We start from the raw sequence: 71,179 nt of genomic DNA, 5'->3' as shown, positions 1-71,179 counted from the left end.
GCTTTCCATTTCCGTTTTCAAAATGGGATTTTTTTTTGAAAATTCTTCTCCTATCAAAATTACTAGATTCTAATTTCAAAATCCTTCCTAATTTAGAAATGGATTTGATCAAAGCTATCATTAGAAGAAAAATATCCATTTTTTCTTTTGATGATTCATGGCCCCTCCTTCCTCAATCTCTCTCGCCCATTTTTCTATAATTGATTCACGACATGCTGCCCGTCGATAGCCGATCTCCGCTCATTAAAGTGTATTCCATCCATTCCTCCCTTGACGATTCACTCCATTTTATAGGTTTTTATATATATATATATATATATATATATATATATATATATATATATATATATATATAAATTCCAACAATATAGATTTCTAATACCGTTTAGATTTTAATAGAATAGATGACAAGAGCTTGTTGTGCAGGCCGGTGGTCGATGGCGTAAGAGTGTAGGGTGTGTCTCAGGCTGCGAAGTTGTGGGGAGGGTTGGGTCATGGGCTTTAGGGAGGGTTGGGTCATGGGCTTTTAGGGATGGTTTTGGCTATGGTTTTGGTTTTGTAGTTCTTCCAAGTATGCTGAGAAAATAACTTGTAGAGTTTATCTATGATATGCTTTTGAAAGTTGAGTTTTGGGAGGATTATATGTTACTACTACTCATCTGCAAACATGCAGTTCACTGATGAGCACGTTTTTCGACATGTGGGGCCCATGCTTTGGTGATGGGACTTACCATGGATGAGTGATGCTGCTGGAATCTCAAGGTAGTTAAGAGACTTACAGTTATGGTCTACATTCAGTGAAGAAAATGTGGACTTTTGAAAGAGTTGGAATATTTAAATGTGGGAGATTGCTGATGCATCTCTATCCACACGGGGCCATCAAATCAACAATTTAGATCACCGAATCATGGGCCCCACGTAAAAATCCTGCATGTCAGCAAACCTCATTTTCAACTGCTATTGGGGATCTTAATGATTCCCCCAGCTTTGTTTTGGTTTTGATTTTGGATAGAGTCGTATGTTATATTTTAGGGAGGGACTTCTTGTATGATTTGTCACCTTTTTTATTTAGTTAAATTCTTATAGATCTGATCAGCTATGAGGATTGAGATGGGGCATAGGAACATCTTCCCATATCTTTTCAGGTTTGTAAGGATATGTTTGGATATGTTTTATGCAACATTCTTCTCATGGATAGTACTAGAGTTCCTGGAAAAAAAATAATAATAAAAATAACATATATTTATAATACTGTTTAGATTATTTCAATAGCACGGATTCTTGATTAGATTATTGTTGTAAAGTAGGTCATTTATTTTTAAACACTATTTTTACCTTTCAGGTTAATGGAAAGTACAAATTTCTTCAAATCATTTACACCATGTGATGTGGAGAACACGTCTCAATCGCGACCTTATATAGACATTGAATTATAAAAGGATATTAATGAATTAAGAAACTCTAATGCATTTAGAAGTGACTTAGGCAATGATGAAAATGTATAAAATTTGAAAATTAGTATGGAATTTGAAAGAGAAAAAGTTGCATACAAGTTTTACAATAGTTATGGACGAGAAGTTGGTTTTAGTGTTCGGATTAATACTAGAAGTATAAACCAAAAGACGAGTAGTGAAAATGAGAAATTGTCTGCTCTAGAGAATGTAAACGATCATTTTATAAATGTAATGTAAATATGAAGTAACACTGTAATGAAACAAGAACAGGTTGTAAGGCATACATGATCATTAGGTTGAGAGTTAGCGGTAAATATCAAATTACTAAATTTAATAGTGATCATGTATAATCATATAGTTGCATCTCCAGAAGAATCACATTTACTAAGATCACAATGAAAATTTTTTGTAGCTCAAGTAATGGTAGCTGATGATTGCGACAAATCCAGTATAAAGCTAAAAACAACATTTCATTTAATGAACAGACAAGCTAGTGGTCGAAAATATGTTGGACATAATATGGTAGACAACAAGAATTACTTACGAAAAAAAAGATGAATGCAATGAAACAATTTGATGCTGAGGGTCTACTGCAATTTTCAAAACAATGTAAGTTTACGATTCAAAGTTCTTTTGCTCTATTCAAATTGATTATGAAGATCATATTACCAACATTTTTTGGACAGATGGAATAATGATTTTAGATTACGATCATTTTGAAAATGTGATTTGTTTTGACACGACGTATAGAACAAATGAGTATGGATGACTATTTGCACCATTTATTGGTGTTAATCATCATAGATAGACAAATTTTTTTGGGGCTGCACTTCTATACAATGAAATCATTAATTCTTTCAGATGGTTGTTTAAAACTTTTTGTATTGCAATATCTGGAAGAATGCCTCAAACCATTCTTACAGATCAGGATAAGGTGATGTTAAGTGCGATTAAAATGGAATTAACAAGAACAGTTCACCGTATTTGTGTATGGCATATGTTTCAAAATGCGTGCAAACTCCTAACTCATTTATTTAATTATTCTCGATCTTTTAGCAACGATTTTAGCATATGTGTCTATGATTTTGATTGATGAAGGTGAATTCCATCATGCATAGGAAAAAATGATTTAGAAATATAATCTTATAAATAATACATGGTTGCAACAATTATTCAATGAAAAAGAGAAGCGGGCATTAGTGTATGGAAAAAACGTATTTTGTGCTGATATAAAAAGTACACAACATTGTGAAAGTTTGAACAATGAGTTAAAGAGAAACTTGCATTCAGGGCAAAATATTCTCAGATTTTTTAACACTTCGAACGATTGGTGGATGATAGAATGAACGTCGAATTAGAAGCAAATTTCAAAATGATACAAAGTTCACCCACTGTGTTGTTTCCTATTAATATCTTGGAGCATGTAGCTGATGTATACACAACGAACATTTTTTTTATTATTTTAGTCTGAGTATATCAACAGTCTTGGTCAAATTGTTGAAAATTTAGAAGAGTCTGGGATGGTGATTAAATACCAAGTATGTGAAAGTAAAAAGCATAGACTTTACGCCATGAACTCAACAGATGAGTTTATTAAATGCAGTTGCAGAAAGTTTGACTTTATGAGTATTTTATATTCCCGTATATTAAAAATAATAAATTATACCCTCACAAGACTGCCAACGAAATACATCTTAAAGAGGTGGACTGGAGAAGTTGCTTCCATTTCCTTTCCATCGGTTATTATATGATGTGGCTTGGATGAAGATTATAAGAAACTGCATTCTCATCGTTATAACAGCTTGATTTTTTATTTTGTTAAGTTGTCATCAATGGGTTGTAAAAGTGAAGAGTCATTTCAATGTGCTACTAAGTATTCATAGTTGATGTATCAAGAAATGCCAAAAATATTTAAAGAAAAAGTAAAAATAAAAGAACCATCATCTACTGACGATAGTTGAAAAAATAACGAGAGTTATAGACAAGATGATCGTGTAATTATAAATGTTGACAATGCATGGCTGAAAGATAATATCGTTAAAAAAAAAAAAAAAAGCTCATGAAACAGGAATGGATAATCTCAATAACTTTAACAAAGAAGATCGTGGAATCAAAAGAAAAAGAATTGAAATTGTTAAAGGTAAAGAAGAAGCTTATAAAATCAAGAGAAATGAGAAATAGCGTGGTAGACGTATAATTAAGAATCGTTTGGTAAAAGGAAAACGAAGAAATGCCAAAAGAAAGTGTAGAAAAATGAACCAACACTAGACCCTATTATCGAAGATCTCATAAATGCATTAAATCCAATCCATCGTCATACATGTCTCACAAAGTTATATTATAACGATCTTGATTTAATGTGTAGAAATTTAAATATCTTAAAAGCAGTGAAGAAAATTGAAATGATAATTTTATATTTATCTGTGAACTTGATCTTCAGTTGTGACTTATATTAGGGATACAATGGTGTTTGTTTGGATCCCGTGACTACGTACTTTCAATTAAGGTTATCTCATTCCATCATTCAATCACATCAATCTATACAGGACCATCTCCAATCCTTGATTTATTTTCCTAATAATTTAAGTTTCACTCTATTACTTAAGGTGATGAATTGCATTTATGGAAAATTTATATAATATATATTTATTCTCTTATATTTTAATGATACTAACTTGGATTTATGAAATAATTAATTTGCAAAATACTACAAATTACGCAGCATTCCAGCATCCTGTGGCAGGTTGTAGTACTAATTAAATAATTGGAAAAGAAGGACAATAAACCTCGTGACATATAAATGTTCTAAGACAAATTTATAATCTAAATGACATTGATTTTCTACTCCTACTATCTAATTAAAATAATTGAGTTCCTTTAAATTGTTGTACAATTAGTGGCTTTTTTAGTCACGGTGACATGTTAATTTTGCAATTTGTATTCAAAGCTATTTTGATTTTTACACCCTCACCACAAGAAAATGGAGCATTCTCTCAATCTATCCATCTCTCTCTTTGTTTCTGTCTATTTTTTATTGATGGAATTAACTTATCTTTGTATTTATGAAGTATAGGGGTGTATGTGTCATTTGCAGTAGTGCACTTCCAAAAAGGAGCAATATGATGGAATTTTGTACACTTCAGTAGTGTATGTCTTTATTTATGAAGTATAGGGGTGTATGTGTCATTTGCAGTAGTGTACTTCAAAATGGAGCATATGTGACCGATCGCCGAATCCGGTGCCGATAGCCTCTGTAGTACCCCATTCTCGGCTCCCAGCGCCCATATGCCAGGTTCCGATCCTGGGATCCTATAAGGAGGATTTTCTAACGTACATTTATCTCGTAAGAAGCATAACCACAAGTTTACCCAAATCACAAAGGCAACATTATCATCATATATCCACTAATATAAACATTTGAGTACAGTGCTGAAAGGGAAATACATATATATCGAAATTAAAGCTCCAAAAGACCGCTGCACGTCCCAAGCTCAATGTCGCTGCAACCTAACATCACCTGCACGCATCTATCATGCATAAGCTTATTGAAAGCTTAGAGGGTAGTGTAAGTGTGTGCACAAGGTAAGTGCCAAGTATACAATACAATGCCATAATCATACAATATCGAAAATACTGGCAAGATCATGAATCATACGATATCAGAGCAAGCGGAAATACTGACAAGTCATCATAATGAGCTAAATATCATATATTGAGGAAGTAATGTAGATCAGCTATGCAATGTGGATCGACTATGCAAATGCGATGCGAATAGAATGCTCGAGTTGGAGTGTGAAGCCGGGATGATAGTACGTAGTATAGCAGGCTATGGGGTCCACCACAAGGGACTTCTATCCAAACCAGTCCCATACCTAAATTTGGATAGTCAGACTCAATGTGGTAAACTCTTGATCTCAGGCTAGTCCCGCGCCCCAACCGAAATCCTGACCATTGTGAAGGTACACATAACAAATAGTTGCGCATCACCTGCCCGAGTGGATAGTGAATGAATGAATGAATGAGTAAAATGCTGAGTATACAACTCCTCTTCAATAAGTCCATATATCAGTACTGTACATCTCTGGAATCATCACCGGGGTCTAATACACTCTAACCAACTTGCCGGCCCATCAAGCGCACAACTGGGTAAGTGGAAGAGACCTCACTATCCACCTACCAATATCAGCCCGACTCGTCGATAGTAAACTCATTTATGAGCTGGTCAGACTTAGCCCAGCATTGCCTACTCCCTCAGGCGGGTAAGGCCACACCCCCTTCCAACCGACCATGACACAGTGAGAGACGCGGCCTACTGGTATATGACCATCATGCGCTCATATATATCTACTCGGTCTCGATGTTGGGCATCCTTTGGTACCAAGAGGGTTTAGAGATTTTCACCTAAGGTCATTTATGGCAGCCCGATGCTAGTAACAGATTTCTGGTGTCCCATTTGGCCATCCACGACATGTCTATGGAGGCTACGACCCTGATGTTACTAGGGCGTACAATAATCACAACACACAATACAAGATATATGAGTCATACAATCTAGTCATGATCAATCCTACGCATACCATGCGCTCATGTAAGATAATCTCCGCCTATCAAGGAGTCTCATAGCAACCTTCCCAATGACATATGCAATGGTCAATCACATCTCATATCAAACATGCAGATGATGCATATGGGCATGTATCATGATGCTATGCCGTCACATACTCATAATCGGTATCGACATCCAGCACCGATAATCAGCCTCGATGATCGTCTTATACAATCGATCACGATAATCGGAATCGACCTCGATAATCGGAATTAGTCATCAACAATCGGTCTCGACAATCGGAATCGGCCTCTGCAATCGATCTTGACAATCATAATCGGCCTTGATAATCGACCTCAACAATTAGATCGGTCTCGACAATCAGAATCGGCCTCAATAATTAGCCTCAACAATCGAAATCAGCCTCGACGATCGGAATCAGCCTCAACAATTGGAATCGGCCTTGATAATCGGAATCGGCCTCAACAATTGGAATCGGCCTTGATAATCGGAATCGGCCTCAACAATCGGAGTCAGACTTGACAATCGGAATCGACCTCGACAATCAGAATTGGCCTCGATAATTGGAATTGGCCTCGGCAGTTGGAATCGGCCTCGACAATTAGAATTGGCTTAAGGGAAGGTCACAATGTGGACATTTAACCATCATCGCCCATCAATGTGGACATTTAACCATCATTGCTCCCAATGAGTGGTCCACATAGAGCCAAACATCATAGTGGACCCATGACCTTACACAAAGGCCTAATGTGCATCGCAATGAGCCTCACTCAAGGGCCACATATACACCACATCGGGCCTTGCCAAATGGGCCACAAATACATTACAACAGGCCACATACCCGGGCCTATATACATCGCAATGGGTCGCATCTTATGGGCCGAGAATACATCACAATGCGCCTTATCACACGGGCTTTAAATACATAGCAGGTGGGCCCTGTACATGGGCCATGGCATATGGGACGGAATTACATTATAATGGGCCTCGCTAATGGGCCATAAATACACAGTAGTTGGGCCCTGCACATGGGCCTAATATACATCACGATGAGCCACATACACGGGCTTAATATACATCACCATGGGCCCCAAATATATCTCAATGGGCTACGACCCATGGGCCTCATGGGCCTCAATATACATCAAGTGGGCCACATCAACGGCCGCACACAAATGGGCCACAAATACATCACTTAGGCATCATTAAATGGGCTTTATGTAAGATGGATGATGTGAATATAAAACAGATGGATGGCATGGATATGGAAAAAATGGAGAAATAAATGCCTACCATTGAAATCTTTTTACGGTCCGCCTTGATGTTTATATACCATCCAAATGTTAGAGAAGATAAAGTGCTTAACATGGTGGATGCACTTGTAATAGATGAAGTGCTTGACATGGTGGATGCACTTGTAGTAGCTTTAATACTAAGATTAATTGGGATGTAATTCGATACACCTTATGGAGGTGCACGGTCTCTATTTATAATTAATTGAGGGGAACAATCAACTATTAGTTTAGAGGGTTGTTATAAGAGATATAATAGTAATTGAATATTGTTAGGCTAATTACAGCTATGTACAGTTGGAGCAAGCTTATCTATAGGCACCAGGATATGCACGATCACGTGTTGCCTTACGGGGAGAATCCATGAGATTTTATCCACGCATGTTATCTTCTCTAACACCAAACCTTTTATAAGTTAATTCCCACTAAGATGAATTGAAAACATCAAAAACTTAGCCTCATACATTAATTTTGTGGCCACATGAATGTTTCAATTGTAAACATTTCTTTCCCTATTTTTCCCTCTAGTGTGGCTTCCTTGAGTTTTGGATCCGTCCCAATCTTGGATTTAAGCCGTAAAATGGGTTGGAAAAACAGATGGACAGGGTAGATTCACTACTAACATCACGGTAGCCCCAACTAGCTTTCCTGTGCAGAAACTTCATGAGAAAGCCTTTCCCCATCCATCGGTGTCGGAAAAGTGGCTTGCTTGTAACCCGAGGTTACCTGACTCCATTAGATACCGGAGCTTAGTTGGGGCTCATCATGATGCTTGTGTTATATGTCCTCTATCCATCCATTTCATCAACTCATTTTAGGACATGGGCTCAAACACAACCGAGAAATAAAACTCAAGTGGGCCATCTTGAACGAGGATTAAATGCCCGCCGTTTGAACCTTGACAGGGTGAGGAAGTTCTGGATGGGTTGTGTTTGTGTTTTCCATTGTGCAAGTGTGAACAACCTTATGAATAGTTGGATGGTGTCTAAGAAAAACTATGGGCCGAAAAAGGTCTCGAGTCGAAGTTTATTAGGTGTACCTTGGTCCCAACCAAGACAATGTAGCCTCTACCATCTGTCCATTTTTCCATCTCATTTCATGACATAGAAACCAAATAAGAAGCAAGTCCAAATCTCAAGTGGATTGTACCTTAAGGAAACGATTAAGAACTTTCGAAGGTCCACCATAATGTTTTAGTAACGTTTATTTGCCATCCAACCTTTTAATATGACCACATGGATATTGATGACGGTAAAAGACAGATATCAACTTGATTTAAAACTTTTATGGCTCAGAAAAAGTTTTAAATCATTAATTAGCATTGTTTCCTATGGTATGGTCAAATCCAACCAGTTGGACCATATTGTGGACACTGGATCCCATGGTGAAATCAAATCGTGCTTCCACAGGTGCCTTTTTCAAAGGCTTTGCGCTGTGATTAAAAGAGTAATATATTTGACCAGAATTGCTACTGACCAGTTATTTTATCTCTACAGTGGGCTATATCCTATAGAAACGCTGGGAGAAAGGATTCGAAGATCCTCAACCCTAAGATGATTCTTTGGTTTGTGATCAGAGATTCAGAGTAAGGGACCACAATTATAGAGAGAGAAGGTGTTAGGCATGTTATGTCGTACGGTCCATACTTCACAGTATCTGACTATTCTCAGTAAGAATTCATGTGCACGGATAATACAAGTGTGTGTGGAATATTGTGTTGAATGCAGAGTTTATAACAGTCTTAGGTTAGGTGTTTCGGGCTATTTAAGTCTGCCCCAGTTCCTCCGCTTACCAGAGTAAATAACCAGTCAACACAAATTTCTGATGGGTAGGATCCAACTAAGTCGACAAGCCACAGAGCATATGTTTATATTGACTAGATGCAAGATATAATGCATATGTGATAAACTCGATGAACAATGTAGTTAAAAAATGAGTAAGTATTATGCAAATGCTAATGCTGATATTTGATAAAGCCAATTAAAGATCGAAGGACTGGATGGGTGGTGGTGTCGTAAGGATTGGGTTGAGTAGCTTAGATTAAACTCGATTAGCTCAAGAAGCTGTGATTAGGACTGGATTGGATTAGACTAGGGCTAGACTCTTCCCTATAACTATTTCCCCTCATTAGTGGAGGGATGAGATGGCCTGGCTAAGGAGGCTTGAGAAGTGGCTTGAGTGGATAAGGATGTTTGAAACGAGAAGGGATGAATGAAATGTGAAGGGAGGAGAGTTATTTATAGCATCTCAGCCCAATTTTCTTGTAATTTTTATAAAGTTTGGGTTAGAAAGGGTTTGGAGGATTGATATTTGAGATTGCCATATGGTAAATCCATAAGAGTTGGATTGGATGACATACAGTATAAATTTGGGCTCAAGGGAGGGGCATGAAAGTTACCACGTTCGTACGACACCAACTCTTCTGCTTTGTTAGGTGAACTCTCCCACACACGTTGGGAGTTCTGACTAAGTGGAGCTGCTTTGTTGCCCCCCCCCCCCCCCCCCCCCGCGCGCGCGCGCGCTTAGTTTCACTGGGTTTTGGAAGTGGGCTTGGGCCCTCCCGTACTTTCACTAGGCTTTGGAAGTGGGCTTGGACTAGGATGGAGCTTGGTTTTAGCTTTGAGAAGGTGAGTTAACTGGGTAGGTTGACTTGGTGGGTTTGACTAAATGAGTTGACTTTCTGGGTCGACTTGATGAGTTAACTAGTTTTTTCTAAAGTTGGGTTTTAGGGTTTGGTTTCTGTTGGGTTTGTCTTATAAGCAGAGGTGTACAAAATGGGCCTAATCCGGTGGATCCGACTCGATTCGAACAAAACTGGTGGACTTGATCGGTTTGGTTCGGGTACGGCCGGGCAGATCCGAACAACATTCGGATCGGATTCGGGTAAGCAGTAGATCTGACCGATCCGAACCGAAATTCGATCCGTTTGGATCCGATCCGATTCGATCCGGACCGGACCGGGTGTAGTGACTAGTTAATTACAAGTTTACCCCTCCCCTATATATATATATATGGGAAAAGGTACTTTGCGCTCAACCTCACGATAAGCTCTGGTGAGGTCGAGTTGTGTGGGCCCCACCGTGATGTGTGTCGACCATCAACATCATGCATTTGATGGGTCCCCTTTAAATTATTGGATATCCCAAAAATCAACTGTATACGGAACTCAGGTGAGCCATACCATCTAAAATCATGTAAAGACACTGTTAAAATATATATAAAAGCACTTGGTGGGGCCCACCTGAAATTTGCATGCGTCTGAAACTTGGTCTGAACCCTCATCCAAGTGGGACACACATAATGGATGGGTTGGATTTGCAAACCACATCTCGGTGGCTCCAATACATGATTATGAATGTTTTAATGGTGCACGGCCCCCTCCACTCGTATGTGGTGTGGCCCACACAAGTCACGAATTGACTTGATTTTGAGACCAATGTCCACAATATGTTGCATTTGATCGATGGGGTAGATGTTCGAACGCATCACGGTGGGGCCCACAGGCTCGACCTCATGGGATGGACTCGTGAGATCGAGCGCATAGTACCTTTTCCTATATATATATATATATAAAAGGAAAAGTACTATGCGCTCTACCTCGCGATTTCTACCCATTCACATGGGCCACACCGTGATGTGTGTCGACCATCAACACGTGCATTTGATGAGTCCCTCTAAATTATGGGATATCCCAAAAATCACGTATGGAACTCAAGTGGGCCATACCATCTAAAATCATGTGAAGACACCGTTAAAACATATAAAAGCACTTGGTGGGGCTCACCGGAGTTTTGAATCTTCTGAAGCTTGGTTCGAACCCTCATCCAAGTGGGACACACATAATGGATGGTGAGCCCCATAACACTTCTGTGGGCCCAAAAATGATTATGAATGTTTTAATGGTGCGCGGTTCAACTCGTATGTGGTGTGGCCCACACAAGTCACAATCTGCTTGATTTTTGAGAGCTAGGCCACGATGGAATGGCGCCGAACCGAAATTGATCCGTTTGGATCGATTCCATTACGCATCCAGGTGTGGACCTAGTTAATTACAATTTTACCCCTCCCATATATATATATATATATATATATATATATATATATATATATATATATATATATATATATCTTTTACCTCTTTTTTTAAACCCTACCTACCCACCGCTCCCGACCTGCACCCGAACCCTAAAATCCCTCAAACCCCTCTTGTCAGTCATCCCTACCCGAACGCCGGCGACTTGCAATCCTCATCCGGCCATTCACAATCGTTCATCAGGTAGGTGGACCCACTTGGTCACTATTTATTTATTTATTTTTATTTTTGTAAGAGATGGCTCGCTCGTCGGCCAGCCATGGTCGCTACCCTCTAGTGGTTCGGCTAGCCATGATCGTCATTTATAATCTTCAAATTTGAAGAAATCAGATGAAAATAGTGCTTCAGATGTGGCCCTGAGAAGTTTTTAATAGTGAGCGTTCATTCCCCCTTAGCTTACATGAGCATCAAATCAGCCTCCCTTTATGTATCATCCCTGAAATAGTACGGAAAAATGGATGGATGTTGTGGATCTGATACATATACCATGATACGTCCCACAAAAGTTCTATATATCAACACCTTCCAGTTTCTCTTCTCTGACCTGGGAATGTGATCCACTAGGGAGGGGATTAGGGTAGGCCTCGGCCTCACCCAAGATGGTGCGACCCTTGCCATGGTGCCCACCTTGATGTTTATATTTAGTATCCACTCTATTTATCCCTTTTTTAAGATCATGTTAGGATATTAGGGGAAAAAATGAAGCTGGTCCAATTATCAGGTGGGCCATAACATAAGAAACAATGGTGATTGATCATTAATAGCCACAAGTTTTACATCAAGATGATATTTATTTTTTTCCCTTCACTCAGGCTTATGTGAACTTATCAACATATTGGATGGTGAATGAAATCTAAGGAAACATTAAGGTGCCTTCTAAGAAGTTTTTAATGGTAGTGTTCAATCACCACTATTACTTGGGTATAGTCTACCCGATAACTGAATCATCTTAATTTTTGGCATAATGCTTTAAAATTATCTGAAAAAACGGATGGACGGAGTGGATACAAAATATACACGTCAAGATGACCCCTAGGGCTGCAACATCTTTGGAAGCTGATTGTGTACGTATTGAGTAAACTTTGTGGGTCCCATAGTCATTAATACATTTTATCCACTGTCCATACATTTTAGCAGATAAGTTTAGGTCGTTAGACAAAAAATGAAGCATATCCAATACATTTTATCCACTGTCCATACATTTTTTTTGTTTTTTTTAATTATTATTTTTTATTTTTTTAATGCTAATACATGAAACTATTCCTTTATAAATTTAGTAATGAGAAAGTGGTACATTTGTGATTCTTAAATATAATATATTCATTGAAAAATTCTCAGCTGCCACTCGTTTGAGTTGACACAACGATTTGTGTTTATGGGAAAGCATTACAGTAAGGCGAGGGTGAGATTCTACTAAAAAATTACAATGTAGCATATGCATATAATAATCATCCAAAACCAAAGTAAGGCTCATATTCTACAACCATTAACAATATCTGTACTTTTTCTTTGTCATCTCAAAAATTACATCTCAAAAATAAATAAAAAGGGCTGATGACTGATGGTGTTTTGAGAGAGATTCATTGCTATGAAATTGGTTTGCGCGTGGTTAGAGAGTAAGCCCATGAAATCCATAAATAAAAAATAAAAATAAAAATACAAGTGAATTTGAATGTGTAAAGGAGGCTGTGATTCTAGTCATCTCTATGAATGTAAGACCAAAGGAGAAAAGTGGCGCAGCAATGCATTATATATAGACGGGATCGTTGCTCCTTCACTAAGCGAGAGCACCTCTTGCTGATGCCTGATCCATTCCCTATGTTGGGAGATCAACTGACATATGCCATTCCCTATGTTGGGACCCACTATCATAACACTTTCGTCCAATTAGTTGCGTGTGAAACGTCACAAATGCACACATGTACAAGGATGTTCATCTGGAACTATTTGGACAACAAGTTATCCTCCAACTAGCACATAATTTACAAGTAGTTGGTTTTTCCCCCTTCACGGAATTTGTTTTTTGTTTTTCAATATCTATTTGCTTCTTTACTTAATTTATATAGAAATACCATTTGGGATTGTCATTCTTATGTGTTTGTCTATTTTTCCCATAAAAAAACATACTTGGGATTGAAATGTTTTATATATGTTTATTTTCTGATGTGGGATTAAGGGTTATATACTTGACATTGCTTTCTTTTAATCATTTATCCCAATATATTAATCTTTATTTGTTTCTGTTCCTTTCTCAGGTTGAAGCAGAGGAACAAACTGAGATTTCAGAGTCGTATTTGGTTTCAACAGTCCCTTATTTCGCCTTTTGTAAGGTCAGTTATTTTTATTTTTAGCCTCTCTTTATTTCTTGTCTTGATGTAAGCACAAGTGATTTAAGATTTGGAGTCCTGATTTTGTTTGAGATTTCATGATTAATCAGTCTAATTAGGTACAAAGTGTCATGATATTTCATGAAATTCGTGCAACCAAACATGCGCTGAGATAGAAAAGAATCACATTCACTTAATTCCTTTTCTTGTTTATATTTTCATGGCAGTTCTTTTTCATTTTTGTTATATAGTAGTGCATCTAGGGAATTATTGAGATCTTGTTTGATCTTACAATGTTATAACTATAATATAAGTAGAGCATGTTTCATAGATGGATCTCGAAAGCTATGTGCCTTTGAGTCTCTTATTGTGTTCAGCCCAGAAAGCCTCATCTGCCAGCAGTTTGGCTCATCTAGAGATTACCCAGGGGCATAGTAGATTTTGAGATCCTCCATGAGAACAGAGTTGCATCTGAGATAAATTGATTTACAATGCAGATTACAGGTTGATTTAACAACCCATAGATTGATTACTGGCTATATACTTTAGTCTTAATATGTACATTGTTTTCTTTGCTTGGATTATCTCATTATTGCTTTCTTTGCATAGATTATTATTGTGACATGTGACTTGTGATTGTGATTTTTAAGTTAGATAATTAGTTACCCGTTTGAGGATTTCTATGTGGCCATATATAGATATGGTGTGTTTTTGGTGGCATAGAAATCGTTCAAATTGTCTCATTTTGGATAGTTCAAGGTTAAATGGATAGTTTGCTTTCATATAGTCTATTTAAATGTTCATGCCTGATCCACGATCCATCTCCTCATTTATCTCTAGATATGTTTCTTCCGTTTCGTATCCAATGCCAAATATCTTCACACTGCTTTAAATATTCAGCATCGGAATGTAACGTAAGATGAACTTATCTGGAGAGGCATGGGGAGATGCTGCCGGATTTTCGACGTGGATGTTTAAATGAGAATATGAAAGTATTACAATCTATCCAACCTTGGATGGGTAATTAATTTAGGATTTAATTGTTACTTGTAAGTTAGATAATTAGTTATCTGTTGGAAGATTTCTATGTGGCCATACATAGACATGGTGTGGTTTTTGTGACATAGAAATCACTCAAATTGTCTCATTTTGGACAGTTCAAGGTTAGATGGATAGTATGCTTTCATATAGTCTATTTAAATGTTCATGCCTGATCCACGATCCATCTCCTCATTTATCTCTAGATATGTTTCTTCCGTTTCGTATCCAATGCCAAATATCTTCATATTGCTTTAAATATTTGACATCGGAATATAACGTAAGATGAACTTATCTAGAGAGGCATTGGGAGATGCTACCTAATTTTTGGTGTGGATGTTTAAATCGAAATATGAAAGTATTACAATTTATCCAACCTTGGATGGGTAACTAATTTAGGATTTAATTGTTACTTATAAGTTAAATAATTAGTTATTCATTTGAGGATTTCTATGTGGCCATACATATATATGGTGTATTTTTGGTGGCATAGAAATCGTTCAAATTGTCCCATTTTGGACAGTTCAAGGTTAGATGGATAGTATGCTTTTATATAGTCTATTTAAATGTTCATGCCTGATCAGTAGTCCATCTCCTCATTTCTCTCTGGATATGTTTCTTCCGTTTCGTATCCAATGTCAAATATCTTCACATTGCTTTAAATATTTGGCATCGGAATGTAACGTAAGATGAACTTATCTGGAGAGGCATGGGGAGATGCTGCCGGATTTTCAGCGTGGGCGTTTAAATGAGAATATGAAAGTATTACAATGTATCCAACCTTGGATGTGTAACTAATTTAGGATTCAGTATAACTCTGTTAACATTAGATTGCTAATGCTAATATGATATAGTATATTTTAAATATCAGATGGAAAGTGAGGGTCTTTCCAATACCTCGTCTCCGGCCCCGGGTGGTCGGTTAATTACATCACCGATGATCCTTGAAGATGAAGGATTAGGTCTTGAATATGAAGAAGTGTCCGTTGATGTTGATACTAGTACCACACAATCGCATGTTATGGGAAAAATGAAAAAGAGGTCGGCAGTGTGGGATGATTTTGAAGAAGTAACCCTGAAAAATGGCCAAGTGAAGATACAATGTAAGCACTGTAAGAGTCAGTACACTAAGCAATCAGATGGGTCGACCACAATGTTGAAGAAACATATTTCAAAGTGTCATAAAAAAGTGAGAAGTGCGGTAACGCAACAAACACTTTCATTTTCGCAATCTGCAATGGGTCCGTCGGTGTCCATCTACAAGTACGACAAGGAGCTGGCGAATGAGTTGATGGCTAAGTTAATTATTACAGATGAAAGACCATTTCAGATGGTAGAGAGTCCTACTTTTGTTGGACTAGCCACATGCCTTAACCCAAGATACGAGAAGGTCTCTCGTAAAACAATCAAGAGGGTGTGTATGAAGATATATGAAGGCGATAAGGTCAAGTTAAAAGGAGAGTTGGTAATGCAAACGATTTTTCGAATTAACTTGACATTAAATCTATGGACGGCATCCAATCAACGAAAGCGGTATGTCCCTAACTGCTCACTACATTGATGCCGAATGGAGGCTTTGCAGGAGAATAATAAACTTTTGTTATCTGACACCTCCTCATAGTGGTTTGATGATTTCAGATTTCATACACAGATGTCTTATAGAGCGAAGAATTGAGAAGAAGATCTCCACAATTACTCTAGACAATGCCTCTGCAAATGATAGCATGATAATGAATTTGCGCAACCAGTTTAGGGCCACCGGTGACCTGTATTTTGTTGGAAAGATATTTCATATTAGGTGTTGTGCCCACATCCTAAACTTGATTGTACAGGAGGGCTTTAAAATAATCGATCCCACCATCGAGAACATAAGAGAGAGTATGAAGTACATACGGGGATCACCTTCACGATTACATGTATGGAATGAGATCGTGAAGCGGTTGAATTTGTCAACTTAGAGAACGATGAAGTTGGACGTCACGACACGCTGGAATTCAACTTTTAAAATGTTGGATTCAGCGATAGATTTGAGACTTGCATTCTCTCACTATGCACAGCGTGATAGTGCGTATGTTTGGCTGCCTTCTAAAGATGATTGGTTAGCACTTGAATCAGTTCGTAAGTTCCTTTCTGTTTTTTACAACAATATAAAAATTTTCGGGCAGCAAGTATCCAACATAAAATATATTTTTGATTGAACTTTGGAAGGTAAAAGATGCCTTGCACAAAGGCAGTACTGCATAAGACTTTTTACACTTTATGACCATGGGTATGCAGGTAAAATTTGATAAGTATTGGTTTGAGTGTAGTCTGGTAATGGGTGTTGCGGTCGTTCTTGATCCTTGATACAAGTTTATTATGACTGACTTCATATGTAGTAAGTTGTATGATATGATGGGTGTTGCTGAGGCTGAAAAGATTTCTGATGCAGTCAGTGAATTGTACAATTTGTATGTGTGCACCACAAAAGAATGTGGGTTCTAGTTCTGCAATTGATGAATCACAAGAAGACACAATAGATGATTTCATGTCTTATTATACACAACGGAAAGGGACTCAAATATGGATGCCTAGATAAGAACTTGAAGAGTATCTCAAGAGGGATCTTCTAGTTGTAAAATCCAAAGGCGATGATTTTGATATTTTAGAGTGGTGGAGGACGAGATCTGGTAATTTATAGTACCATGTGCTCACATTAATGGCACGGGACATATTATTAATTCCAATTTCAACTGTGGCTTTGGAATCTGCTTTTAGTATAGGGAGTAGGGTCGTAAGCAAGTATGGAAGCTCACTTACACCTGAATCGGTTAAATCGTTCATTTGTACTCAGGATTGGCTGCGTCCAATGTGGGGGAAAGAGAACTCTGTTGATGAGGAGTTCGATGAAGAGGAGAGTGAGAAGATAGATGAGACAGTACCTGCAACTGCGATATGATTTTGATGCCTTTTATTTCTGTTATTTCATGTTATTTGTAATTTTGTTAAAACAGTTACATTGTAATTTTATGGTTATGGCTTATGGGTGGATGAATATTTCATTTTTTTCATTAGTACTATTTAAATAGATAATGTTATTTAAATCTTTAATTATATTGTTGGATAATTGCTTTCATTTATAACTTTAATTTTTTTTTTTTGTCCTAAGCTAACTAGATATACACTAGATATGTCATCGAAAGATGATGCATTGGCAGATATTTAGGATTATAAAGTCAAAACCTACTCTCAGGATGGAAAGATAAAGTTGAAATATAAGTTGTGTGGAAAACAATTTGTCAATAAAATAAATTAATTCAAATTACATTTGGCTTGTCGGGAGGAGACGCCGCACCATGTAGCAAAACTTCTCAGGAAGTCCGAGATTTATTTAGAGTAATTCTCGATTATAATACGAAGACTTCCTACACCCCTCACCCTGCAACTACGACCAATACAACTAACCAAACAATATATAGAAGTAAGCCTATTATAAATGAAGAAGGGTTAAGCAGAGGAACTGCAACTGCCTCTGGCTCTGGTTCCAAGCCTTCCATAATCACGAGTAGTAGAGAATAAGAACAAGAGAGAATTTTAAGGGTGCAAGAAGAACGAGATTATAAAGAGGTCGTCAAAGAAAGCTTGCAAATGACATCCAGATCAAGAAGTACTGGACAACAACATGTACCTCCGAGATAACATGATGCTGAAGCAGGCACAAGTAAACCATCAAAGTTTCTTAAAAGTCTTGCAGCATTTTATAGGCGGTTGGGAATCCCGTACAAATCGGATCATAAAAAGTGTCTGAAAAAACTTCTTGCATCTGTGAATGAGGACGATAGGTAGGGATCCCCACCATCCAATTCAGCAGAGGTGAACGACCGTTTTTTGGACACATCCAGTTCAGAGTCGACCAAGAGTTCTCCTGCAGTTAAATCAGTAAAAAGAGAACCGAAGGATGAATCTGATGACGAGGGTAGGAGTGGAGGAGGGGGTTACTATTATGGACAAGGTTCATCTAGTTACATGTCACAAAGGCATTCATCATATAGAGGGTATTGAATATATAAAAGTTTTACCTGATCTATGACTTAGTAATCAATATGTACATGTTAATTGTTAGGTTAATTTGTACTTTTGATTTTGGACATGGTTTATTTTCTTTTTACATTTAAAGGGCAAGATTGAAATCACTATTTATAAAGGGTATCCTCCACCATAGATATTGGATATACCAAATTAAAATCACACCAATCTAGTCATTGGGCGAGCCACACACAACCAATTGAAGACATTTGAAGTAGGCCACTAGACAGTTTGGATCAACTTGATTTATGGGGTTTTCTATTTTCATGTTAGGTTGACCACACGAAATGTGGATTAGATGATAAGTTTAAATCCATGTTAGACTTCTTAACCTAGTCATGTAAATGCTCATTCCATGTTAGCCTGACCACAACAAATGTGGATTAAATCCATCAATTGGATAGTTAGGATTGCATTTTAAATTAAGATGCCATCATTTGCTCATTTTAACTTTGGCGAGTCTGTAGGTCAGTTCGGTCACATTCGGTGAGTCTATCGCACACGATTATTCATTTACTGGACGGTAATCTCAACTTACACTACCACTGATGAAGATTATATAATTGATTTAAGGAATTTGAAAGAAGCATTAAACCTGATAATGCCCTAAGTAGACCATGGGACTGGTTTGTTGATTATTTTACTAATTTTTGCATGTGTGATGAGAACATGGATTCAGGCAGATAACTACCTCAGTACAGGCTGCTACAATCTCAGTTCAGTGTGCTGGTTTTGTGCAAACAAGTAATGAGATGGCTCTTGGCACCGTTGTAATACTCATTTCCATCTATGGTGGGAAACAATTCTCCCTATCCATTCACATATACAACTATTAAGGTCCAACCTGTGGACAACTTCCAACCTTTCATGTATATATGACATCGAACAAATCCAATAGGTTGGCCCAATCATAAGTCAACTTTTGAAAAATTCAGCAACTGCCACTTATTGAGTGGACCAAACTCGTGTTTTCCTTTTACCAATGGCTGGACATTAGTTTTTTTTTTTTTTTTTGGGTGGACCACTTCATGAGTATATAGGGCTGACCTTTGGTACTTTGCACAAGGAAATCCTCATGGTGGAGCCAACCTTTCGGTTGGACTTGAGATTTCATACATATACTGCTACAAGTGTTGATAACCATGTGATAGCACCGGCCACTTTTCTAATAAAAGTGTTTTTTGGAAAACAAAAAAGGAAAAAGAAAAAAGAAGAAGCTGAACCATGTCTGCTATCCTGGGTACCATTTTTCACATTTATTTGGTGGGTTGTTTACAGGAAGGAGTTCGGCAGCTTGTACTAGGCCTATACATCATAAGGGGTGATAACTTGTATGTCATCTTTGTCACTTAGGTGGTCTATAGAGCAGGGTATTGAAAATACTTATTCTGGTTGAATAGGTGTATCAGATTTTAGTTTGTTGTTTTGTTCTAGGTTTCCTACATAACACGAGATATTGATGAATGTCTAAGAGCTGTTTTTCCATCTCTTACATTCTGCCGAAAACCTCATGCAGAACAACATATCAAATTCATAAAATCTCTATTTGACATATTCCACGAGATAAAATATTCTTGATTCTCTGCCCAAATGCAGCTTTAGGCTTTCTTCTTTCATCAACTCGATCATTTTCTTATTATGAACCCACTCAATTTTTTAATTCATCTTTTCAACTTCTGCAGAAGTGTTGTTGGAGAGTTGATGAAGAGCTCAACTCAAATCCAAACTTGTCGGACCTTCGAGCACACCCCCTCAAGCCCGTAATACACTGATTAGCAGAGTGGCAGAGCTTCTTGTCGCTGCCGTCAGTGTATGACCATGTCTGGCTTAGATTCCTTTAGTTGAGTTGTGTTTAGATGTGCTATTGAATTGAACTGCAATAATTAGTTCAATAAAGTGGAAATGATCAAATCACATATACACTACTAATTGTACTGATGGGTGAGGCTCAAGTTGCTATTATGTCACTTTCAAGTTGAATACAAGGATTTAAGTGCAATCTGAGGCCACTTTCTCATTACCAAAACTACAATTTGTTCATTTCCTCTATAGAAGTAATTATTGCAATTTAATTCACTGGTGCATCCAATGCAGTGCTAATCTGTGTAAGAAACGTTTATTGAAGCTTCTCATGTGTGCAGTCTCTGGTGATATGGATTTGGGCACTAGTGACACAAGTATAACACAAGTATCATGTGGACCACCCCCTGTATCTTTATTCCATATCTGTTTGTTTGTGGTTTTTTTTTTTTGGGGATGAATTTCAATTTTCTTTTTTCCTCCTTGGGTGTATATATGTTGCCGTTAAGGCAGATTGGAATCAGGATATCAGCTTAACACTTGTTTGGGTGTTACACAAAACGTGGACAGGACAGATGAACCAATCCACAGGTGGGATGAAAGCCAACACTTCCATCTTATCTGGGATTTAGGGTCTGCAGTGCTAATAACCATATGGCAATATATATGATACTCTCATCCAACACTAGACTCGTCGTATTTGTGATTCTACCTGGGCATTCTATTTGCATTTGGTGAGTTATTTTGGCAGGTGCATCTCCAGCTGGAGTTGTTAAGAAATTGTTATAACATGTCATGCAAACGAATGTACCCATACTTTTGTATGCTAAGCCTGTGTAGTGATTTCTTTTAATGTTTCTCATGATTGCCATGTAAGCGATGACTGGTGACAAGCTTGTGCATATTGTATGAACTTCAAAGTGTTCGGCGGGTGAAATAACATTTTAGCACCTTTAAACAGGTGAATCTCATGCCCCCCATGTTTCTCAACATGAAAAATTTGCATGTTTAGATTCTAACGACATAGGTCATTATCATCTTTATATCTGTCCAGACTGTCCTAGATATCTAATCTTAGCGCATGTTACATTTTTTTCAGCATTTCTCTGGAGGAGAAATTATGATTAACATTTCACAAAATCATTGTTTTTCATTATTTGAATTGCAATCGACTGCAGAGTTGTGAGTTTCGGTTTGAAAATCATGATCACATTTATTTATTTATTTATGGTGTTACGTTGTAAAAGTCTTATGGAAAATCATTTGATTGCATATATATAAATTACCTATAGAATTGTGTAGAAGGTGAAGATTTTTAGTAGAGATCATAGCAATTTATATAAGGATTAATTGAAAAGGAAGGAGTTGATGGAGGCAAAGAATGGCATTTGATTACCTTCATTTCCTATGTAATGGTCCAGCTAAGAATTGGATCCGGTTCATTTTTTATATCACGCTCTTAAATGATATAGTAAAATGGGTGGACGGCACAAATATAGAATATATATGAATGTATCAAGGTGCGCCCCACGGTAAGGGTCGCACAGTATTGTGTGGGGTCGGGGCAACATCTAATCCACTATGCCTATTTAGAAACCGTCTCTATCAATCATTTCATGCGCTAATGTATAGGAGATTGTATGGAAATGCAGGTCTGACTGTAAATGGGGCCCCTATAAGTTTATGACAAATCCACTCTGTCCATTTTTTACAGCTCATTTTAGAGAACGAGCCCACAAATTAGGCAAACCTAAATCTCAAGTAAGCCACACAATAGAAAAAGTGAAATTCAACCTATGTTGTTGAGACATTTTGGGGCCATCGCCAGGCTAATATTCAACTTATGATCTTTCTCATATTTAGTTTCATGCCCTAAAATGAGCTAGGACGGGTAAATTTCCAAAAGCCATCAATCGTGGGTTGTCACTGCAATCAATGTCATCAATCAATGGGAGACTTTAAACTGAGGTTTGGTGGACATTTAAATCAAAAGATAGAAAGTTGATTAACTTAGGTGGAGCCCACCATGCTATTTGTGACAAATCCACTCCATTCATATGTTTTTCGAAAAATTTAAAAATTAAATCTGGACCGATCCGAACCGGGCCAAATCCGATCCGACTCGGTTTTCCTGGCCGAGTTGGACTCAGATCGGATCATGCAATGTAAAGTTCAGATCGGTCCCGGATCGTATCAAATTCGGGTAAGGGTATTCAAATTTCGGATCGGATCGGGTTGGTCCCAATTCGATTCGACTCGGACCGATGCCGAGCTCTACTGACAAGGTGTAACACCCCGGTCTCAACGGTAAGATATTGTCCGTTTTGGCTGGCACAATGTCTACTTTCACGGCTTTATTTTCGCAGGTGGAAGCGGTTAGCGAACTATCTACAAAACGCGTCTTATCCTTGAAGACCGAAACCCCACATATAGCTCAGATCTTTAGGCATTCCCTTTCCGATGTGGGACAGGCGCACCGCCTCCTTGACAGCTGATAGTCTATTTTCGAAGGTTCGTCACCGACCCGACTGAGGACCATAGCCCCGCTGGGTAGGCACCCACCCCCCCTCGGGAGACAGAGCGCCCCGGCTCTAATACAATTTGTAACACCCTGGTCCTAACGGTAGAATATTGTTCGCTTTGGCTGGCACAGTGTCTACCTTCACGGCTTTGTTCTCGCAGGTAGAAGTGGTTAGCGAACCACCCGCAAAACGTGTCTTACCCTTGAAGGCCGAAGCCCCACATATAGCCCAGATCTGTAGGCATTCCCTTTCCGATGTGGGACAGGCGCACCGCCTCATTGACAGCTAACAGTCTATCTTCGAAGGCTCGTCACCGACCCGATTGAGGACCACAACCCAGCTGGGCAGGCACCTTCGGCTTTCAAGGGTAAGACGCGTTTTGCGGGTGGTTCGCTAACCGCTTCCACCTATGAGAACAAAGCCGTGAAGGTGGACATTGTGCCAGCCAAAGCAGACAATATCTTACCGTTGGGATCGGGGTGTTACAAATGGTATCAGAGCGAGGGCGCTTTGTCTCTCGAGGGGGGTGGGTGCCTGCCCAGCCGGGCTGTGGTCCTCAGTCGGGTCAGTGACGAGCCTACGAAAATAGACTGCCAGCTGTCAAGGAGGTGGTGTGCCTGTCCCACATCGGAAAGGGAATGCCTAAAGATCTGGGCTATATGTGAGGCTTTGGCCTCCAAGGGTAAGACGCGTTTTGCGAGTGATTCGCTAACCGCTTCCACCTGGGAGAACAAAGCTGTGGAGGTGGACATTGTGCTAGCCAAAATAGACAATATCTTACCGTTGGGACTGGGGTGTTACACAAGGTTCCTAGGGTTTAGGCCTATAGGGTTTGGGATTAGGATTTGGTTTTGGATTACGATTTAGGGTTCAGGGTTTGGCTTAAGATTTACGGTCTAGATTAGGTTTAGGGTTTGGATTAAGGTTTGGCTTAAGGTTTATGGTTTGGATTAGGCTTTAGGATTTCGATTAAGTTATGTCCAATCTTGATCAACTTATCAACATGGGGTGAGGTGTCTTCATATATTGAAGGTCCGGCCAACTTAGATGCTTGTGAATAATTGATACGATGGATATGAGATTTATTTCGCCACTGAAAAAGAGGAGTTATGGCTAGGATGGGCCTTACCATGGTGGTTGTGTGAAATCCAGCACAACCACAAGGCATCACTCCATGTTAGGCCTAGGGCCATAAATCATTCCCATCCATGATTCAGCTGGACACACAATTAGAAACAATATAAAGGCTTGTGGCTAGGATAGGCCCCACCAAGTGTCTATATTTAATCCACCACGGACACAATGTGTGTCACCCCATGTTAGGATCAAGGCCCATAAATAATTATCATTTTTTTTTCGAGCTAACCACATGATTGAAAACAATCTATAGAGCAATGCTCACCCTCCAAACTATTTATGCAACCTGCTTGAATCATGGATATGCATGATTTTTAGGCTCCAAGACTATGTCTTGGTATGGAGTTTAATGATTGGAGTTGATTTCATGTTGTGGTGTGGCCCACCATAACTTCTTATTTTTGGCCTCAGGTGAAATTCACCAACATGATACGTCACATGGACATTGAGTTGGGCCACAAAGCTTTTGGTTATTGGGGCAATAAACACAATATTTTATGATAGGGATAAATCTTGCTATGGCCAATTTCTTGACTCATGAATGTTTAGTAAGATTTAAAAAAGATATGCTTGTCTCCCAATGTCATGGGAAAAATTATGTTGGCAATAAAATATATAAAAGATAATTATAAACTAGCTAATGATTTTAATATTTAGGAAGTGTGGGTACATTAATAACAATAATAACAATAATTTATTTTAAATATATTTTGCAACAAAATTGCAAAAAATTAGAACTAGCCAGATGTTGCAAATACCATGATGCTACCACAATAATATTGTTTGAACCATATATACAAATCACGGCCATATTTGCCCTACTGTTTTACACTACCGAACTACAAGCCTAACCCACAAGTCGGGGCGTCAATGGGTTGGATTAGGGTCTAACTAAGCCTTGTCCGCATGGGTCCTTGCTCTTGTCCCCGTGGTAGATTTACAAGAGTTTCAACACCAGGTCAGGGTTCGAATACCCAAGGTGTTAATATCTAGCTCAAATTCAGGTAGAATTGTTTATATAAGGCCCAAGTGGTCCGTTGGAAGCATGAGAATCCAACCGTCCGGAGGGTGGGCCACGCCGATCTCAATATGCCAACCCGGCCCATTAACAGCCCCTACCCGCACGGGCCGCGGATTAGGTCAGTATCCAAGTGGCCACTGAGGTGACGTCACCAAGCTCTGTGAACCCCACCATGATGCATGTGTTGTATCCATACCGTCTATCCATTTGGAGAGATGGTTTTATGACATTAGAAAAATAATGAGATAAATGTAAAGTTCAAATGGACCCCACCATAGAAAACAGTGGGGATAGTGACATCCACTGTTCAAAACTTCTTAGGGGCCATAGAAGTGTCCGATCAAGCTTATATTTTTGTTTTCACTTATTCTATCTCTATGTTAACTTATAAATAGGTTGGATCTAAAAAATACATCATAGTGGCCCTATAAATGTTTCAACGGTGGGTGTGACTGATCCCAAAGTTTTCTGTGGTGGTCCAATTGAACTTTATATATATAATTCTTTTTCTCGTGTCATAAAACGATCTCTAGAAATGGTTGGACGGTATGGATACAACACGCGCATCATAGTGGAGTCAATAGAGCTTGGTGTCGTCACTTCAGTAGCGATTTGGCTACTGACCTTGTCAGTATCTAATCCGCGCCCGACTGCACGATTGAAAACCCGTGTACAGCGTATAAAAACACGGGTAACGGTTCTTATAATTCCGCTTGAATAAAATACCATCTCACAGTCTCTCTCTTCGCAGCTTCACGAGCGGGATATGAAATGGCAATGGCAACGGCAACGGCAACGGCAACTGCGGCAGCTGCAGTTCCCGTATTCAACCTCGCTCCTGGTTTGAAGGTTTCCAGACTCTGCTTAGGTCTTCTCCCTCATTTCCCTCTCTCCCCTTCTCTTCCCTCCATTTACCCGCTTTTGCCCTTCCCTTCTTACATTACTTACTTTGAAATTCTGCTCTTCTCTTCAGGAACGATGACATTCGGAGAGCAGAACTCCTTGCAGCAGTCCTTCGATCTTCTCGATCAGGCCCTCGACGCTGGAATCAACTTCTTCGACACCGCTGAAATGTTTTCTTCCTGACCTTTTTGCCCTTTCCTCCCTGCCTCCCTCCCTCCCTCCCTCCCTCCCTCTCTCTCTGTCTACGAAGAAAATTGAAATTTATCTTTTTCTTTTTTAGGTATCCGGTGCCGCAGCGTGCAGCAACGCACGGGAGGAGTGAAGAGTATGTCGGCCGCTGGATCAAAGACCGGAAGATTCCACGCGATCACATCATCTTGTCGACGAAGGTCGTTCTCTTACCAGGGGTATACCGAGTCAGTGTGCCGCATGCCTCTTACCATACAAAGATGGTTGGCGGGAATTTCAAACCTGAGTGTGGATTTTAAAACCGTTGTTGAAGTAACTGTGGGATTCCCGCCTGCTGTCTTTGGACAGTGGGAGATGTTATGCATAAAATCTGGTAAATTTTCATTTTTTATTAATGTTTTTATTGCTGCCGTTGATGTATACTTTGATTCTTACAATTGAAGCAAGGTTTATGTTGTAGCAGCTGTTATAATGGTTCTACCTGTACGTAAGGAGGCTGATATTGTTGTTGTTGTTGTCATCATCGTCGTCGTCATTGTCGTTGTGATCGACTCATCGTTACAGTTAGGGGGCACTACGCTGTGTCTGGATCCTGGGCATGGGATTGGCTGATATGGTTGTCGTTGTCGTCGTCGTTGTCGTCGTCGTTGTTGTCATTGTTACAGTTAGGGGGGCTCTATGTTGTGTTTGGATCCTGGCCTTTCAATTGTCCAATTTATCAATCTGGACCATCCAATTAGTCCAGTCCACTGTTCATGTGCCACTTTGGGAAAGTCACACCTAACAGATAAATGTCCTGCAATAGAAAGTTCAATCATCAATTTTAGCCATCCATTTGGTAAGTACTACCTTGGATTGCCAGTGATTTTGAAGAATCATTTCGGTCATTGCCATCCTCTGCATTGGAAAATGGAATGTTATTAATGAAGGATGACTTTTAGATGGGTAGGGTCATCTGACTGGTGTGGAACTTTCTTTCCGTTTCTTTTCTCATGGTGTTCCATGAAGAATGGGCTGGGCAGAATGGACGGTCCAGATCACGTGGTTGTACTGTGCATGTGTTCAAATGCAACTAGGTGAATTGTAAGTTATGGTCAATGATAACTGGAGCATCTCTCTTTTTAATGATGTTGTAATATGTATACATAGATTTACCAAAAAAAAGTATAATAACAGCCATCATACTGTTGCAGTGGGTCTTATACTGAGATAACTGCCTACATTTTAGACCAAATAATTTGGGAAAAGGAACCAATGATAACATCTATCATGACTATCATAACATCCTGGTTTGTAACAGCTTCGGCAGGTGGTTCTGGTAAAGTAAAATAAAAAAAGAGAAAAAGAAAAAGAAAAAGAAAAAGAAAACAGTTTCAGCAGGTAACCGTCATGCATGCCATTCTAAAAACCTTGAATTGAAGTTTGATATGCTATACTTCCATGGTTTATTTTCAATATCTGATGTTCATTCAAGCTCTTTCATGTGTATGGCTTTGATGGCCTTATCATGACTATCATAACATCCTGGTTTGTAACAGCTTCGGCAGGTGGTTCTGGTAAAGTAAAATAAAAAAAGAGAAAAAGAAAAAGAAAAAGAAAAAGAAAACAGTTTCAGCAGGTAACCGTCATGCATGCCATTCTAAAAACCTTGAATTGAAGTTTGATATGCTATACTTCCATGGTTTATTTTCAATATCTGATGTTCATTCAAGCTCTTTCATGTGTATGGCTTTGATGGCCTTTTCAATGCCAAGTGGAATTCAATATATTTGATAAGATATTTTTGTATGGTTTAACTGTGACAATGTCATTGGTTATTCTATAATTGGCAGTTTTTGCGTATGTTTCACTGTTGTTGCTTGATTTGATCAGTGTGCTCCACCCATATAGGTTACTGGACCATCTGGGCAGATGACTTGGATTCGTGGTGGCCCCAAGTCCTTGGATGCTGACAACATCTCAGAGGCCATTGATGATAGGTTGGATCTATTTATCCTGTCACTTCTCTCCACACACTACATGAATATGGGATGAGTGAGTTCGATGCAATACAAAGTGGGAATTTAAGCCAAATTGTAGAAAAGCAAGTATAGGCCGTCCTTGTGAGATTTGCGGATCGAAGATCTTCTCCAACGTAGAAAATTACTTACAAGGAATCAAGAATGCATAAAATAGATAGAATAATAGATAACCATTCAAAAGTAAAAAGAATATAAAAAAAGGGCAAGAAGAGATGGGACCAGGGCATCACGCCCATCAACATTAACCCATCAAAGGTTTAAGGAAGAGGTCTTCATTCATTCAAAATAAACATCTCTATGGTCATGCATATGGCCTTGTATGTCCACAAGTCAAATGGACAGCCTTAGGGCCAAAATCATGCGTTGGCCTTGTGGGCCCATTTTGGACCTCCTGGTTCTTATTTATTGGATCTGGATGCATCAATGTCTACAGCTGAATTTAATCTGTGTATTTGGAGACTTTTTTTTGAATGGCAAGTGGATCATGTATCTGAAGACATTGATTAATTTAATTTTGAATTGATGCAGTTTATTACGATTGCGAACAGATTACATTGATCTTCATCAGATACATTGGCCTGATCGGTCTGTATGTTTTTCTAATTTTTATTTGAGGAACTCTTAGTATATATAGGGTGGTAATGCAGATAAACAATAACTATTTGGAAAGCATGGAGCAGACTTCTATTTTTCCGCCAGCCACTCCTTTTTGGCCCCCTTCTCCACTGTTTTCTTATTTGAGATTTTTTGTGCTGTTGCTTGTAGCTACATTCCTATGTTTGGAGAAACTGAGTATGATCCAAGCCGGCAATTCAGTTCGGTACCTATGGATGAACAACTTGAGGCTCTTGGAAAAGCCATTGAAGCTGGTAAGGTATGCTGATGGAATTGTGCATTTGACCTCTATAGTTCATGAAATGGTTCTGACTAACTCAGCTATTCTTCTTTAGATCAGATATGTCGGGCTCAGTAACGAGACTCCATATGGTGTGATGAAGTTCCTTCAGCTTGCTAATGATGTTGTTCACTATCCTAGGATAGTTTCAGTTCAGGTATGCATTCATTGGGGTTCAGTTCTGTGATGCATGTCATCCTTTGCTTCTGTTTATCATTTTCGAGACAGCTGCTTTACACGTGGTTTTTTGCTTGTGTAATTCGAATATTTTAATGATAGAACTCCTACAGCCTGCTATGCCGGAATTTTGATTGTGGATTGGCTGAATGCTGCCACCATGAGAGGTAAGATGATTCATGCGTAAGTTGGATTGTGCTTTAGCTTTATATTTTGAAATAATAATGTAGTCCTCTTCTTTCAAGTCCTTTGCTTATCAGCATGTTAGCTGTTGCATTTTCATGTACTTGTTTGAGCATGATAATGATGATATTGCAAGATCTAATCTGTATATTCTTTTATTTTTTTTATGGATGAATCAATATCGTCTTCCTCTGAAGTAATTAGAAACGTTTTTTCAAGTTTCTAGGTGCTCTTTTACCAGTGTAAAAGAACATATAATATTTGATGATTGTCTAAACATTTACTACAGAACTGATTTCAGTCATGCTCAAGTGCATTTTAGATAAAGTTGTCAATTCTAGGGCCATCCAGTCGGGCCTTGGGGTTTGCCCGTTATGGGACAAGCTGATTCCTAGATCTTCGAGTTGGTCAGGGTTAAATGTTCGGGCCCAACTAGTAACCGGGCTGGCTCAGGTTGGGTTCATTGGTCTGTCGGGTTGGATTAGGCCTAGGCCATGACATTGTGCATGTGTGCGTGTGTGTGTGTGTGTGTGTGTGTGTGTGTGTGTGTGTGCTTTTTTTGTTTTTTAATTGAGGGCAACGAATGTAATATCAGTATCATAGCGGCTGATATGGCTGTATTGTATCCGTATTGGATACGTGATATGGGGTTGTATCGGCCCGATACGAAAAAATTGACTTGTACACAAGGTGTTCTATATCCGTTGCGATATGGATGTATCGGCCGACACGTATAGGTAACGGCCATGACTGTTACATGATGCATGGGCGAAATGGTGCAGTTGATTTTTTGAGACTGTATCGGCTATTATGGTGGCTGTTAAAGCCGTTACGGGGCATAAAACCATTACCCTCGTAACGGTTAAAAAAACGGCTGCTTTTTTTTTTTTTTTCTGTTTTCTCATTCTAAAAACTTTCATAGATAATTTTACAATAGATTTTGACCACTCTTACGATTAACATCGTAGATAGAAGTGGTTTAAGCAAATAGAAGCTTCGAGAGACATTAAAAAAAAGAAAAGAAAAGTAGTATTTATGCATTTTTTCTAATTTCTTGTTCTAATGCTTGATTGTTGTGTAAACATTAGAGACATATAACCATGTTCACAAATTTACTAGACAACTTGATAGAACGCCTTCACCAAAGAGTGGAGTTTTATACTATCATAAACGTGTTTAAAACAAAAAAAAAATGAATAGGTATTTGGAATATTTACATTATTCTGAACTTTCTAGATATTTTTCAAAATTTTTCAGTCAAAAGAAAAATTTAAACTGTTATAGGGGTTGTAATGGTCATTATGCCCCCCCCCCCCTCCCCATATCATCCATTATGACCAATACCAACATCCCCATGTTCAAAGTATTGATATCGCTACAAGTTTTGCTGGCCAAGGATATGGAAACAATATCGATATCATCGATAATATTGCCAATAACTCGAAATGCAGGGAAGCATTGGAGAAACATGAGGAAAATGGTGGAATTTTTTAGTAAAACTTCAGGAGATGCTAAAATACACATTTGCATATTTAGGAATAAAAAAATTGCAAAAATAATACGTGCATAATTTCCCATTTGGGCTTAAAAGCATATGTTGTCGTAAGAAATTAGTCCAACCATCCCATTCATCCCATCTATCTATCCAATCATCCAGTGTATTAAATATCGACGATGTTGACCTTTATATCCCATGATATATCTTGCATCCCACCCGTGCGATACGAAACGCACAAGTAGTGGGATATATCCCCCATGTTCGATCCGGTGAGCATTTTTTAAAAAAATAATATTTTTGATCCTTTTTTCTATAAATCATGTTAAATCAGTGTCAAATTATTGGGAGCTTCAATTTCGAGATTTGGAGGAGAAGGGCCGAGTTGCGGAAAATTGAAAAACCATCAAAATCAAACATGTATGTAACCTAATCTAATGATTTTTCTTTTGCTTTTGAATGTATTGCTTGTGTTTCCACATGTCTTTTTACATTTGTAAATTATATGAATACACTTTTAATTTACTTGCATCAATTCAGTTACACAACACATAGACTAGGACCCCATACAAAGAAAACCTATCACGTGCACTTGTTTTTTGTAGTGTTTTGATTTGTAAGTGTGTATCGATGTCTTTTTTAACAATCACTGAAATTTCATTGAAAAAATCGACCAATTTCCAATGTTTCCCCATGTTTCCAACAACAACGATACATTATGCCATACAACCGATATATCCCATGCGATAACCGATACGTATCCATATCCCAAGGGAGCGATACGTAACGTGATACCGATATTTAGAACACTGCAACCATCCCATCTATCCATCCAAACAATCATCGGAATTTTATAATATCGACAACACATGATATTTCGCCGAGAAATCATCAACAACTAGAAAGGAAAAGAAAGATTGTGGTAAAAATATCTCCCATGTTGTGATAACGATAATATCATTGACAAATTGAACATCACATACAACCATGCATGTATAAAAAAATATGAAACGGAAATTTTTGATAAACAAAATTTTGGTGATATTAATGCATTAACGACATTATCGAAATATCGTCGATACACTGGCGATATAAGCAACACCTTTCAACAATAAAAAAGTATTGGTGATAACGATACATTTGGGAATAAAAGTGACACCCAGAATTTACACAGTTGAAAATATTGGCAATATCGATACATAGGCGATACTTGCGATACATCGGCGATACCTATAATTTTTTATACTACCAGCGTTATTGGTATCACTACCTGTGTTTTCGGTATCAATAAGCTCGAGATAGGGATAATATTGAGGATATTTAGATAATATCGAGGATACTTTGAACAATGCGTATCGGTAATGGTGGTGACCGTTGCAACCGCTATTACTGATACAAAATACATTGCCCGTATGGCTTGTATTTGTCGATACAGGACCGATATGTCTGATACAGGCCAATACGCTCATGAAAGCCCAATTAATTTTTTATTTTTATTTTTCAAAATTTCACTCATGTCTCTTCTTCTTTTTTCATTTAAACCATGAAGGAAGCTTAAAAATTTACTTCAAGCTAGATCTAGGCCTATTTTGGGATCAAAACAAATGGTTTGAATGTGATTTGACAAATCGATGTGAAGTGGACTATTATGGGAAAAATTGGAAAGAAGGGTAAACCTTGACTTTCTCTTTGATATTTTTATCCTCTTATTGTTATATTCAATGTAATGGCTCTTAATACACCAAATCATGCTTGATTTGTATTCAATTAGGGCCCATTCAGTTGATTTTCAAAAGATCAAACTGACTGACAACATTCTCTTTGAAGAATGATCCGATACACCATCATAGCATGGCCAAAATACAAATAAAAATAAAAATAAAAGTATTAGATTTTTGAATGTCCTATTATTCTATTTTTTCGTTTATATTTTCCTTAATTCTTTGGCCTTTAAAAAAAAAAAAAAAACTGATATGGATCGATATGGTCTGGTACAAACCGATATCGATACGTGATGTCTGTATCATATCGTTTTTTGGCCTGGAACTTGAAGTCATGCCTAAGATCTCTAATTTCACTTTGTAAGGTCAACCTGAGTTTTGGAAGGGCTTGAAATTTGGCCAACCCCTTCATCCAAACGGGATGCACACATTGAATGGGTTGGATGTCAGACAAAAAAAAAAATTGATGTCATCCCTAGCTAAGACACATCATATACTACTTCACCTGACCACAAGCTATGCTAAGGTTGACCCCATGCGAATGTTCTGCCATATGTATATAATGTTGTCAAATGGCATAAGTGATCTCGTGCAATCCAAGGGGGCTATGCACTTATGTGATGGCCCAACCCCCCAAATAAATTTTCTTTTTTGAAAAAAAATTGAATTATGAAAAATTATGTAAAAATACTACAAGGAAGGGAATTGTTTTTTATAGTTCTATTGGACCATTAGACTATGTCAAGTCAACTAACAATAACTCAAATGAATGCATATATAAAAAATGTGCAAAAACAACAAATAAATTATGTTAATGTCATTTTAAGAGAGCATGAGAGTAATAGTGTGAGAGAGTAAAAGAGCAAAAGAGTTAAGAGACGAGAGAGAGAGAGCATACTATGCGATCGCATAAGCCCCAATGACACAATAACCGCATATGCTACCATGGCATATGTGATCCACTGGTCCAAAATGGCATATGCGATGGGATAATTGGTTATGCAATCACATATCGCAACACTATATGTATATTTAGATATGTGATTATTCTCCCATATGTATATCTAGAATGCCGATCCCATTTAGTTGTGATAGGGCTTTGATGATTATGTGTGTCTAGAATCTAGACATTCTTGACTGTATTCTAAGACATGATGACATATCTCCTGAATGGCAACTCTAGCAAGTTTGTTTTTTTTTTTTTTTTACTAAGTGGAGATTACCCCTTGTCATGTGTACTACATTATGTTTGAGTGCTGGTGATTAATCTACCTTGCCCTTACAAACTAAGTCATATATTTTTCTGTTTCTTTTTTTATTTACCTATTTTTTATGAATTGGGTATCTGATTTACATATGAAACTTTCAGAATTAGCTTATTGGCGTACAGTCCTTTGGCCATGGGCATACTTTCTGGGAAGTACTTCTCACCAGATGGGGGCCCTCCTGATTCACGAATGAATCTTTTTAGAGGTTCAAGCCATAACATATGATACAAATTATGTTCAATTTGGTTCTGCTTTATTTATTTGATTGCTGCATTTCTATACGTCTTTCTTTCTAGGGAGGTATTCTGAAGGGGAGTCCAGATTCAAACTGTCCAGTGACAGTGTAAAGGCTGCTACCAAGGTATTTAATCTGTTGAACCCTCAAATGTTAATCAGCAATCAACTTGTTAAAGTCTCCAAAGAAAGGAGAAAAGAAACAAAGGTAGGCCTGAAGCATTTTTTTTATTGATATTGTGAAATGCCAAAAAGACAATCTGTCCAATTTGTGGTTGGTCCTCTATGCCAGTGGTTAGATTGAAGTATTAACATTTGAAGTCATCAAGTATGATACTAGCTTGTCCACCAAAAGGGAAAAAACATCATCATCTAAGCCTTATCCTAATTAATTCTGGTTGATCACATGAATCCTGTTCTGCCATTCCTCTCTATCAAGGGCCACACCTTCAGTTAGACCATAGGTCATCAAGACTTTTCTTACTACCTCCATCCACATCCTTTTGGGCCTTCCCCTTGCCCTTTTAGAGTCGTAGGCTTGTATGAATTCACTCCTAACCAACGCAGTTCTTGGTCTTTATTGCACACAACCAAACCCTCTAAAGTCTACTTCCCTTCATCTTATTATGTTTTGGTGCAACCTCTTAAGTTTTATTGAATGCGTTCATTTCTAATTGTATCCTTCCTTGTCTTGCCACTCATCTATCTCAACATTCTCATTTCAGCTACGCTCATCCTATGACTGGTCATATAGCCATCATATGAACTTTCCTTTTCAGTTTAAGTGGTACACGATGATCACATAAAACTTTTGAAGCACATCTCCATTTCTTCTATGTAGCTTGAATTCTATCCATTGAAATACTCTTTTTCATTGTTCTTAGTTCATTTTCAAATTGTGATGGTTGCAATCATCAATTCAATGTAAGTTTCTTGCTATGGGCTTTATAGCATATATTCCACAACATGGACCGTTCAGATCATCAAACCACTAGGCGTGTGGGCCCCAATGTTTGGTGACATATGCTAAATCTTGAGTCACTAGAGAAGCAAAATAAAATCTTATGTCTTGCGGTCACATGATAGGAAACTTCCCTACTCTCAACCCCCCCCCCCCCCCTCTCTTGCTCGCTTGCTCTCAAGTTAAGACGACAAGAGAAGAAAATGAATAAAATGAAGAGCCCAATCCAACCCAGCCCAACTTGACCAATCCAACTCGATTTGACCCAACCTAAGATGGGTTAGGGTTGAATATATGATAACTCGGGTTGGGGCTTGGTTGGGTCGGGTCATGGGTTGACCCATTTTGAAGTTGTGTTGGGCTTGGGTTGGCTTTCAACTTGACCCAATCCACCCTAAGTTGGCACCATATTTAGAACTATGAAAATGGGACTTATGAAGCAGAGAGATGCACTGCAAACCCTAACCCATCTCTCACATTTTATAGTATCCAAAACCATGTACCCAATGCGTGGAGGGCCTTTTGGGTTGGGGCCATTATTCACATCCTCATTACTATCTTGCTGTCAATTTATCTCAACCTTGTTGCCCATTCAACTGCATACAAAATGTATTCAACTTAACCCTGATTTATGTTCTTTTCAACACTCCCCCTCAAGCTGAAGCATATACATACATACATACGTATGTCCGTACATAATGCCTAGCTAGCCAATGAGAAATGAAAATTGATTATGTGCTAAAGATTTAGTTAAAACATCAGCATGTTGGATTTTTGAGTTTACATATTTTATGAAGACTTCTTTGGAGGCAATTTTCTCTCTAATAAAATGGTGGTATACTTTATATATTTTGTCGTCTCATGGAATATGGGATTGTTAGCAATATAAGCTGCAACTTGATTATCATAATAGTGGCATTGTTCCTTCATCAAATAATCATAGTTCTTAGAGAAGAGGGACCCATATTAGCTCGCATGAGGCATGGCCTATGGCTCTGTACTCGCATAAGGCATGACCCATAGCTTTGTATTCTTTCTCTGCAGTAGATAGAGCTGGGCATTGAGTCGAGTTACACCGAGTTAGGGCTGACCCGACTCGATCCGATTGAAATAGACCTGACCCGAACTCGGTACCGAGTCCAACATGCCTGACTCAATTTGAGTCTGGGCCTGGCCTGGACTAATGTAGATCGAGTCTGACCCGGTCACAAGTACCGAGTCGGGTCGATTCGGCACTGAGTCGGGTCAGGTGCGACGGGTATCCACGAGCTGAAATCACAACTCAAAACCTAGGTGCACTTGCGAGAATTGCAGCCTCTCCATCAGCTACACGGCATCTCAGATTTGAAACATCAGATTTGAGTTATATATATGTATATATATGTACGAGTCGAGTTTCGGATCAAGTCGAATTAGTACCGAGTTGGATTTCGGGTCGAGTCGAGTTACTGGGTGACCTGAACTCGACTCGGTTTGAGTTTGGATCAGGGTGTTTCGTATTCGTTACGATACAGCCGTATTGGCCGATACGTAACGGTAACGGCTGACACCGTTACGCGATACGGGCACCCCCCTGATTCTGTGACTGTAACGGCTGTTACGGGCCTAAAGAAAATAAGAAAAAAAGAAAAAAAAAGAAAATAGGGAAAAAAAATATACCCCCTTTTTTTTTCTTTCTTTTCTCCTCCTCCTCCTCCTTCCTCTTCTTCTTCTTCTCGGACTGTTGCGGCTGCAGCCACAGCTGTGGATTCTTCTTCTCTTCTTCTTCTTCTTCTTCTTCTCTCTTTCATCTTTCCCTCTTTTCTTTTTGGTTTCCCTCTCACTTTCTTCTTTTTCATTTCTGGCATCGAAAACGGAATGGACTGTTTTTTTTTTTTTGTGTTCTGCCATGCATGCTGAACAATGCACTTGTACTGTTTTGTTACACGGGTCCGCTGTAATGTTTATTTTCCATCTAACCTGTTAATTAGGTCACACTGATGTGGATGAAGGGAAAACACACATGTCAGCTTGATCTAAAACTTTTATATGGATGTTTATTTATTATTGTGTCTTATGGTGCGGTGCACCTGAGCTTTGGATTTGCCTCATTTTTGGGCTCATGCCCTAAAATTATTTGGCAAAATGGATGGACGGTGTGGATATAACACATTCATCACGGTGGGGCCCAAAAAACTTTGACAGTCGTGTGCTACACTTCACAATCCGAGTCCCGCCTAATTCGGGCCCTTAAAAAATTGTACACGAGACATGTATTAACTTATAATTTACCAATTAAATTATGAACTGTAGTTGCTAACTCACAATGCCAAAATCAAATTGTTTGAATAGTTTTAATTGCTAATTTGTGGACGCTTATTTTTTAAAATAGGGCCTTTTGATTTTTTCAGGATTCACTATCCAATAAATGTCCACCAATTCATAAGTGGGATAATGCCAGTAAATTGCATGAATTTGAGGCTGATTTGCGGCATGGATTGGTCCTCCAAGTTAGCCCCAAATTGGCAACGCCATCTACCTGAATTTAATTTCATTTTTTGAAGAACTATTGGGAGAAATGATATCAAATTGTTAAGTATATAAATTATATATCAGAAAATTAAATATATAAATTTTGTAATCAAATTCAGGTTATCTGGTTCATAAATGCATCAGATAGTCCGATAAAACTTCTCACCAAAGAGTAGACCGTTATACCACCATAAACATGTTCCAATTTATAAATGAATGCATATTTGGAATGCTTAGAATATTCCGGATTTAATCCATATTTTTTCATATTTTTTTGGCAAAAAAAAAAAAAGCACTGTTACGGGCCGTTACGCCCCCGTATTGCCGTTACACCCCCGTATCCGTATCGGTATCGGAGGGCACCGTTATGCCAACCGATACCGATACGGGATACCTTGGTTTGAATTGGATGAAGTCTACTCAGTTCGGATTGACTAACCCACTCGGTTCGGATTGAGTTGGGTTTGAACGAGTCAAACGAGTCGAGTCTCCCGTGCCCAGCTTTACTCTACTGACAACCACTTTCTATTTTTTTGCTTTTCCACATTATCAGGTTGCCTCCAACATAGTTGCAATAGCAGGTGGATTTCCTATTAGTTATAGAACTTGCCAATCGGCATCAACATATGATTCGATCCAAAGGTGACCATGAGATCGATATATTAGCCCTAATCTTGGGTCTCATTTCAAGTAACATAGAATACAGAGTACTTCTTCCCAGTGCTGTGTGCTTAGCTGATTCGTGAATCAGCTTACCATTCCAATAAAAAATGATATATCAGGTCTGACAATAGTAAGGTAGATGAGTTTTCCAAGAAGTCTTATGTATTTTTCTAAATCATTAATGAACTGTCCTTTATTGTCAGACATTTTATTGTTGGGCTCCATTGCTGTGTCGCTTGGCTTGCACCCTAACATTGTAGTTTCTTTCAACAAGTTTAACACATACTCCCATTGAGATAAATAGATTTCTGATGCTAAATGAGCCACTTCAATTTCGAGTGAGTTATGGAAAGGGCCAAGGTCCTTAGTTTGGAGCTGATTCTGGATATGAGCCTTGGCTTCTGATACGCCAACAAAATCACTCTCTGTGATGATGATATCATCTGTAAACCACAATTGCAACCATCCCTCATGCTTCACAAATACGAGTGATCAACACGACATCTGTGAAAGCTAAAGTTGATTAGTACCTTGCTAAAATTTTCAAACCAGGCCTAGAGAGTGTTTTATGCCATTAATGGCCTTATGAAGTTTATAAACTTTCCTATTCTTCCCTGGAGCAAAAAACCGAGGAAGTCGCTCCATATAAACTTCTTCAGTTAGCGCATCATTTAGAAAAGCATTTTTGACATCCAGTTGGTATAACGGCCAAGACCTATTTGTTGTTGCAGAAATCAACACGTGAATAAAGTTCAATTTTGCAAACAGGAGAAAATGTTTCTTCATAGTCTAAGCCTGGTGTTTAAGTATATCGTTTCTCTACCAATCGTGCTTTCAGATGCTCAATTGAGTCATCAGGCAAGTATTTGATGGTGAAAACCCAAAGGCAATTCACTAAATATTCACCATCAGGTAAAATGACCAATTTCTAAGTACCAATCCAGTGCATAGCGGCAATTTCTTCTTCTGTAACTCTTCGCTACCCAAGGTGAGCTTAATGCCTCATGATGGGATGTAGGAATGACCTCCTATTGACAAGGATTATGGCAAAGGTACGAGCGGATGGAAGCAGGTGATGGTATGAAACAAATTTAGAGATCGCTTGAGGAGTACATGAGTGAGTGCCTTTACAAAAGACAATCGGGATGTCTAGGTTTGAAGTTGTTGGGGATGCTTTAGGATTCCTTGCTAAAGGAGATGGGGATTGGTGTGGAACGGGGATTGTAGGAATGGTCCTTGATAGGTGATGCCGACTCGTTTGGAGGTTGGGGAATGGCTGGTGGAGGGGGAACATAAGGATGAGGAATGGGAGTGGGATTTTCTCCCAAGTAGCAATTCTCCCCCTTAATAGGTGGGGAAAAGAATGGTATATCTGCTTAGAAGGCTACATCCGCACTAACCAATAGCTGATTATGTGAGGGGCCGAAGCACTAATACCCTTTTTGAGTGCGAGAATATTCCAAGAAGACACATTTAATGACATGGGCATCAAGTTTTTTAGAACCAGGCTATAAGGCATGGACAATGGCAATGTATCCAAATGCTCATTGGGAAAGAGGAAAGGGTGCAGTTTCAGGATATAACACTGAAAAGGGAGTTCTACCATTAAGAATGGAGGAGATCATCTGATTAATAAGATGACATGCTGTAAGAATTGCAATACTCTGAAAGCATTTTGGAGCGTCCATATGAGTAAGAAAGGATCTTCCAACTTCCGATAACTGTCTAATCTTCCTTTCAGCAACACTATTCTAATTTCATTGTTGAATAGTCATCAATAAGGGGGCGTTTGGATCGTAGGTTACTTAAGATAAGCTAATTATGCCTTAAGTAGCTTATCTTAATTTCTACTTATTAAACTGAAGTGATTAAGTAACTTTAAATAAAACAGCTACTTATAATTGATCATAAACCAAACTTACTTATCTACTGCTGTAAGTAGAAAAAGTAACTTATTTGGTGGTATCCAAATGGGCCCTAAATGTAACAAAATATTTGAAAGTTACGTAGGCCAGGTATTCGAATTGGGCCCCACACATCGGTATGCATGAGATCAAATGGAGATAGACTTTGTTTGTAAAGACATAACGAAAAGGTAATTCTTTTGTGTTTAGCCAATTGACATGCTTCACATTTAAGAGACGAGGGGCAGTGACATTGAGGGTAGATGCAGTAACTCGAGGTTCCAAATTATACTATCCACACAGTTCACGTCATCCACCAATTATCTCCTGTGTCTTGAAGTCCTGAAAGAAACAATGAGAAGAATAAAAGGTGACGGAGTAGTTCAGCATGTTAGTAAGATTACTCACAAAGAGTAAGCTAAAAAGAAACCCATGCATATATGAAACTGAAGATAAGGTAATGTGAGGACTAGGTGAAACAACTCCTTGACTAAGAACTTTTGATAAAGATCCTTTTGCTAGGGAAACTGGGGAAAAAACAAACTGATGCATTGAGAGATGAGAGGAAGGACAATGAACCTGTCATATGCTCGGTGGTTTCTGAGTTGATTGACCAAGGTGACAATCTATAGGAGGCAACAAGAGCAATCACTGGAGTGGCAAGAAAGGTCATGATGCCATGCCAGTTTTCATGTTGGTTCTATGGATACTCACCATGGATGGATGTCCAATCATTCCAAATAGTGCCAATTGATCAACAATAAGTAAACATGGATGACCAGCGGGTGTGAGAGATCCAATGGATGGTCAATGGTTGATGGGGGCCACAACAGCCTTTTCTGGTCACAATGTTTGATATGGACTACTAGCAAAAGCAAAAGCAACAGTGATTAAATGGGATGATAAGCAGCAAAAGCAGTCCTTGACCAATCAACAGAACAGTCACCACCTTGAAAAACAGTCCTAATAACCAGCAACCGGAAGGTGGGCCACATCAACCAGGCCTTTGAACAGTGATACTTGGTCAGGTGAGAAGTGGCCAGCAATAACAATCAGTGATCAGCGATAGTGGGCCTAGCGATAGTGGCCCACAACAATCAGCGATCGGCAAAGCCTGCCGTCCATGTCAACAAATGAATGGGCCGAGCAGTCAAGTGGGCTCAACAAACACAGCAACAGACAAGTGGGCTCAGCAATATCAACGGCCCAACAACTGGAAATCAGCAATCAATACCAAAAAATGAGTAGCCCACTGATGCAGCAATGAAGAGTAGAATACCCACAATGCACCAGCAATCCTGATCAGGTTGTGCTGATAAGAGTTCCTGACAGTCTTGCACAATAGCTCACGAACAAGTGGGTTTCCGGAACATTAACAAGTGGGCCCGACTTTTGGATAAACTAGTAGCAGCAAGCATGATTTGTAGCAGATATACCACAGCATCCTCACCAGAGATGCTGATCACGGTGATACTGACTGGGATGCGACATCAACCTCACCAGAGATACCTAAGTCGTACCTGCAATGGCATTCCAGCCAATCGATCTCTGATCAATAACCTATGGCAAACCATGGCATGATTACAACAGATAATAATGTTAGGTCAGAAGCAGTAGCAAACAACAGATTACTGCTGCAACGCATGAGTGGAAGAGCAGCTGTAGCAGAGAAATGATATAACGCAGCAATAAAAAATCAGTGCTCTCAATGGCCTGAAACAAATGGCACGCAGAAAGCGAAACAAAGGGACCAGCGACAGCGAGGGACACCGAATCAGCAACTGCAAGCAACAGTGATAAAACAAGATGGGCTGATCACGTCCTTAGAGATCACAGCATGATCAAGTAAGAGCAGTGATAAAGAAATCTTAGATTTGAAGTAATCTGAGATCAACAGATTAGCAGCAGCAACTTAGATCAGCAATAGCATCAGGAAGATCAGCAGCAGCAGAAAGCCAATGATGTTCAAATCTTTCGATGAACAATAACAACAGTGAAGATCGAACAGATCTCTGAAATGATGCATCAGCAGCAAACGATGAAAGGATCCCAACCGGATCTGTTTCGATGACCCAACTGGTTGTAATGACTGTGATACCAATTACAGTTTCATTTCTCCACGGATAGATCGAGAGATCCGAACCGGTTCTTTTGCTGAAGAAAATTAAAAAAGGAAGATGAATGCCTTAAACAATCAAACCAGCAAATATCAATGAGCCTTACACAATCATGTCTTCAATCGATCATCAAAACCACACAGCTATGATCGACAGCTCTGATACCATGTGAAAATGATAGAGAGAGGGAGGGAGCGACATAACTTGTTGTGATTCACAGAGCTCCAAGGAGGGACTACATGACTACCTGTGATTCACAGAGCTCCAACCAACCTCCTTGAGCAGAAACTATGCTGCATTTATTACTTGTTCTCCATTTTCTACCTTTGTAACTTAGTAGTCTGGTAAGCTATGTTGCATTTATTGCTTGTTCTCCATTTAGTATTCTGGTTGGTCCAGTCCCAAGCCCTACTGCTGGCCAGCTACCCTTGTACTTCACAGTAGCACACTGGTTGAGCCTGTGGTCTTCCTGTGGTGGTTTTGTTTTGTAACTTCCAGCCGCATTCCTTGCATCTTACTTGAGCTTTGCACTGAGTGTGGAAACAGTGATTGCCTTCTGTTTGTAGTTGAACTTACCATTGGCAGGATGTTATTCATTTTAGTTTGCAGGGCTCATCTCCTTTTTCTCCCTTCTTGCCTGCTTGTTTAGCAACCATCCTCAGCCCCTACCAGGTCTGGCATGAACAGTTTGGACAATGGATGTATTATGAATTCGGGTTTTGGAAGAATTAGAAGTCATGAAATTCTCAAAGTTTTGATGTGCTCTTCCTCGTGCTTTCTAGTGACAATGTTTTGGTCCTCTCGTCATACTTGACAATATGTATGTGCTCAATACAACTTAAGAGAGAAATGACCTCTGGGTTGGTTTTACTTGAATATGCTTCTGCTCTGTGGCTTTGGCTGCAGGTATATTAATTTGGTTGCTATTTGTTTCTATGCGATATTTGTCAATTGATAGTTTTTAATGTTGGGTTTAGAAGTGTTGCAACACTGTCATTTTTTTCCTATTGATTTGCGTGCCCATCCTTGCCTGTTTACTAATTGTGACCTATTTAATCACAACGTTTCATTTTTTTTTTTTTTCAGATTCCATCGAACTATCGTTTTAAGTGTTGATATGATCAAATTAAAACCAATATTTTATAAATGCACTTGGCATTGTAAAGTTTGTCCTTTGTGTTGTTTTGTAGGGATACCTTGATATTGCAAAGAAGTATTCAATTCATCCAGTATCTCTTGCAATTGGTATGTTTATGATTCTTTTTTGTGATATTAAATTACTTTACATAGTGTTCCTAATGTCGATACTATCGGCTGATATTATCGTTATCGCTGCCCAGCGAGACGAAACCCATCCGATACCCTTGGAAATTTAAAAAAAAACCAAAATTCTTTTTATCGTGCGATATATCGCATTATATCGCACGATTTTTTTTTTGCAAAATCGCCGATATTAGCGATACTATCGTGTTGTATCTGCATATTTACCGGAAAATCAGGAAAAAAAAAGGAGGAAAAATCTTTCACAAGAGGGGATTTCGATACCTGTGAAAGAAGATTGCATGATTGGAACCGTGGGGCCACTCGATCGAGAGGTCTGCCAAAGCTCGCAGGGATTTGAGAGATTTTTTAGAAAAGTTTTAGAATTTCAGGGTTCCGGGATGATAGGAACCCTATCCCTGTTGTAAGAATGGCTTCAGAAGCCTTTTTTGAGGATGCCATCTTATTCAGAAGCTGGAATGAGCAGCAACTTTGAGTGGCGGAAGCGGATTAGCTGGTGTACCACAGACTAGTTATATAACTGCTGTATTGACGTCAGCAAGTTCTGAGGATCCCATTATGAAGTATGCGTTATATCCAAACCGTCTATCTATTTGGCGAGCTTGTCATAAGGCTTGAACCTAAAAATAAGATAGATCTAAAGATCAACTAGACCACACTGAAAAGAGCAATGGGAGATTGAACATCTGCCATTGAAAACCTTTTGGGGGTGACAGAAGTTTTGGATCAATATGATATTTGTTTTTCCTCTTAATCTAGGTCTTTGTGACCTTATGAACGGATTGGAAGGAAAGTAAATGTTATGGTGGGCCCTACGAATGTTTTAATGGTGAAAATCATTATCACATCTGCTATATGTGATGTGGTCCATTTGAGCTTTGAAAATGATTCATTTTTTAAGCTCATGCTCTAAAATGATTTTGCCAAGTGAATTAACGGTGTGGATATAATAAATACATCATTGTGGGCCCATCTAATTTTGATCTCCTTTGAACCGGTCGTACAGCTCGGAGCTTGAGGAGTGTCAGCGCTCGTCTTCGCATGACACGTACCCACAACAACTATATAGCTGGTGTGTGGTACACCGGCTAATCCGCTTTCGTGAGTGGCCACGTGATGTATGGGTCTTATCCACTCCGTCCATCCATTTTTTCATATCATGTTAGGGTATAAATCCAAAAATCGGCAGATCCAAGGCTCAAGTGGACTACACAATGGGGATTAAACTCTTACTGTTGAAAATTTCTTGGGGCCACAGAAGTTTTGGATGGAGTTGATATTTGTGTTTTCTCTTCATCCAGGTCTACGTAACTTTATGAATAGGTTGGATGGAAAATAAACATCACGGTGGGCCCTAGAAAAGTTTCAATGATGAGAATCATTATTGTTGCCACTTCCTGTGGTGTGGTCCACTTGGGCCTTGGATCTTCCTCATTTTTGGGCTTATACCCTAAAATGATACGAAAAAAATGGATGGACAGTGTGGATAAGACACATACATCATGGTGGCCAATCAAAGCTGCTGCCTGTTCTCAGCTGGAGACGGGCTGTGGTAGGACGCAATTCGGGTACCTTTTTTAATGGATGCGCAGAGACAGACAGACAGTTTGTAATGAGCTCTGTGGGGTCCACATTGATTTATTTTTTTCATTTAGGCCGTCCATCCGTCTTTCCATATAATTTAAGGACGTTATACGAAAATTTAAGCATATTAAGATCTCAGGTGGACCACACCAGAAAAACTGGTGAATGACCATTAAAAGTATTTTATAGGCCACAAAAGTTTTGGTTTACACTAATATTTGTGTATTTCCTTCATTCAGTTTTGATTGACCTTATCAACGATTTGGATGACAAATAAACTTTAAGGATCTACTTAAACTAGGCCTTGATATATTTTTAATGGTGAACATTCAATAATCACGGTTTCATGTGGTGTGGTCCACCTGAGATTTGGATGTACTTAATGTTTGGGAAAACGTTCTAAAAGGATCTATAAAAATGAATGGACGTAGTGGATATATGACATATCATCGAAGGTGGGCCCTACAATAAAAGTAACACCGGCTATGCCGTTACCCGCGTAACACCTAATCCTTGCCCTTAAATTAAGGGAAAGTGGATTCAATGTGACTTGTTGCACTAAAAACGGTGGTGCCTACATAAATGTATGTATTGTATATCCATTTTGTCCATCCATTTGGAGAGATTAGTTTAGGTCATAAGACAAATAATGGGTCAAATCAATGGGGATTGAACTCCTACCATTAAAAACTTTGTGAGGGCCACAAAAGTTTTCGATCAAGCTGATATTTATGTTATACCTTGGCAAATATTTGTATGAACTTGTGAACAGGTTGGATCTAAAATAAACATTATGGTGGACCCCATAAAAGTGGTTTCAAGTTTCAACCGTGGGTGTCATCGCCCCCATTGTTATCTATGGTAGGGTCTACTTGAGCTTTGGATCAGCCTAATTCTTTGGCTTAGGACCTAAAACGATCTTTCCAAATGGATGGACGGTGTGGATACAACACATACATAATGGCAAGGGCCACACTGAGGGTCCCACGCACATGTTGGTTTCAAAGCAGGAAGGTTTCAACAGTGGGTGTCACTGTCCCCACTTTTTTTTTTTTTTTGTTGTGGTGGGGTCCACTTAGTTGTGTTTTCTTACATGTTTTGATATATTTATAAATGTTATACATTATATTTGAATATAGTTGACTTAGTTCAATCAGACAACGCATGGCTTATGACCCTATACAAAGGAAACCTATTTGCCTTTACTTTTTTTTTTTTTTTTGAGATGTTATGATTTAAAAGTGTGTATTAAAGTCTTTTTTAACCATCCCTGAAGTTTCATTGAAAAATTCAACCATTTTCCCAATGTTTTTTTTTTTTTTTGAAAGATGACGATTTCATAAAAGAAAAAAGAAAAAACAGAAACAAGGAAGATCCGCTGAGATAGCAGATCGAAACTAAAATCCTAGAAAAAGATAATCAGTGTCTTTAAAAGAAGCAACATGGGCTGCCCATTCGATTTGGGCTCTTTTAGCCTTAGAAAGCACAAAGTCAGCAGCCCTATGTTTTCCAAAAAGTGTGATAAATTATGTGATAGAAATGATATATCCCATGCGATAACCGATACGTATCTGTATCCCAAGGGTGCGATACATTGCGTGATACCGATATTTCGAACACTGACTTTACATAAGTTCCCTTTCGGCTCCAATTTTTGTATTCCATTCATCCATCTTTTAAACCAGGTTTATGCAAAAGTGTTTCTTTCAAAATTTCAATCTCTGACATGATTAACCTTTAGTCTCACAATTTTGAGCCATACCAGTGATGAAATGCATAGTGAAATAATTTATGCAAGAAATTACATACCTTTCATTTGGGTTCACATTAGGAGTACATATTTTCTCAACATAGTTATATACAGAAAAATCAGGTTGCCTTTGTTCTCTTATTTTCTGCAGAAGTGTCATGGCTGAAATATTTCAAAAAAAGATTGTTGTGTCTGTAACAAATTCTCATATCAATGTCAGTAGTCATGCAGAATCTGTGCATCTTACAAATTCTGTAATAAATTCTCAACAAACTGTAGATTTGTGCTGTGAACATGGAACTTGAATTGATAAAAATGGAAATGTTTTTCGTAAAAATTGAATGATGTTTAGTACTCTTTTTTTTTTCCTTTTGGATTTTGAACTTCCTACTATAGTGTGCTGTTAGTGGTAACCTAGAATAATTGTTCAGAGTATCCCCGATATTATCGGAATATCCTTGATATTATCTGTATCTCTAGCTTGGTGACCGATAACACCGGTAGCGATACCAATAGCACTAGTGGTATCAGAAATTTCAGGTATCGGCGATATATCTTTAAGTATCGCTAATCTATTAATATCGCCGTTGTGTCGCCAATATTTTCTATTGTAAATTCTAGGTGTTGCTTGTATCACCAATGTATTGGTGATATTTTGATAATATCATCAAAAAACTATTTATTAAAAAAAGTTTCATTTCAAATTTTTTTTAATGGACGCATGGTTGTATGCATTGTTCAAATTATCAATGATAATATCGATAATATCACGATATTATCGTTATTGCAACATGGGCGATTTCGATACCACAATATTTCATTTTTTTTTAGTTGTCAATGATTTCTCTGCAAAATATTGTGTGTTTTCGATATTCTAAAATATCAATGGATGTTTGGATGGAAGGTTGGATGGATTGATGGGATGACTGGATTGATTTCTTACAACAACACATGCTTTTAGGCACCCATTAAATGGAAACTTATTATGTATGCATTCTTTTTGCATATATATATATATATATATATATATATATATATATATATATATATATATATGAATATGATTTCTAGATATGCAAATATATGTATTTTAGCATCTCTTGAAGTTTCATTGAAAAATTCTACCGTTTTCCACATCTTTCCCCAATGCTTCCCTACATTTCCGCCTATTGGCGATATTGTTAGTGATATCAATGTTGTTTCCGTATCCCTGGCCAACGAAACTTGTACAATGTATCGCACCCTTGGGATACAGATACGTATCGGTTATCGCACGGGATATATCGTTTGTATCGCATAGTTTATCGCACTTTTTGGAAAACATGGGGAAACATTAGCAAAATGGTTGAATTTTTTTATGAAACTTTGAGGATTATTTAAAAAAACCTTAATGCACACTTTTAAATCATAAAATATCAAAAAAGAAGTGCACATAATAAATTTCCTTTGTATAAGGTACTAAGTTATGCATGTTATTTGATTAAACTAAGGTAAATATATTTAAATATGATGCATACCATTTATAAATGTATAAAGATATGTATGAACATCCAAACATCAATTGGAATTCACTTTAACATATCATTTTAGCGCATGGGCCGAAAAATAAGGTAGATCCAAATCTGAGGTGGACCACACCACACAAAATAGTGTTCATTGAATGATCACCATTAAACTATTTTAAGCCTATAATTTTTTTGGATAAAGCTAATATTTATGTTTTCCCATCCAGGTTTGTCAAACCTCATGGATAGATTGGATGGCAAATAAACATTACGGTGGGCCCTAAAAAGCTTCAATGGTGGACATCATTGCCGCCGCATTTCTTGTAGTGTGGTACACTTGATCTTTCATTTGTCTCCTTTTTGACCTCATGCCTTAAAATTACTTATGAAAATGGATGGAGGGTGTGGATTGGCTGGTGTACCACACGAGGTATGAGCATGTGTCGTGCGAAGATGGGATGCAGATTTCCTACTAAATCCTTTCGCAGGAGTGGGGCACACCGTGATGTTTGTGAGAAATCTACTCCATCCATCAGTTTTGTGGGATTATTTTAAGACTTGAGGCAAAAATTGAGCAGGATCCAAGACTCAAGTGGGCCGCACTAAAGAAAAAGGTGGGTAGGGAAATTCCTACCGTTGAAACCTTCCTGGGTCAACAGTGATGTTTACATTCCATCCATACCGTTCATTACGTCATCACTACTGGGATGAATTGAAAACCCAAATATTAGACTGATTTAAAACCTGTGGCCCCTCGAATATTTCAACTGTGGACCTTCAATCCTCACGTTTTAGGCCTACTTGAGTCTTGGATCTAGCTCATTCTTGGCCCTATGTCTTAAAATGTGTTCAAAAAATGGATGGATGGAGTGGATTTCTCACAAACATCACGGTGGACCCTACCTAAGTTTCCAGCGCATGAACTTCATGCGAAGCCTGGACGAGGTCCCACGAAATCGGATTGCGTACTGAGTTACTCAGTGCACTTTTATCGTACTGAGTAAACTCAGTTGGACCCACTGCGAGTGTATGTGGTTTATCCACACCGCCCATCCATTTTTACTGCTAATTTTAGGGGTTTATACCAAAATTGAAGTAAATCCAAAGTTCGAGTGGACCATTACACAAGAAACAGAGTGGAATAATGATTTCCACCGTTGAAACCTTCCTAAGGTCCAAAGTAATTTTTATTTGTCATCCAACCTGTTCATAAGATCACAAAGACATGGATGAAGAGAAACCACAAACATCAGCTTGATCCAAAACTTCTTTGGCCTCCAAAAAATTTTCAATGGTAGAGGTTTAATCAAAATGTTTCCTGTGGTGTGGTCCAGTTGAGATTTTAATTTGCCTCATTTTTGGAATCAAGCCATAAAATTATCTTCTAACATCGATTAGTGGAGTGGATAAAATAAAAAAATAACAATGGACCCCACAAGTTTACTCAGTAGGCTAAGGGTATTGAGTTACTCAGTACGCAATCCGCTTCCGTCGTCCACGGCGTTTCAAAGGAGATCGGAGTTACATGGCCCCACCAATAATGTATTTATCATATCCACACCGTTCATCCATTTGGAGAGATCATTTTAGATCGTGAACCCAAAAATGAATGACATCCAAACCTTAATTGGACCACACCACAAATAGCAGTGAGGACAATGATTCTCACCGTTATAACATTCGTAAGTCCACCACAACGTTAGCTTTCCATCCACTCTGTTCATGAGGTCACAAAGACCTTGATGAATAGGAAAAACAAATATCATATGATCCAAAACTTTTGCAACCCCAAAAGGGTTTCAATGGTGGACGTTCAATATCAAGCTGCTTTTTTCCAGTGTGGTCCACTTGATCCTTGGATCTGTCTTATTTTTCTCGTAAAGCCTTACGACGAGCTCGCCAAATGGAAGAACGGTTTGGATATAATATATACCTCATGATGGGACCCACATAACTTGATGACGTCAACACAATCGGTGTCGTGCGAGGCACCGTCCGTCCGCCTCCATTGAATAAGGGCTCGGGGCCCCTTTTTTTCGAAGCAGAGAGGGTTCCGGCGAGTTCCGGAACCCTAAAATCTCTCTCGAGGGCCGATGATTCCGGGGATTTCGATGGATTTTGCGCCCAAATCTCTCTAAATCAGAAGCTTCTATTCGAATGGCCCATCAAACACAGCTTCCGATCAGGGCCATCTTCTTTACAGGTACCGAAATCTACCGTTGAAAGTTTTTCTTTTTCTTTTTTTCTTTTTTTTCATTTTTTTCGGATAATGACGTTGTCCCAGGTGCGATATCGACGATAATATCGGCCGATATCTGAAGTTTTGAATTTTCGGTATCTTCCGGGGGTTATCAGAGGAGTTTCGTCTCGCTAGGGTCCGATACCGATAATATCGGCCGATAGTATCGATATTTTGAACATTGGGACCCACCATGACCAACGAAACTTGTAGCGTTACCGAATGCTGATTATAATCACCACACAAGGATGGGAAATTCATCTTGAAAATACGAGCTTCAATTGCAGGAGGTCTGAATTTAGTGATCTATTGTTCATTGAGCCATTATGCATTGTGAGTGCTGGGAGTCTGTATTGTATGTTCAGGTTTTTATTGTGTAAAATTGGGGCCCATGTTTCCGTAACACTGTGGAGGTCCCAAAAATCACCCAGATTGGAAGATTCTAGCTGCATAAAATGTCCTTTTCTTGGTTGAATGTGAACCGTTGCTTTATCTTATTTTTTAACTGTCTATTTGTTGGCTACCTATTGAAGGCTGGATATTTTCTATAGAAGATTTTAGTCACATGACTTTCTTTCCACATTGGGACTCTAAAATTTTGTTATCAAAAAAAAAAAAAAATATTGCTCAGGATCCACAGTGGGGCCCATAATACCAATTGTTTGGATCACTGAACCATGGCTCCACATGTACCAACTGAAAACCCAAGTGGCACTTTACATAATTTTGGCCCCATATTTTATAAGACCTGTTCATCAGCAAGGTGGATATTGAGCTTTCCCCTTGAACTTTTCGGGGCATGTTAGATGTTTTCGGTTTGAGTAGAGGAAATTTTTTTATTGGACAGAAGAAGTGTTTCTTTGGCTCAACTCTACTGATAGCTTCTTCTTATGTATTATATCATGGCGTACTTGGGAAAAAAAAGGAAGATTGGAACTTTTAATGATATGACCTTGACGGAGTGAAAAATGATAGAATCAATAGAATTTTTCTGTCATTCAATGGGTGTTGGCAAGGAAAGAGTTTTGGGGGTGAGTTTTTGAGATCAGAAATTGAAGGATGGTGATTGAGGCCTGAAGGTGGGTTTAGAGAAGAAAACAGGGTGGTGAAGTGGGAGAACTACTGTTGGCCCGATCAGGACATCATGCTGAACTTTAATGGTGGCCCAGCCATAACTAGTGACATATTTAGATATGATAAATGAGATAGCAATTTGCTTTCTGTGGTGTGTGGTCCAATTAATATCAGTGCTTTGAACAAAGTAAAGGCAAGAACTCTTCTAGAAAAACTGGAATATTCAAATCTTCATCATTCAGGTCCTTTCATTTGTTGAAGTTGAGTTAGTTCATTCTATATAATGGCAGACAATAAAACTCTATCAATGGTTATTAGCCAGGATTGTTGATGAAATCTTGGAGGTAGATAGCTATCATATAGCTTATGAGACAAGAAGCCAGGGAGGCTTTTGGTGTGCATACGTGTTCATGTATTTTCTCTTGGATTCCATTTCATTATATCACCCGCTAATTCCGGTTGAATCGCATCGTCAGGGACTTCAATTTCCTTCATCCATTATATTTTGCTACTATGGCTTGTGGAGATCTTGAATTCCCTTCCATCATCCCGTATGCCTGCACATGTGCAAGACCCAGGCTGTTCTTGATGCAGATCCCACTATTAATGTGCCATGGCATTTTTATTAAATTTCAGTAATGTTTTGTAGTAATTTATGTTTCCTGATATCATCCATTGGTTCTGATTGAACCACATAGTCGAAGGATAGTTCATCTGTTATGGATCACTCCTATGGCTACTTGTGAGTGTCTCAAATCCTACTCTCACATGTGCCAGCATGTGTGCAAGATCCACATGGATCATAAGGTGGTTCCTACCATTTATGTGCTGGAGCGTGAATACCACGCTGGTCTGACCATCAGGTGGACCGTGTGTACAATGGATGTGGGTTTTTGGTGATTTATTTTGACCATCCATGTTTTCATGCATGCACCTGATCAGCAGGACATTTCCGGGCTCTATAGCACATACACTCAGTAGCCATCACATCTCTTTATTGATGCATCAGCCTGTTGTTGAACCATGTTTGTGGAATGCGTCTACCACCAGTAGCTGATCCTATATTCTTCAATATCTGCTTGATGGAACAATCTAACTTACCTCATTAGCTGCTGATGGTGTTCTAGTTGGACTCCAATTTTCCGTTCTCATGTTCCTCTTGTGTGCAGCTTTTGTTTTGAAGCATCCTCTGGTTGCCAGTGCCGTTTTTGGAGCCACCAAACCATGGCAGCTGACAGAGGTCATTGAAGCGTGTAATGTGGAGCTCACGCCAGAAATAATTACCGAGATCAACAGGGTTCATGCACTGTATCCAAATCCTTGCCCATGATCAAGCTAGTTACTATTTTATTTGTGATTATTTAAGCAGGTCCTTGTATTTTATGTCCTTCTTTCAATCATGTGGCAGGTGCAAGTTAGGGTGTGGATAGATTCCATGCATTCATATGTGCATGTTAGAAAATAGTGTGATTAACATGCAACTAGCTTTCTGAAAATAATTTGAGGGGGTGGCCACTTCTCTGGGAGATGACAGCTCTCCCATAATCATCTGAATCTGATGTCCTACAGATCAGATGGCTGATCATCAATTGCTGCAGCTCTTCCATGATCATCAGAATTTGATGTATTACAGACTGATTAGCTGATGATAAATTGGGATGTGGATGTTGATAATTGCCATGATCAGCAAGGCTATATGTGGAATGGAGTGGTCATTCCCGTGCAGTGTATTTATAACAACAACAACAACAGCTAATTACAACAACAAAAACAAAACCTTAGAAGAGAAAAAAAACATTAATTTTCACATTTGCCATGATTTATGGAGGTAACAAAAATCCTACAATTTTGAAAGGCCACATCATAGCGAGGAACTACAACGCTCTTAACAGCATCCCTATGTAAACAGGGATGCAGATGATGTGAGTCTTCAAAATCAGGATCCACATTTTCTATGGGGCACAACTAAAAAGAATAAATATAATAAATAAATAAAAAAAAGAAGAAGAAAAGAAAAAAGAAAAAAAGGATGATCTTATATCCAATGAAGATGTTTGCTAGCCTCACATTCATGCTATATGCCCACGTTAACACAATGGATATGCCAATCTGGCAAGTGCATGAATCATCCCAAGGAAGCATATGGTGGTATCCACAGTGGAGTTTATCAACAAAATTCACACTGGTGATCCACCCACGTACAAAAGTGTATGGAGTTTTTTTGAGATAATTACAAATAACTGCCTACCTTTTGTTCTATTTTTGGAAACATGCCTTTTTAAAATATTTCAAGTAATCCACCTACCATTTTCCGTTATTATTGATATAACTGCCTGGCGTCATATGCTGTTTCAAATGTATACGAACTGTATTTTGTAAATGGCTAAATTGCTCTTCAGTTAAAGCAAACCATGGTAAAAACCATGGGTAAAAAGTCGATTTTTCACCCTTCGGTGAAATCGATAGCAGCTCTTTGAGAAACCCTCGTCGGTTGCCCTTGTCGTAACCCTTGTCAGTTGACCTTCGTAGCAAATCCTTGTCGATCAAAATCAATAGTTTCTCTTCCTGTCTGTAATCATGTGAAATCAATAGCAGCTCGTCGAAACCCTCTTCGACAACAATCCTATGCTCTTCCTTCTCTCGTTCTCTTCTTCTTGCACTCTCATTCTCTTCCTCTCATCAGTGCAGTAAAAACTCTAACCCCACATGGTTTTGAGCAATGGTAGTATCCGTCACTTTAATGTCGTACATATTTATAGATTTTTGCAAAGAGTGCAGGGCTAGTGCGATTTTGAGCAATGACAGAATCTGTCACTTTCAACTTTTGCAAATTTTTTTACACGTTTTGTTGTGCGTGCAGGGCCTTATGTGATTTTTTATACATTTTTATATAGTGTAAATGTCTTGGGTCTGTGGGACACAATTTGAGCTATAGCTCGTAAAGTGTATTTTGTCTTATGTCTTCCGGACACGGTGGATTGAAATTAACATGGGCCCTGCATATGCATTCAAATTTGGGCATTTTGATACCCTAATACCCCTTCAAATTTGGAGATTTTGATACCCTAATTTCCTTCAAATTTGGACATTTTAATACCCTAATCCCCATTCGAATTTGGACATTTTGATATCCTAACCCTCTTCGAATTTGAACATTTTTATACCCTAATTCCCATTCAAATTTGGACAATTTTTTTACCCCAATCTTCATTCGAATTTGGACAATTTTTTTACCCTAATCTTCATTCGAATTTGGACATTTTAATACCCTAATTCCCATTTGAATTTGGGCATTTTAAAAAACCATAATCCCCATTCGCATTTGGGCATTTTTATACTTCTAATCCCTAATTGAATTTGGGTGCTTTTATATCCTAATTTCCATTTGAATTTGGCATTTTCCCCCTAATTCCCATTTGAATTTGGGCATTTTTATACTTTGATGGTTACTCTTCTAACATACTATGGCTGCTTTACAATGCATAGTGTACAATGATATGTACGGATGGTTGATATGTTATGTACCGTGGTTACTTTTATAACTGTGCGTACTGGATAATGATATATGGTTGGATGGTTGATATGTTATGTACCGTGGTTACTCTTATAACTTTGCATAATGTACAGTGATATATGGTTGGATGGTTGATATGTGATATACTATGGTTACTCTGATGACTTGTGCGGATGGTTGATATGTTATGTACCGTGGTTACTTTTATAACTGTGCGTACTGGATAATGATATATGGTTGGATGCTTGATATGTGATATACCATGGTTACTCTTATAACTTTGCATAATATACAGTGATATATGGTTGGATGGTTGATATGTGATATACTATGGTTACTCTGATGACTTGTGCATACTGTACAGTGATATATGATTGGATGGTTGATATGTGATATACCACTATTACTATAATAAATGTGCGTAGTGTACAATGATATGTGATTGGATGGTTGAAATATGATATCCAGTGGTTACTCTTATAACTGTGCATATTGTACAATGATAGATGGCTGGATGGTTGACATTATAATGCATTCACTGTATGCAATGTTGTCAAATTGCATATGCAATTGTATGCGATCAGCATATGCTGTTCGCATATGCCATTGCATATTTTTTATAAAATAATAAAAAATTTAAAAAAGGAAAAAATTTTAAAAAAATGAAAAAATTCTAAAAAAAAGAGGAAAAACTTGCCTAATTAATACACATGATTGGATTGGGTTATTTTACTTATTTTATTATAGTTTGAGTGTTTCATTAAGTTATATATTTAATTACTTATATTATATTATATAAATTTTAACAAAACAATCAAGCTACATTAAAAGAGAACTAATTATTATAAACTTCGAACAAAGAAATTTTACTGATAAATGGATAACTAACTTACAAGTTATAACTTACAACTTAATTTACAAAAAAATAAGCACAACTTATAAAATACAAAAACATAAACATACTTGAAATAATTGTAGAGAGATTAGAGTAAGAGAGAGAGTAAGAGATTTAGAGCTTTGGAGTAAAGAATAGTGAAAATGGAGGGGATATGAGGTGCCTATTTATAGGCAAAAGTTCTCCAAATAGAAAAAATAAAAAAATTAAAAAATTTGCACTCTAGCTATAAGGAAATATGCGATCGCATATGCAGTATGCGATCACATACTTGCACATGCGATCGCATATTGGTCGCATATAAAAGTATGCCATGGCATACTTGCTAGGATCGCATATGCCATCATGGATGCGATTTGATCCACAGTATGCACATATGTGATCTCATTTGACAACAATGACTGTATGGGTACTTTATAATGCATAGTGTGCATTGATATGTGGCTGGATGGTTGATATGTGATGTAGTATGATCCAAACTTATTATTGCATGCACTATTTCCTAACCATGTCTACTGTAGGATTAGTTTTTGTCTCTTGTAATATGCTATGCTATGGTTAATTAACAATGGATTCTGTACAATGTATTTTATTGCGATCAGTAGGCCACTTAGTGGTGTAGATTCACGTTAAATCTACTTACTCGTTTAAAAATTATGCAGAACAACATATACAGTCCAATCTCTATAATAAACGTATGTAACTGAAGTAGATGTGTGTAATAAGTGCTCCATTATGCTTATTAGACTGAGAGATGCTTGCTCTGTATTGATTTTTTAGATGTCCAAAGTGTAGACAGTTTGGTACCATATCATGTATGTAAGTTGTTCTCTACATAATTTACATGCGAGTTTAGATTCAACACACCACCCTCTTATTCTCTAGATATATGGTTCTTTATTGATTGCATGTCTCCTCTGTAAATAATAGATAATATTAATGTCATGGAATCAATAGAGAATTGTTCATATATTCGGAGAATTGCGGGGAGATGTTGCCAAATTTTCAACTTGCATGCAAATTATAAGAGAACAATACATGATATGTTACTGGATGGACTAAAAAGTAAAACTAAATGTAGAAGTAGGATATTCGAACCCATAGTGAAATGTATCAAATCATATTTTTCATATAGATGATAAAGATGACTTCGCTTGAGGACATTGTAGTGACACAAATAAACTGCGGATGAAATTATGTTATGACCCCATCTAACAAGTTGACGTATGTTGGTGGGAAGAATTTGATCTAGATATAGACAGAACTTTATTTATGTACTTAAATTGTCATGTGCGTAGTCTAGTTAACTGTTCGGTTAATCAAAATGTTGAATTGAAGTACAAGTTACCACGAAAAAGGCTAGAAGAGAGCATGGGAGTAGTATGAACCAATGTTAAGAAAATGGAGATGTTTTATCTCTATCAGAACAAGAAGAGGTTGAAGCTGGAAATATATGTTATAGTTACAGGCGAGGCAGAAGGAGATGGTGTGGCGGAATAGGAAGATGGAGGTGCAATGCTAGATCAAGGACCATGGAGGTACAAGTGCATGATAAAGATGTGATAATGACGTAGACAATTATGAAAATCTAAATGATGGTGGGGACCCTGTTATCTGTCTGGTGGAAGATGAACATTTGCCAGGCTGGGAGGATCAACCTGAGCTCAATACATCGCAGTTGTCAGAACATGAATATGTCATTGATGAGCCATTTAACGAGGCTGAGTAAAATGAGGAGGATGTGGAACTATGTGGATTCACTACTGTCGATCCAAACTGCTATGTGAGGCAAGAGTTCGATAATGTTGAAGCTTTCTGGGTGACACTTCGACACAACTTTGTTGTACATGGGAATGAAGTGACGTACATCAACAACGATAATAAGCATGTCATCGTTAAGTGCAAGAGAGAGAATTGCCAATGGAGAATACATGCAAGTCTTCATCAAAATAGACAGAACTTTACAGTAAAAACACACATGGATGAACATGCTAGCAGTTTCATCAATGATACGGGAAATCACATGGCTACAACAGCATGGATTTGTATAATAGTAGAAGACAGAGTTCACAAAGATCTAAATATTAAAGTAGCTACTTTGATTGAGCATTTTAAAAATAAGATTGGTGTACAATAATGTCATAGCTTTGCTGAATCCTCTAAAAAACTATAAAATCTCATAAAGTAGAGACCGTACATCGTGCAGGCGGAAAATGGTGCCTAATCATTTTTTTTTTTTTTTGTAACCGAGGCATTCACTCAGGATATACGGTTGCAGATCAACTGCAGTAGTTACTTGAGTTGGGGAATCTTACGGTTCCTTGACTCTTGCGTGATTTTACGATTCCTTGACTCTTGCACGATTCTATGATTTCTAATTAGCCATATAATTTAAAGCTTAATTTGGCTAGTGGTAACTCCAAGTTAAGTACATCTTTACATCCGAGTCAACCTCACATTCAAATTAAACCAAATTAAAATAGACAGAGAAGAAAGCTGGGGAAGTGAGAACATTTCGTGTTTTCGCGCACGGGGACATTCAGAGTCACTCCTTATTTTCACTACGAGAACATCTTGTTTTTTGATGCATTGAACGAGGAATGCGTATCCCTTTTTATAAAGGTTCCCTCATTCCAATCCAATTACTCTTGCTCTTTTGGGTCCTTACTCTTGCTCGGTTGGTAGACTCTCCGGAGTTTCAACACCAGGTCAAGGGTTTGTGTACCCATAGGTAATGAAATTCCACTAAGGCGTGAGTGTGTGGGGTGTGTGCGTGCGTAAAAAAAAATTTAAAAAAATCCAATTACCGAGAGATCTTGTAAAAGTTTAAATTTAAAATTCAATTTGAATTCCTAAGAGAAATTTGAAAAAGAGGAATTCATAGGGAACAACATGTGGGACCCATCCTCAAGTGGGCCCCATGGGCTCATATATAACATGTAAAATGATTGATATTGTTATTTTTCTGGAATGGTTGTATATCTAAAAACTAATTAGCTTTATAGTAATTAATTTATGTTCTCAATAATGTAGTATTTATATGAGACATGAGAATCTTTTTTTTTTTTTTTTAAAGATCCGTTAAATTTGTAGTCTATTTGTTTCTGTAAAAGGTCTCTCCTGCTAACGATGTCAATAGTAGGATTCCTGCTGCAACTTTTTTCATCTTTTAGTTATCCTCCTATATTTGAGAATAATTTCCTAGGGAAATGTATAATTGTTATCATTGCATACTTCTTCCCTCTTTTTCAGTAAACCCATTATTATTTTTTGACATATATATATATATATATATATATATATATATAGTTATTAAAATATTTCAATTAGTATCACTCATAATTGTAAGATTTTCAACATCATTAACTATAACACAACCTTACCTCATCTTAACTAAAAAAATATTAGGAATGCAATTATCTTCTTCCTATTTTCTCATTATTCTTTCTCTTTTCTTTTTTTCTACAAATCTCTCTCCAAGCCATGCGAGTCACACGTTGAATTTTGAGTAATCTGACAGATTACTCAAAGAATGGAATATATAAGAACACTCATCAGCATTACACATGATTTCAATACCCACATAGAATGCAACCTTGCTTTATTTTAGGCAAGCATTTAAGATCATTCATCTTACACATACTTTCTATAGCCTCACATGTTGTGTTCCCATGTTGCTAGGCACACACAACAACATGATACATGTACGAGCAATGCCCCCATGATGTCTAACGTTGGAGGACCCACTTCTTGAATGACTTGAATATACAAACTTTCCATGCACATGGTGTGGGCCTGGTGAGAAAGTTACTTTAACTTTTATGTATTTTAAAGATTTAAAATTTTTATTAAAAAAAATCTTTCTCCAGCTAAATATATTTAGACTCTTTCACTAAACACTAGAGAAAGAGAAAACCCCATACATACAAAAATTGAGCAAGAGAAAAAAGAGAAATTCCTTCCCCACTCAATCTTGACCGTAGATCTAGACCGATTCCTTTATTCCTTAATATCTTAGCCGTTGGATGTGAAAGGTAAAGGTTACTTTTCAGTTTTCTGATGTTTGGATCCTGGTAGCCGCACTTATCATGATTTTTAGCTCCAATTTGGACCGTCCTTTCAGACCCTATGTGCGCTGAGAAAAGGAAAAAAAAAATAAAGGGCCTTTTTCATATACAAGCCTATCCTTGTGTGTGTGTTTTTTTAAAAATCACCTACTTTAAAAGTTATTATAAATAAACGCCTAAACTTTAGGGCCATTAGTTAGAAAAGCCTGCACCCTTATAAATCCACACGGATTACTCTATTTGTAAATGATTGAAAGGCCCATAGTTAATAAGTTATCGAATCCTGCTACATAACCCATTCACTGTACGATCATAACCGTTCATTTGATTATTCATACTTGGATGAAGGGATGACACAAAGATCATCTTGATCCAAAACGTCTTGGTCCCAAGAATGTTTAAATGGTTGGTGTCCAGCCTCCATTGTATCTTCTTGTATGGCCCACTTTAGTTTTGAATATGTCTTATTTTTTGGTTCATGTGTGGTTGACATTAATGGACATTGTGGATTTAATAAAAACATCACAACAGGCATGCCATCTTAATGCCAACTGCAAAAGGTGGTTAAAATGTTCCTTCTGTCAAAATCAAAGCAAAACTATCATTTCAGCTGCTAACGTCTGTCTCTTCAGCTACTAAAGTCTCTTGTAATTCACTCTTCCTCAGTCACTGTCAAAGTTATTTTTTCCACTTCATACCTGAAAATACAGCTTTTATTTCATAAACCTTTTAAAAAGAGTGAGGATTGATCAATCAACGATGGGCATTTATATGGAAAAATATTAAAAATAAACTGTCCAAAAAGAATTAAAGAAAGAGAATATTACAAAAAACAACTTAATTTGTATAGAATTTATGTTCTTATTGATTTTCGAAACCTACCTCATTAATTTTTGAAAGCTACCTTATTAATTGATATAATTATCATTCCACTACCTTCCGGTACCGCCTAACAAAATAGGTGGGTAGGTCGAGTGGGTACCAGTGTGATGTTTATATAAAATTTGCCTCCACCGCCTGGTCTGACACCCCATGTTAGGTCAAGAGCCTAAACATCAACTCCATTTATAATTCATGTGGACCACATGATTGGAAACAATATACAGGAAAATGCTCATCCTCCAAATTATTTCCATTTGTGTGGGACATGATTCCTGGCACCATTTATGGGATACAAGCCTAAATTTTTGTGCTGAACTAATGATTTGAATGGATTTCATATAATTATCATCATGAGCCCTGTAAAAAAATAAAGGGTTTTGGGAAATCAACTAAAGGATGGGTATTTATATGGAAAAATCTCAAAAAATAAAGTATATCCGAAAAAAAAAAAAAAAAAAGAGAGGAAAAGGAAACAATAGCTACACTAATCATTGCCTTGCACCAATTTGCTGCTTCTAAACTGATGGTAATCCAAACCACCGGGCTGTTCTATCACACCATGGATGGACCATGCCCAAAACAATATCAACAAATGGATAGATATAAACTTTAAATTTGTAGCCTCCAAATGTGTATGTTATATAAGGCTAGAAGACAAAGGACTTTTCTACCCCTGCATTTAGTTTCTACAAGGTAGAGAACTTTGAGTAATTGAGGGACATTGGAGTAAAAAACAAAGACATTGGAGGATCTTTCAAAAAAAAGAGAGGGTATTTTGGGAATTAAAAAATATGGTTGTTATTCGAGGAACGGCACGGATTTTACCATTAAAAGACAAGCAATTAGCTTGGCGATCTTTTCAGAAGTATCTCTCCATTCTTGGGTTTTGCTACGGCATGATGATGGTTGGTTTACACCCTTAGATTACATCTTTAGTTCGATGTTAGCTTTTCTTATTGTCGGTACCACCACATAGAATCTATAATTTTATAATCATGCTTCATTGATTATCCTTCCATTCATCTTGCATAATGATTTGTTGCACATAGAACTGTACATGAACCGAGTTAGCTCGGTTAACTCGCTCAACTTGACTTGGAAAAGCTCGATTGACTTGGTTCAAAACTGAGTTCGAGCCGAGTCGAGCTGATTTTTTGAGCTCGAAATTCTTTCGAGCCAAGTTCGAGCTTGGATCGAATCGGATTGGTGACTCGATTATGTTGATACTGGTGTTGCTCGCCAAGTGTTTGATGAAATGACTCAATGAAGTGCTGTTTCGGGTGCATACATTCTGCATGAGATCGGCTAGTGGCGAAGGAATGAATACGAAACAAATCACTATCAAAAAGAATTTCACATTATAAAACTACACTCAAATCATGATTTTGATGTTGCCTGCCCAATGTTTGATGAAATACCTGTGAGCTGCTTTTACTGTTTTGCATTGTGTGAAAATTTGAAGATGCCCTCTACATGTTTGAGAAGATGTCGCATAGACTCGAACTCTGCTCAAATTGGCTGGAGCTGCTGACCGAACTAAGTCGAGCTGGCCAGTCAGGCTCAAGGATCGAGCTGGGGTTAGCTATTGGCCGAGCCGAGCCGACCCGAGCCGACCCAAACTCCACTCGGTTCAACTCGTGTACAACTCTAGTTGCACGTATGTTTCTTACCATGGTCTCTGTGGCATAGAATCCTGAATATGAAGGTTCAAATCATCATTTTATTATGATTATGATTATTATTATTATTATTAATTTTTACATTTAGGTCAAATTGTGAGAGCCATCTTTGCTGAATTCATCATTTAAAATGCAATTCAAGGAAAAAAAAGAAGCCACCTACCATACTCTTGTAGTGGGCCACCATATCTCTAGCAAAACCTCCATGTGAAATCTCTCCTTGGTTCTCTCCCTTTTGGTCCCTTTCTAAAGTTAATAAGAGAAATGCACACACGGTTCATGCCTCAAATATAATACAAGAAAGTGTTTTTGACAGGTTGCCTAAATCCTGTCCTTTTGCTCTACAATTTTCTTAGTTCTCTTTAAAAAAAATCGAGAGAGAGAGAGAGAGAGAGAGTTATTTCATATGTCGGTGGCAGAATATGATGGATGGGACACATGCACTTGCATTTACATACATGGCACATTTCTAACAAGAGTAGGTCTGCCCATTAATAATTTTTGAAGACTCGCATGTGGAATGGCCCCACGGTGGACTGCATGCGTATGAAATATCATGCTCAGCCAAAAAAATCAAACTTGTTTAAAATACCCATACATTACTTTTAATTATTAAAAGAATTGTTCTTTTAATCGATTTAAATGGATGGCCTCGGTTTCACGCCCTGGTTTCCGTGTATAAAATAAGATGCAATTGAGGTGTGGCATGGGGCCGGATCCACTGCAAAGATTTGTTGGTTAATCATAACCTCCAACTGAATGTGTGGGCCCCACCATGATGTGTGCGTGACATCCAATCCATTCACTAGCTCATGTTCTCTTTGGCTCTCAAGCCAAACTTGGGTGGGCCATAGCATGTAAAATCATGGATAAAACCACTAAAATCAACTGGTGTGGTACACCTGTCTTGAAATTTCTGGGTTTTTGGATTGTCCGTTCATTCTGGCGGGACACATCTTCTCAATGGATTAGATGACATGTACAAAACGTGGTAGGCCCCACAATGGTTTTTTTGGTGAGCATGGCTCACCTTTTTTTTTTTTTTTTTTGTGCGTAGGAGAACCTAGCTGACTCGCATGATGGCCTAACATGCAAAGCTTTGTAATGGGAACACTATCGATGCCGCTTGGCTAGTTTGGCCGGTCGGATTGGAAGGGATTGGATGGTATCGAAAGGGATTGGAAGTTAAATCCCGGGATTGGCCAGGCGTGCCAAACAGAGTCGGTGATCTGATCCCAATCCCATGGATCTTTAAGACAATCCACTGACAATCCACTGACAACACCACCATTACCTAGAAATCCATGCCATCCACCCTAGTGCCATTCAATCCCTTCCAATCCACCCGGCCAAACGGCCCCTTACAGGTTGAGTAGCAACACTATCGATGCCGCTTGGCTAGTGACGCTGCAGGTAGGCAGGTGTTAGTGGTCAGTGCTCTGTGGGCCCACCGTGATGTAAGTGTTTTATCCACGCCGTTAAACGCTTTTCTTAGATCATTTTAAGAAATAAACCACAAAATGAAGCAGGTCGAAGGCTTAAGTGGACCACAAGTGGGGATTGAACTTCCACCATTAAAAACTTCTTGGGAGTTGGAGAAGTTTCGGATCAAGCTGATATTTGTGTTTTCACGTCATCCACGTCTACATGACCTTATGAATAGGCTGGATGGTAAGAAATATCAAGATGGCCCTTAGAAAGGTTTCAACGGTGGATGTCATTATCAGTGCAGCTTCCTTTGGTGTGGTCCAGTGGAGATGTGGACAGTGCAGCTTCCTTTGGTGTGGTCCAGTGGAGATGTGGACCTGCCGCATTTTTATTATCATAACTTAAAATGATCTTGGAAAAGCAGTGACTGCGTGGATAAAACACTTACATCACGGTGGGCCCCACAGAGCCCTGCCCGGATGGATTACCGTAGGATGCAGTCTGCGTCCAGAATTTTACACAGGTGGGGTCCATGATTTAAGGATGGGTATTCTTGGGACCACTTTAGATGGCCAAGTAAAGAGATGGTTAAGAAATTTTGAGTGTGTACCACTAATAAATCAAGGTGTGAATATAGACTACTAATCATGCTTCTAGAACATTCCAAAATTCAATATCGTTAATGATTCAAATGTCTAAATTCCTCGGTATACTGGTAATTTTTTTTCCCCTTAAACGGAACGGAGTAGGTGCGGCCTCGGCTTCACGCAAGACGGTGCAGCCCTGACGGTGGGGCCCACCTTATGTACATGTAGTATATCCACGCGGCCGATTCGTTTTTCCAGACCATTTTAGGATATGAGCCCATATATGAAGCTGATAAAAATCTTAGATGGACCACACTACAGGAAAACTGGTGATTGACCGTTAAAAATTTATTGTGGGCCACAAGAGCTTTGAATCAAGGTGGTATTTGTTTTTTCGCTCCCTCCAGGTCAGTGTGAAGAATAAACATTACGATGGGTTTTAGAAAATTTCTAATGGTGGGCGTTCAATCACTAGTGTTTCCTCTAGTATGGTCCACCTGAGATTTGTACTAGCTTCATTTTTGGGCTCAAATCCTAAATGATCTGGCAAAAAGGATGGACGATATGGATATACAACAAATACGTGAAGGTGAGCCCCATGGCTAGGGCCGCACTGTGATGGGTGAAGCAGGGCCGCACCTACTCATTGATAGGGTTGTACATCAAGCCGAGTAGTCAAGGTGGGCCAAGCTTGGCTTAACTCGCCTGCACTCTTCTTGAGCACAAGCTTATCATAGGAACTTGGCTTGTTTGCTAAACATTTCGAGTTGAATTCAAAGCAAGCTAGTGGATCGAGTCAAGGCGAGTTTACCTCGCGTTGAGTCGAGCTTGCTTCCAACCCACAACCTAACACTCAACCCACACCCGACTCAACCTAGCAACCCAACCCAAACCTGACTCAACCCAGCCACCCGACCCACCTAACCCAACCCGCACTTGACCCAACTCCCAAATCAAATATTCAATTAATAATATATATAATATTATATAGAGCCATAAAGGTACCTTGTTGTTGATGTTGAGAGAGAGAGAGAGAGAGAGACCGTTGAGCTCGTGCACAAGAAAGAGAGGGAGGAGCTAGGAGCGGCGGGTTGGGTAAGGAAGGGAAATGGTAAAAAGTGCCGGGTTAGATAAGGAAAATGGTAAGAAAAGGAAGGACAAATATGATAGGGTTTAAGTTATATATATGGAAAAGGATCTATGCAGTCGAGCTCATGGGAACTTCCCGTGAGGTAGAGCTGTGTGGGCCCCACTGTTATGTGTGTCGAATATCAACACCGTGCATTTGATGGGTCCCCTTTAAATTATGGGATATCCCAAAAATCAGCTGTATACTGAACTTAGGTGGGCTGTAACATCTAAAATCATGTGAAGACATGCCTAAAACATATAAAAGCACTTGGTGGGGCCCATCTAAAATTTGGATGCATCTGAAACTTGGTCTGACCCCTCATCCAAGTGGGGCACACATAATGGATGGGCTGGATTTGTGAACCATAACTCGATGGGCCCAAAAAATGATTATGAATGTTCTAATGGGAGGGTAACCCCTCTCAACTTTTGTACGCGGAGTGGCCCACAAAATTCATCAATTGACTTGATTTTTAAGTCCGAGGCCCACCATGGAATGGTGCATCTGACTAATGGGGTAGATTTTTAACACACATCACGGTGGGGCCCACACAGCTTGACTTCATGGGAAGTTCCCATGAGCTCTCTCTCTCTCTCTCTCTCTCTCTCTCTCTCTATATATATATATATATATATATATATATATATATATATATATATATATATATATATATATATATATATATATATATATATATATTCGATGAGAGTCGAGCTCGAGCTTCAAGTTGAATTGTTCTAGTTTAGTCAAATCAAGATCTACTATTATTGAACTCGGCTTGTTTTAAAAATGAGCTGGGCCATAAGTTGAGTCAAGATCGAGCCAATCCAGTGAGCTTTTTGAGCTAGCTTGGCTCGTGTGGGGCCTTACTCATTGATTCCAACCAACGAATCAAATTAGGGTAGATCCAAATCCAATCTAATGATATTCACAAACGGATCAAGTTTTTGTGACCCGAATTTGATCCGACGGGTCCAATTACCATTTCAAATCTGATTTAACGACGGAATTCGAAGGATGCAGACGGATGCGAGCGAACTCATTACTCAAGTGATGTCACCATGTTCTTTGGGCCCACCATGATGTACGTGTTATATCAACGCAGTCCATTCAGAGATATCATTTTAGGGCACCAATCAAAGAATAAGTAAGATCCAAAGCTCAAGTTGACCCCGACACAGAAAACAGTGGGGATAATGACGCCTACCGTTAAAGCCTTCCTAAGGCCTGTCATGAAGTTTATTTTAACCTTTTTATAAGTTAACAAAGACTTGGAATAATGGAAAAAATAAATATCATCTTGTTCGAAAACTTCCGTGGTCCCAAATTTTTTTTTTAAAGGGTAGTCGTTCAATACCCACTGTTTTCTGTGGTGGGTTCACTTAAGCTTTGGATTTGCCTCATTATTTGTCTCATGTCCTGATAGATCTCTAAAAATAGATGGACGGTGCGGATACAATACATGCATTATATAGTGGGGCCCACAAAACGTGGTGACGTCACTTCGGTAGGGAGTCTTGCTAATGTCAGGTTCAGTATCTAATCAGCGTCGGATGTGGACAGAAGGTTTCATCGATTGACAGCCCGAAATTATTACGGGAGACTTACTTAATACGATAAAGTGGTAGTTGATACAGCGGCGCTTAAACATTGCACATGTGGCACATGTTAAAGAGAAATTTACGACTGTGGACCCCACCAGTGGATATTGTGGATGATGGAAAGCGAACTTCCAGTGAGCTGCTAGACACAATTGAGAAAATGACCACTGTAGACAAAACCTTTTACCCAGCGGTTTTTATGAAGGAATACAAACTTTAGTTACCAAGTTAGACTAGCACGTGCGGACAGCGACTTTGAGGACGAAACTACCCCTCCTTTCACGGAAACGGACTGGGTACTCCCCCTGCCACCAGCCAATGGCGGATGGTCGGTGGTCTGTGGGACCCACAATGATGTATGCTATTCATCCATGCCGTCCATATGTTTTTCCATATCATTTTATGATATGCGACCAAAAATGAGGTATATCCAAATCTCAAGTGTACCACATTACAGGAAACAGTGTTGAATGAGCGTCGACCATTAAAAACTTTTTGGGCGCCCACTGTGATGTTTGTGAGAAATCCTCCCTGTCTAAGTTCATTCATAGGTCACAAAGACCTGGATGAAGAAGAAAAACAAATTTCATAATGATCCAAAACTTCTATAACCCCTAAAAGGGTTGCAATGGTAGGAGTTCAATTCCCCATTGCCTTTTACAGCGTGTTCTACTTGATAGTTAGATCTATCTTGTTTTTCGTCTCAAGCCTGAATATGAGCTCTCCAAATAGATGGACGGTTTGGATATAACACAGACCTTATGACGGGACCCACAAAAGGCGGTGGGGATTACAACAGGAAAAGAATAAAAAGAAAAAAAAAAAAAAACTGGCAACTTATGGTTACGGTTTTTATAGCTACGGATTTTTAAAAACCGTAGCTTAGCGATCAAACGCGACTCCCGCAATTCCATCGCAAGTCACTGTCCTAATCGGCGATCAATCGCGGATTCCAAGATTCCACCCCTGATCTATGGCTACGAATTATAACCGTATGCCTATCCAATTTATTTATTTATTTATATATTTTTTTTTACATGGAGAATTTTATTCTACCTACATTTTTCTCTAACACATATTTATATAAATATGTATATATAAGCATATAAAATTTTTTTTTATCTCTTTTTTTCATTTCTTTCTTTATTCATATAACAAGAATATCTTTTAAACCAAAATTAGTTACTTGACGTACCATATATGATTTTAGGGCTAAAAATTAGGCAGCTCAACCCAACCAACCTATGACTGACCTGACATTGGGTTGGGCTTGGGTAGGGTGTATCAAGTTTGGTCTTGGGGTTGGGCCATACAAACACCAACCCGATAAAACTTGAGTTGGGCTCGGATTGAGGTCTCGGGTTGCCTGACCCAACACGAACCCGATTAATATATAAGTTCCTTATAAATTAGTTATAATTGAGTGCAAATCATTTGTGTTGATGGCAAAAGAAATTCCAATGCCTCCCCTCAAGCTAACAAGATATGCCAGATTTCCCTCTCCCAAATCAATTGCTTGATACAAAATGCGACTTGTAATGGAGTAGTTGTCCTATATTTTAGCTTATTTGTTTATAAAAAAACGCACAGAAATGATCGTGAAGTGAAGGGAATTGACCGTGAAATGAAACGAAATCACCGGTATTGAACGTGAAATGCAGGGAAATGACCATGAAGTGAAGGGAATTGACCGTGAAATGCATGGAAATGACCGTGAATCAACACGGAATCACCGGGATTGACCGTGAAATGCATGGAAAAATGACCGTGAAGTGGAGCGAATTGACCATGAAATGCTTTTATTGGTCCACATCATTTTCGGTGACTCATCTCACATGTAGACTCTTACATGTCAATATCACATCTGGGGACAATATATACATTGACTTCCTATTCCAGAGTGAAATGAGAAACGGAATCGCCAGGATTGATTGTGAAATGCATAGAAATGACCTTGAAAATCTTTGAACTGGGGGTTATTTTAAAAATCCAAACATGATGGGAACTTGAAAATCTTGAAATTTTGGATAAGAAACAAAAAATCAGAACATGATAGGACCCACGACAAGAACACATCATTATGGGCTATTGTGTTAAGCTCATAATGAGCGGGCCAGACTCAAAATTGAGCGGGCAAACATAGAAATAAGCTGGACAAACTAGAATTTCGGCGGGCCAAATTGAAAATTGAGCGAGACAAACCGGAAATTGAGCGGGCTAAACTGGAAATTGAGCGGGATAAACTGGAAATTGAGCGAGCCAAATTGGAAATTGAGTGGGCAAACATGGAAATGAGCGGGACAAAGGAAATTAAGCAGAACAAACTAGAAATTGAGAGGGCCAAACTGAAAATTGAGCGGGAAACATGGAAATGAGCTGGACAAAGGAAATTGAGCGAAACAAACTGGAAATTGAGAGGGCCAAACTGAAAATTGAGTGGGCAAACATGGAAATGAGCGGGACAAACTAGAATTTCAGTGGGCCAAATTGGAAATTGAGCGGGCCCACCGAAATTGAGCGGGCCAAACTAAAAATTGAGCGGGACAAATCGAAAATTGGCGGGATAAACTTGAAATTGAGTGGGCCAAATCGAAATTGAGCGGGCAAATATGGAAATGAGCAGGACAAACTGAATTTCAATGGGCCAAATTGAAAATTGAGCGGCCAAACCGAAAAGTGTGAATCAAGACCGCACATTTCTATCGAAATTGAGTGGGCCAAATCGGAAATTGAGCGAGCCAAACTGAAAATTGAGCGGGCCAAATTGAAAATTGAGCGGGACAAATTAGAAATTAAACGGGCCAAATTGGAAATTGAGCGGGCAAACATGGAAATGAGCAGGACAAACTAGAATTTCAGCGAGCCAAATTGAAAATTAAGCGGGACAAACTGAAAATTGAGTTTGGCCCGCTTAATTACTAGTTTCACCCGCTCAATTTTCAGTTTGGCCCGCTCAATTTCCAGTTTGGCTGGCTCAATTTCCAGTTTGGCCTGCTCAATTTCTAGTTTGTCCTGCTCAATTTTCAGTTTGGCCCGCTCAATTTCAGTTTGGCCTGCTCAATTTTCAGTTTGTCCCGCTTAATTTTCAGTAAATTTCCTTCACTTCATGGTCATTTGCATGCATTTCACGGTCAATTCACTTTAAGGGCGTCTCTGGGCGGTGGGATTAGAAGGGATTAGTTGGGATGGGATTAAAAAAAAACATAATTAATACCAATTGTCCCTGTTGCCATAGGATATGATTAATTCCATGCTCTGTTGGTAATACGGTGGTACATTGAATGAATATACCCACTATCATTTGAAATTACTGAGAATAACGCACATGTGTTATATCTAAACCGTTCATTTGTTTTGTAACCTCATTTTATGGCATGGGCCTAAAAACGAGGTATATCCAAAA

At 38.5% G+C, this 71,179-nt stretch overlaps 1 protein-coding gene and 1 long non-coding RNA gene across 9 annotated transcripts; both read left to right on the top strand.

The window, feature by feature from the left end:
• Window positions 1-11,452: 11,452 nt before the first annotated feature.
• LOC131231516 (uncharacterized) lies at window positions 11,453-21,175 on the top strand. The gene is made up of 4 exons (XR_009164400.1): window positions 11,453-11,589; window positions 13,662-13,736; window positions 19,304-20,167; window positions 20,519-21,175. It is a non-coding gene; the product is annotated as an uncharacterized LOC131231516 (long non-coding RNA).
• A 4,847-nt stretch (window positions 21,176-26,022) lies between these two features.
• Window positions 26,023-62,821, top strand: LOC131230785 (uncharacterized). 8 transcript variants are annotated; one of them, XM_058226752.1, is made up of 14 exons: window positions 26,023-26,184; window positions 26,290-26,389; window positions 26,500-26,608; window positions 28,299-28,387; window positions 28,958-29,014; window positions 29,195-29,303; window positions 29,380-29,481; window positions 29,604-29,668; window positions 34,270-34,373; window positions 34,465-34,529; window positions 43,749-43,803; window positions 53,161-53,299; window positions 60,082-60,189; window positions 62,619-62,821. In XM_058226752.1, the coding sequence occupies exons 1-13, from the start codon at window positions 26,088-26,090 to the stop codon at window positions 60,152-60,154; spliced, it is 1,164 nt and encodes a 387-aa protein (XP_058082735.1). In that variant the 5' UTR covers window positions 26,023-26,087; the 3' UTR covers window positions 60,155-60,189; window positions 62,619-62,821. The 8 variants fall into 8 exon arrangements, 6 of the variants coding, with proteins under 6 accessions (XP_058082735.1, XP_058082738.1, XP_058082736.1 ...); XR_009164095.1 differs by lacking the exons at window positions 60,082-60,189; window positions 62,619-62,821 and adding an exon at window positions 48,078-48,160 and having other exon boundaries at window positions 53,161-53,371; XM_058226755.1 differs by lacking the exon at window positions 28,958-29,014.
• The last annotated feature ends 8,358 nt before the right edge of the window (window positions 62,822-71,179 follow it).

This window comes from Magnolia sinica, chromosome 17 (genome assembly GCF_029962835.1).
Source record: "Magnolia sinica isolate HGM2019 chromosome 17, MsV1, whole genome shotgun sequence".
NCBI classification, from domain to species: domain Eukaryota; kingdom Viridiplantae; phylum Streptophyta; class Magnoliopsida; order Magnoliales; family Magnoliaceae; genus Magnolia; species Magnolia sinica.
This window is presented reverse-complemented; position numbering and strand designations above follow the sequence as displayed.

What these genes read in the sequence shown, in the direction of transcription:
- LOC131230785 (XM_058226752.1), top strand. Translation starts at nt 26,088, where the DNA reads ATGGCAATGGCAACGGCAACGGCAACGGCAACTGCGGCAGCTGCAGTT. An exon ending in TCAGAGGCCATTGATGATAG is followed by an intron (nt 28,388 to 28,957) that starts GTTGGATCTATT and finishes GAATTGATGCAG; the next exon opens with TTTATTACGATTGCGAACAG. An exon ending in ATCAACAGGGTTCATGCACT is followed by an intron (nt 53,300 to 60,081) that starts GTATCCAAATCC and finishes CCATGTTGCTAG; the next exon opens with GCACACACAACAACATGATA.